Below are 72,089 nucleotides of genomic sequence, written 5' to 3'. Positions count from 1 at the left end.
CATCAGATCATTCAGTTATATCTGATCGACTCTCCTGCGTATCCCGTGGTGCTGGGGCTTCCTTGGTTAACCGCCCATGACCCCACCATTTCGTGGCAACAGAGGGCTCTTAAGGAGTGGTCTGCCCAGTGTGTTGGGCGATGTCTAGGTGTTTCCGTAGGGGCGACCACGGTGGAGAGTCCGAACCAATTGCCCGCACTGCACATTCCTCCTGAGTATGATGATTTGGCACTAGTGCTCAGCAAGACTAGGGCGACGCGATTGCCACCTCATAGACAGGGGGATTGTGCGATAGACCTCCAGGCAGGTGCTGCACTTCCACGTAGTCATGTGTATCCTCTGTCTCAAGAGGAGAAGGTGGCTATGGAGACATACATAGCCGAGTCTCTGAGACAGGGATACATACGGCCCTCCACTTCCCCTGCGTCCTCGAGTTTCTTTTTTGTGAAGAAGAAGGATGGAGGGTTGCGCCCGTGTATTGATTACCGTAGTCTCAATCAGATCACTGTGAAATACAGTTATCCACTCCCTCTGATTGCGAGTATGACGGAATCATTAAATGGAGCGTGTTTCTTCACAAAACTGGATGTCAGGAGCGCCTACAACTTGGTGCGTATTAGGGAGGGAGATGAATGGAAGACAGCATTTAGTACCACCTCGGGTCACTATGAGTATCTCGTCATGCCATACGGGTTAATGAATGCTCCTTCAGTCTTCCAATCCTTTGTGGACGAGATCTTCCGGGATTTGCATGGGCAGGGTCTAGTAGTGTATATTGACGACATACTAGTTTACTCTTCTACACGAGCCGAGCATGTAGCCCTGGTGCGTCGAGTGTTGGGTAGGCTGTTGGAGCATGACTTGTATGTCAAGGCAGAGAAATGTCTGTTTTTCCAGGAGTCCATCTCCTTCCTGGGCCATCGATTGTCCACGTCAGGGGTGAAGATGGAGATTGCCAATTACGCACGGCTGAAACGCGGTCAGACTCCAACCACGGTTAAGGAAGTGCAGTGGTTTTTGGGTTTTGCCAATTACTACCGGAGGTTTATCCGGGGTTTTGGACAGGTGGCAGCTTCCATCACCTCCCTGCTGAAGGGGGGCCCGGTGCGTTTGCAGTGGTCAGCTGAGGCGGACAGGGCGTTTAGTAAATTGAAGGACCTGTTCACCTCTGCTCCTGTGCTGGCGCATCCGGATCCCGCTTTAGCGTTCCAGGTGGAGGTGGACGCGTCAGAGGCCGGTATTGGGGCTGTACTGTCTCAACGCTCAGGCACCCCCCCTAAACTCCGGCCCTGCGCTTTTTACTCTAAGAAGCTCAGCCCGGCGGAACGTAATTATGACGTGGGGGACAGGGAGCTGCTCGCCGTGGTTCAAGCCCTAAAGGTGTGGAGGCATTGGCTTGAGGGGGCTCAACACCCTTTTCTCCTTCTGACTGACCATCGTAACCTGGAGTACATCCGGGCAGCTAGGAGACTGAACCCTCGTCAGGCTAGGTGGAACATGTTCCTGGCCCGGTTTGTGTTTAAGCTCACGTACATCCCAGGGTCCCAGAACGGTGAGGCAGACGCCCTGTCCCGGCGATATGATGCGGAGGAGAGGTCCATTGAGCCCACGCCCATACTGCCGGAGTCTTGTCTGGTGGCACCGGTGGTGTGGGAGGTCGATGCGGAGATCGAGCGGGCGTTACGCACCGACCCTACTCCTCCAGAGTGTCCGTTGGGGCGGACGTACGTTCCGCTCGAGATTCGTGATCATCTCATATATTGGGCTCATACGTCACCCTCCTCTGGACATCCTGGTATCGGCCGGACAGTGCGCTGCCTTAGTGACAAGTACTGGTGGCCAACATTGGCTAGGGACGTGAGGGTTTATGTCTCCTCCTGCTCGGTGTGCGCTCAGTATAAGGCACCTAGACACCTGCCCAGGGGGAAGTTACAACCCCTACCCGTTCCACCATGGCCGTGGTCTCACCTCTCGGTAGACTTTGTCACGGACCTTCCCCCCTCCCAGGGGAATACCACCATTCTGGTCGTTGTGGATCGGTTCTCTAAAGCCTGTCCCAATGCCGGGTCTCCCTACTGCCCTACAGACTGTTGAGGCTTTGTTTACCCACGTCTTCCGGCACTACGGGGTACCAGAGGATATAGTGTCTGATCGGGGTCCCCAATTCACCTCTAGAGTCTGGAGGGCGTTCATGGAACGCTTGGGGGTCTCGGTTAGCCTTACCTCGGGTTTCCAACCTGAGAGTAATGGGCAGGTGGAGAGAGTGAACCAGGATGTGGGTAGGTTTCTGAGATCATATTGCCAGGACCGGCAGGGGGAGTGGTCGGGATATATTCCCTGGGCAGAGATAGCCCAGAACTCCCTCCGTCATTCATCTACTAACCTGACACCTTTCCAGTGTGTGTTAGGTTACCAGACGGTTCTGGCACCTTGACATCAGAGCCAGATCGAGGCCCCTGCGGTGGACGAGTGTTTTCGGCGCTCGGAGGAGACGTGGAATGCTGCGCACGTTCATTTGCAGTGTGTCATCAGGCGGCAAAAGGCGAGCGCCGATCGCCACCGCAGTGAGGCTCCGGTGTATGCACCAGGAGACCGGGTCTGGCTCTCGACTCGAAACCTGCCCCTTCGCCTGCCCTGCCGGAAGCTGGGTCGGCAGTTTGTGGGGCCATTTAAAGTCCTGAGGAGATTGAACGAGGTTTGTTACAGGTTACAATTGCCTAATGATTATCGCATTAACCCCTCGTTCCATGTGTCTCTCCTCAGGCCGGTGGTAGCTGGTCCACTCCAGGACAGTGAGATACGGGAGACTCCTCCGCCCCCACTTGACATCGAGGGGGCTCCGGCGTACTCAGTCCAGTCCATCGTAGATTCGAGGACGTCGGATGGGGGTCTGCAGTATCTCGTGGAGTGGGAGGGGTACGGACCGGAGGAACGGTGCTGGGTGCCTAGGAGGGACATTTTAGATCCCTCCCTCCTGACGGAGTTCCACCGGAGTCATCCTACGCTCCCTGCTCCGCGTCCTGGAGCCGCGCGTCAAGGGGGGGGTACTGTCACGGAGACCGCCGAGGCTGCTCCTCCTCCTTGCTCGGGCAGGCTTCGGCGTTCGTCGTCCCCGGAGTACTAGCTACTACCGCTTGATGTTTTCGATGTTTGTTTGGTTATGTCTAGTTGGTGCACCTGTCTCGTATTCTGTCTTGATTATGTCTCCTATAAGTTCCCCTTTTTTAGGTTTGCATTTTGTGTGTTATTGTCCGCCTGTCTAGCATGTTTAGGTTCTGTGTCCTTGGCCTTAGTGGGTATTTTACGCACTCGCGTATTTGTTACACCTCTTGTGTTTTTGGGAGGCTGTTATTTTTGTGTGTACCTTACGAAGTATTGAGTAAAAGTCGTCTTGACTATTCTTCTGTGTCCTGCGCTTGACTCCACCACCGCATCCACATCAGAATCCTGACAATATAATCAAACTAAAAAAACTACCCTTGATTTATCCTAACGAAAAAGCCTATAGAAAACCCATAATTATGTCCAAAAAGTAAATATTTTAAGTCGGCTATATGAGATTTGCACAATATAGTTGAAACAAATGGATTATTTTCATATTTATTTATTTATGTATCGATACTTTATTACTTGTAGGCCTAAATGTTTAAAACCCAACCGGGATACATTTTCTATTGGAGTTCTGTTCTTTGAGGTGGATATACTGTATAGTGTTTTGCCACAAAACATGATTATTTGTCTCTCTAAAATAAAATTACCTTGCAATATATTTCAAACAAAATCATGTTTGTCTTTTCACTAGCCCATGTCATGGTGAGATGAAAAATAATAGCGCCATCTCTCACAAGATGTGTTTTCAATTCATGTAAATTTAACAACATTTCTGAAAATAATGCCTTCAGAAAGTATTCACACCTCTGGACTTTTTCCACATTTTGTTGTGTCACAGCCTGAATTTAAAATGGATTCAACGTAGATTTAATGTCACTGATCTACACGCAATACCCCATAATGTCAAAGTGGAATTGTGTTTTTAGATTCTTTTTGACATTTAAAAAAAATGAAAAGCTGAAATGTCTTGAGTCATGAAGTATTCAACCCCTTTGTTATGGCAAGCCTAAATAACTTCAGGAGTAAAAATGTTCTTAACAAGTCAGATAATGAGTTGAACTGACTAACTCATAATGGTGTTTAACATGATTTTTGAATGATTACCCCATCTCTGTACCCCAACTATAAAATTATCTGTAAGGTCCCTCAGTCGAGCAGTACATTTTAAGCACAGATTCAACGACAAAGACCAGGGAGGTTTTCCAATGCCTCGCAAAGAAGGGCAACTATTGGTAGATGGGTAAAATTTTCAAAAAGTAGACATTGAATATCCATTTGAGCATGGTGAAGTTATTAGTTACACTTTGGATGGTGTATCAATACACCCAATCACTATAAGGATACATGCATCCTTCCTAACTCGGTTGACGGAGAGGAAGGAAACCGCTCAGGGATTTCACCATGAGGTCAATGGTGATTTTAAACCAGTTACAGAGTTAAATGGCTGTGATAGGAAAAAACTAAGGATGGATCAACAACATTGTTGTTACTCCACAATAATAACCTAAATGACAGAGTGAAAAGAAGTAAGCTTGTACAGAATAAAAAATATTCCAAAACATGCATCCTGTTTGCAACAAGGCACTAAAATAATAAATGTGGTAAAGAAATTACGTTTTTGTCCTGAATACAAAGCATTGTTTGGGGCACATCCATTACAATACATTACTGAGTACCACTCTCCATATTTTCAAGCATAGTGGTGGCTGCATCAAGTTATGGGTATGCTTGTAATTGTTAAGGACTGGTGAGTTTTTCAGGATAAAAAAATATACGGAATGGAGCTAAGCACAGTAAACATCCTAGAGGAAAACCTGGTTCCCACCAGACACTGGAAGATGAATTCACCTTTCAGCAGGACAATAACCTAAAACACAAGGCTAAATCTACACTGGCATTGCTTACCAAGAAGACAGTGAATGTTCCTGAATGGCCGAGTTACAGTTAAGTGATAATGCCAGAGAAGCCGGTGTTTGGGGGATATATTGGCACGGCTGTTGTTAGGTTCAAGACGGCCGTGCCAATATATCCTCCAAACCCGGCTTCTAGGGCACTATCACTTTTATACAACGGGTTACCAACATATTCATGATTGACATATTTCCATTAAAAACTTTATTTTCATGAATTTATTCATACTATTTCATCCTTCCACAAGGTATAGTCCCGACACAAATCTAGGGTTGCTACTCAAACTGGCTGGTCATTTGTTCTATCAGTTGGTTAAGTATTTTTGTTCTGTATATAAGGACGTTCGTTCAATATGTTCTATTGCCATACCGGCTGGCAACGTTCTTATCCCTTGCTTGCTACCTAGCCAACTACGGCTAACTTACGGTCACATCACGCAGCCAGAATATCAGCAAGGTAGCTGCATTTACATTTGTTTAAGCAGTTTTTTCTAGTGACATTTATTTGGAGACATCCATAACAATGAGCTAATGATGCTGGATTTCACCTGGCATAGAACATGTGCTCTCATGTCAGGACACTGTTGTTCAGAGGAGCTAGCCAACAACACAGCTAACACAATCACTTCAAACTGAAGCTGGAAAGATCTCAAACTAGCTCCATTTCATTTCGTTTGACCTGTTTTCTATTGACATTTCTTTGTATATATCCATTGAAATTATGCTGATTCATGATTTCGACTGGCAGAGAAAAGCTGCCTGTCTGTCTCGTCCCGACTCCTACACGTTCATTACTATGGAACAGCTGGAGATCAAATTTCAATTTTGCCAATGTCAGAGAGACGGACAGCAAGGCTTATACAAATCTCCGCTATTGAAAACCAATTGCTTTTCTATATGCTTTTTACAATGGAGATCAAGTTTATAAATTGTCTGGCTGGGCTGATGAGACAACTGGAATGTGGTTTTAACCAATCAGCGTCCAGGATTAGACCCACCCTTTGAATACAAGTATTTAGGCTTTCATAAGGTATTATGAGCTATGGTCATCTATTAGGCATTTATTCTGTCATCTTTATTCTTTATCTAATAAATGTGTTTATTCATTCACAACTAGGATGTTGCTGGGCCCAGCACAGGCAGTGTAGTCCCCTGGTCTTCTGGTACCAGTGCTATGGGAAAGGATGCTAGGCTTAGCAGAGACAGCTCAGACGTGAGTGCAGTGGAGGTAGGAAGAAAACAGAGAGACACAGATTTACTGCCAGTTCCTTAATATGTTGGCTCTATATGTAATAGCAATTAACACTTAGGAGTGACAGACAGAGTGACAGACAGTGACAGCAGAGAATATGCAGATACAGACTGCACAACAGGGAGGCAACAGAGGCAAAGTTATAGTGGTGAGTTGTATCTCCAGTGGTGCGTTTACATGTGTAAGTAGGTGAGCGTGCGGTGATGTGGTCTGGTGTGGCTGAAATGCCAGGGCTAAATTTTTTTCCCAATCTGGTGTGTGACAAAACATTTTTGGTCATTTTTTTCTATTAAGTGGCTGAGTACTGGTGTTCAGGTGTTGAGGAAGTATGAGTAGTGAGAAGAAAAACAAACAGGATGTTCTCTTTCGGCGAATGGCTCTGCATTACGGCCGGTAACTTGATTGTGTGTTTAAGTCAGTGATTTCCTGAGTGGCTGTTGTGTAATTAACTGTAATTAATGATAAGGACCGAGTCAAATGGACTCCTGTACGGAACGCTCCAGTTCATTTGGCCGTACAAAAACACTGAAACTGATCGAGACATAGCGTCTTAAGCAGCGCCATGGTATATACTGCACTGAGCACTGTGAATGCTACCAATTGCCAATTCATCAAGCCTGTGTATGGCATCGTCTAATTGAATATACGCATGCGAGGAAGACGTGATCACGATTCCGCATGTGTTTCTACCGGTTCTCATTAAGAAATGCAGTGGCCATTACTGAATCCCAAACAAGAGTTTTCTTTGGGATGTGGTTTAATGCAGGTTTTTCGTGGGTGTGTCTTTGCCATTCAATCACAACAAACAAACAAGGGCAGCCTGTGTAGACATTGTGTATAGCCAACCTGACAGCAGCTAGCTAGCTAGCATAGCTTGGGGATAGCTACAGCTGGCTAGCCTATCTAGCTAGCTGATACTTCTCTGTCAAATCACAGTTATGCCAAGATAGAAAGAAGTACCAGTGTCTGGAATGTGTTTCATGAGACACTCGTTCTACAACACTGTCACTGGTGTAGAGAAGAGTAGACAGGAAGCAGTCGCACCGGACACTACGAATGCAGGGTAATGCCCTACGGCCTGACAAATGCACCCTCAGTGTTTCAATCATTAATTAAGTCTTCGAAAAGTATTCGAAAAGGCCTTCGAAAAGGCCACCTGTAGGTCCCCTCCCTCCGGGATAGGGACGTGGGTGGCTTGGTCCAGACTTTCCACGGAGGTGGCACAGATTGACACAGAGAGACACCTCCCCTGACACGCCTGCGATCAACCCAACAACCTCCTCTCTGTCCACGATATACTGGTGTTATGCAACTGTAGCCAGGGGAAATCTAAAACTATGGGATGTGCAGGAGAGTCTAAGATGAGGAAAGCGATGAGTTCATGGTGGTTGTGATTATCCGTGAGGGAAATGGGAATCGTGGTCTGGCACCAGTCCTGTTCCTAGGGCACGGTTGTCTAGGGCATGGACTGGGATAGGGGGTTGTAAAGGGACTAGAATGCGTAATGATAAGGCCACTGACTGGTCTAGGAAATTGCCTGCAGCACCTGAGTCCACTAGGGCAGGACTCAGTGGGGGACCAGTATAGTCAGGGAAGGTGACAGGGAGGAGGACGGGCTGGGTGGACAGAGAGGAGCAAGGCATGTCCACGCCTAACTGGGAAGGTGCAGGAGCGCTCCTCGGCCTGTCGCTTCCTCGCCTGGTTCTCCTTCTGGGACAGGTGTTCCAGGGGTGGTCCGACTCCCCGCAGTAGGAGCAGAGACCTTGTTGACGGCAGCGTTGACATTCCGCAGGGGTAAGGTGCGTCGTGCCCAACTCCATGGGCTCAGTCCCGCTGGAGGTTCCTGGGAGAGACCCGAGCCCCCGGGATGGGCGACGGGCACGCAGGAGATTATCCAGGTGGATGGCCATGGCGATGAGCTGGTCCAGCGTGAGGTCCTCATCGTGACAGGCCAGCTCGGACTGGATGTCCGCCTGCAGCCACCGTCCGGAAATCCAGAGCGTACACCGACGCTGTCCTTGGCCCCTGGCGTAGACGGGTGGTCGAAGACGGCACGGAAGATTTGGGGGAAGCGCTCATAGGGCTGCACTTTTAGACCGTCCCTCTCCCAGACGGCGTGTGCCCACTCCAGAGCCCGGCCTGTCAGCACCGAGATCACCAAGGCCACCTTGTCCCTCTCGGATGCCATCTTGGCATGACGGGCAAGGTGGAGGTCAGTGAGCTGGGGTGCCGTCAAACCACTCCGGGAGGGGTAGGTGGACGTTGCTGATCGGACCGGGTGATGTAGATGATGGTGGGGTGGCTGGAATGACCGCGGGGAGCTGGGAAGGTGGTGGTGTAGCCTGCAGTGGGCGTACGGCCCGGAGCACCTCGTCCATGGCAGTCCCTAGCCGCTCCAGGCACGAGTCGTGGTGGCGGAGCTTCGCTTCTACAGCGGAGAGGTCGGGATGTCCTGCTGCGTCCTGTTTTCTCGGGTCAGTCATTATGTCACTGGTGTAGAGAGGAGGAGGCAGTCGCAGGTTTAGAACTACTGAATTTATTTAAGCACCATAGATCAAAGCGGGACGAAACCCAAACGCTGTTGCGCTCAAAATATGTCTTCATAAACAAAAAGGCAAAATATAAAGTACTCAGGAAATAGTAGGAGAGATTCATCTCCGGAAAACAAGTAACATTTACAATGACCGACAAAGACAAATGGCAGAGGGAGTACATATACAGTGATAGAGTGGGAATTGGAACCAGGTGTGTATAATGATGATGAGACAAGTCCGGGGTTGATGAGTGAAGGGCGTTTGCCAGCAGTTGGTTCGGCAGCAGCTAGAAGGCCGGTGACAAACACCTTGCTACGAAAGTAGCTTGAAGTTTTATCACGTCATGTACATGTTTCCATGGAAATGATATCAACAACTGCAAGTTGAATGCCTGGTCTTCAGTCAGCTCAGCTGTCAACACAATATTCTGTAACCGGCTAGTTTTGTCTCGTCTCGATTCTCCTTATGTCTGCTTTTAGATCTTTCCTGGGGGGAAAATCCCAGAACTAATATCACTACAGGTGTAGGCTACATGTGGACATTGCACAAACATGGCCAGCTTGAGTGTAGATATATTTATCAACAAAACAATCGATGTGTGTGTTTGTGTTAGAAAGACCAAAAATGTTCTCCTGTAAATAGGCTATCATATTGATTTGCTTATGAAGGCAGTATGCCTACACTTTACCTAGCGAATGAAAATAAATTGTAGAGTACAACCACAGATAGAACAAGAAGCATAAAAATCTTTGGTACAACTTCAGCTGTCCCAGAAGTAGCATGGCATTCTATTCTATTTCTATGGTCTCTTCTAATTAGCCTGTGAATGGAATAATGTATAAATCACTCAATAAATATATAGCGAGAAAAAATAAAATCTCTCGTTTGGAAGTAATTATACTAATAGGGTGACTGTAAGTACAGAATAGATTCAGGCCAGTGACGCTGACGCCATTACTATTGCCGCATTCAAAACAACTGGGAACTCGAAACTCAGTAATCTCAGACTTCCGACTTCATTGCGTTCAAGACATCTTGGAACTCATTTTGAACGGTCACCCAACTCGGAATTACAAGTCGGAGATTTTATTTTATTTAACCTTTATTTAACCAGGCAAGTCAGTTAAGAACAAATTCTTATTTACAATGACGGCCTACCTACCTTTCTTGAGCTCCGACTATGACCTGAAGATCACTGATTGACCTCATTTTTTCAGTTCCCAGTTGTCTTACAAGCACCATATACAACCAGCTTTGTAAAGTTACATTGCGGAATACTTGCTGACATGTATTTGTAACAAATTTAGCTAAAAAGACTGGACAAGTACCTTCCTTCATTTATTTTTGCATTAGAAAATACACAAACTTTTATAAGAACAGGCATGTTGTTTTAGCCCTAGTGGCAGACGAAGACTCCGAATGCTAGCTAGCTAGTGCTAACTAACTTAGCCCTTGATCATGACTCACAGTTCCATTACAGTAAATGCAGAATGCCGCCAGGGCCTGAGTTATCGAGAACAAGTGTTAACCCAAACAACATGCCTGTTCTCATAAAAGTAGCTAGCTACCTAGCTGGTCAATCCGGGTTAGTTATCAATATCTTTGTCCGAGTTGAAATGAATTGGCTAACTAGCTAACGTTAGCTAGCTAGCCAGTTCGAGTTTAAACATTATCGATAGCAAGCTGGCTAACGTTACATCCTATCAAACATTATCGTCAGGTGCAATGTTAGCTATGCAAATATTCCGCTCTATGACATTACATCACGTTACACATTAGGGAGAGACTATTTATTTAGCTAGTTACATCACAGTACCACAGTATAATAGCTAGCTAGCTACTCACCACACACCAGTCACAGCCACCATGTAATACGTTTGTTATATGTAATACATTCCTCGACAAATTGCGCAATATTGTTGAATGCATTAGAAGTTTGTGCCAACTTTATGGAAGCCAATTTTCACTTTTATGCTGAGCAAGTGTGCGTGCGTTGCAGACTTGACAACATGTCCACAACACATGGCAGCTGGGGGCAGATCACACCTTGTCTCTGGGCAATTGGACATCATTGGCAAAAGTGGGCATGTACATTTCCACACCCAACCCATCCATACCCGTCGTGACGCACTCATTTCCAAATCAAATTTTGGACTAAACTGACTTTATGACCAAAATTATCCTATTTACACTTTATAGTAAATTTTGACACTAGAATTAATGTTTCTGACTCATATTGATGCCACATAAACAGTTTATAACCAGAGAAGTTGGTTCTATGAGGCAGTTCCCCTTTAATAAGACTCAGTAAACCAATTCGGAGTGGCACATGGAATATGCACATTTCCTTTTCTAATCAGGTTAACTACAGGTAATGTTAGAGTAGCTCTTAAGCAAAACATCTAGAGACGACTGTCCACACGACTGTCAACATATGTTGTGTTAGAAAGGCGAGCGTACACAGGAAAAGCTGAAACTGCTGCAACTGGCAGTGGTGCTTAAGCGATTCCTCTTCAGTGCCGAATCCCTATGGTCATTTTTCATTTGGAGTACCTTCGATGAAACACTATGGCAGGTTTTCTGCATCAGAGAGTGAGGGAGGACTCCCAAACGAGTGCACAATGATGAAGTGTGATTATACAACCTCAGTGTAAAGAAAAAACTTCTGAAATGTCAAGGTAGATTAGATAAATGAAGTGCGGAAGAGAGAGGAAGAGAGACGAGGAGGAGGAAGAGGAGGAGGAGTGAAGAATGGTTGGATGCGTAAGACTGGGGCACGCGGGGGTGCAGAAGGGTTATTCACAGAGACCGACAAACAATTTTCCCTCCTATCAGAGAAATCAATCGAAGACTTACAGCGACTACTGTGAGAGCCTTATCCGTTCTCTTCAATTTCCACTCAAGCTAGCACACAGCTGCACACTGTTACCTTTGTAATGACACACAGAGAAAGGCGCTTGAAAGACTACATCAAAACAAAGCAACATGAACATAAAAACGCAGGTTGTGCGTGGGCTCAAGGCTTCATTTAAGGAACGCACAACTAAGCCAACCAATGCGAAAAAACAGATTGAGTTAAGAAATTGTTGCTTGGGGTAATATTATGTTGACATTTTTCCCTTTTTAGTTTGTCTTATAATGTCAATCATTCATTCTAGGGAGAACAGTTGTCTGTCCTTGGTTGCATTATCTCCAATGCTTGGAGGTACGAATAAAGTGGTAAAAAAAACGAACATATAGCTCTTTTTGCACCTTCAGTGCCTTGGATTCCAGTAAATATAACTAGTAAACTACACAATGTCTGCAAATGTCATTAAAAACGACTCAGGTCTAGACAATGCAGGTTGTGTCTGAAAGGGAGTCAAATTAAAATCGACTGCATTGAAAGTGTGCTACTGTCTCAAATAGAAAAAAAATCACAAATCAATGCTAAAACCAATATCTAATGGGAAATCTGAATAAGAAACTCCACTATAATAACACACTTCCAAAGATGGGTGCTATTCAAGCTTGGTTGAACACGCACACACATTAAATGGCGCTGCTGCATTATAAACATGCACATAAGAGTCAAATGAAGAAATTGTGGGAATTAGTAATTGCTCTGACTAATCCCTAAGTGGCTTGAAACAGGATGATGTTGAGTGAAAACAAATGAGTGACTGTTGGAGACCCGGCGCCTTGCATAGGGATAAACCCCATTATGTTCTGATTGACTGCTCACCGCTTGCAGGTGACATAAATCTATGCCTAACAAATATAAATCTGTTCTCCAGCTTCCCCAGAGGAAATCCATGCAGTGGCGCATTCAACACAGCCCAGGCTATCCTTCATGTCCACATTGTAAATAAATGTAATCCATATTGTCAATCAATTACAGCGGTGGGTTTATTAGGGGGAGAAGTAGATATGAAAGTGAGAGAATCTGTGGACCATTATCCATGCGGTCTATCCCCAACTATTGGGTAGAGATGGATTTCCGTGTCCTTTTCCATTTAGTGCTGCAGAGGGAGTCATTTCGCTAGTTGGCTAACGGCTTCTGTAGTAAATGCAAATGAAGTCATTATCCTGCAAAGTTAGCCGACACATTTATGGCATCGGACAGCGGCAGCTGGCGTTGGTGATACAGTACGTCCTACGTTTAATGATGTAAAAGTATACAGGAAAAGGGCAGATTAAAGAGGAATGTATGAAATGTGAGAAATTATTTTATTTGTAGGAATGCATGAAGGCATTGGTCTTGTATGTCTTCCATTTCCTAATAATTGCTCCCACAGTTGATTTCTTCAAACCAAGCTGCTTACCTATTGCAGATTCAGTCTTCCCAGCCTGGTGCAGGTCTACAATTTTGTTTCTGGTGTCCTTTGACAGCTCTTTGGTCTTGGCCATAGTGGAGTTTGGAGTGTGACTGTTTGAGGTTGTGGACAGGTGTATTTTATACTGATAACAAGTTCAAACAGGTGTCATTAATACAGGTAACGAGTGGAGGACAGAGGAGCCTCTTAAAGAAGAAGTTACAGGTCTGTGAGAGCCAGAAATCTTGCTTGTTTGTAGGTGACCAAATACTTATTTTCCACCATCATTTGCAAATAAATTCATTAAAAATCCTACAATGTGATTTTCTGGAAAACATTTTCTCAATTTGTCTGTCATAGTTGACGTGTACCTATGATGAAAATTACAGGCCTCTCTCATCTTTTTAAGTGGGAGAACTTGCACAATTGGTGGCTGAATAAATACTTTTTTCCCCCACTGTTGTGCACTTTATAGGAAATAGGGTGTCATTTGTCTGGGGTTACATTTTGGTTGGCTCCCACCATCTATCAGCTCTTTGGCCTCCACAGTGAAATGCCCCAAACTAATTTGAATGAATGTTCACGGGTTAATCAGAGATAATGTATGTACATTCCCCAAATGGGTTTCATTAGTGTGCCTGAAATTCTGTATTTGGCAGTGCTTGCCGAGTAATGACGATAATGCCCCGCAATTGATGGGCTCTTAGAAGGCAATGGGTGGTTATTTTAGGATGAGTGGGTGCGGGGTTGACATGGAGGGAGAGAGAGGGTTGCTCTGTCTCTTGACAATACCTTTGGAGCTCCATTCAGTCAATGATTTTCATGGGAAATTCCCTCTGTTCTCTGTCGAGGGGGATCCCATTGAATGTGTATTTTGAATGGTGTTTTACTGTACTGTGCTGTTTTCAATTAAGTGTACTGTACTATCTTTAATCAGATCTTCTTAATCAAGTGGACCTGTCCCACATCCATTCTCCTTTTACCTGATTGCTGTTCTATTTGCACTGACTCTGCACACATCCAACCCTTAGAACACAAGCACACACACACACACACACACACACACACACACACACACACACACACACACACACACACACACACACACACACACACACACACACACACACACACACAGTCAACGTTGGTGTTTTATTATATTATATTCAACTGTGCAACCCAAGACACTACTTACTTCATACTTAGCACATTCATTATCCTATTGTGTACATATCAGGCTATTACTATGCATTCTACATCTTCTTTTACAAGCTATTTTTGATTTTACTCTTTATTATTGATTATTGTACTGCAATGTTGAGGGAGCTAGCACACATGCATTTCACTGTACCTTTTATACCTGCGTAAACTGTGTACGTGACAATAACATTTTATTTTATTTGAATCGCAAAACTGTCCAATCTCCTTGACTTTGTCTATAACTTTAACATGAATGACTATTTTAGGTCAATGGCATTGTATACCATTGCTCAGAATAATTCTATAACCCTGCCACATCATGACCATCAATGAAACGTGTGTTCATTGACTTGGGTTACAATCTCCCCATTTCCCACTAACAGGATGAAACTCTCTCACTAAGTGATGCGCCTGAATACACCATTTGGCAACTAAAAAGGGAAGCATACAAGCTGTTATTCAGGATAAACACTGCATAAATTCACACTGTGTGCTTTCTTACTCCTAAACCCATTTTAACATCACGCTTTGAAGATGCTGATAAATATTGAAAAACGCAGATGAACATTCCTTGCCCATGAGTTGTGCTTCAAATGAGCTGTTCAGAGGCATGAGTCATATTTGAAATGAACAAGATCAATTGAAATTAGAGATCTCTCTCTGGAAGCCATTACTCTTCATTTAGTTTGTTTGCCGCCACTGTCGATTGGTTGTTTAATGAGATGGGAGGAACATAATGCCAAAAGCAACATGTAGGGAGTGGTCAAAATACCACTGGTTTTCCTTTTTTCAATTTCCTTGTTAAAGGAGATTGGAATCCCAGTCGTATTTTCAGATTTTATTGTTATAGATAGACCGTTGTTAATGGGAGGAGAGATGTAGGTTGAATGAGACATACAGGTTAGAGCAGTGGAATTTGTATGCACGCTAATCTGTACACACGATCCAAGATGGCGTAGCAGTGCGGTCGTGTACTCTGTAGTGTGTCCATGTAAATAGCCTGTTTTTTTATTTATTTATTTATTTTGTTATATATATTTCCCTATCACACTTTTCATCCTTCTACTAAATATACTTTCCTGCAACCCGCCTCACTCAATGTGGAACGGATTCTATTATTTACTTACCTTTTACCTAGAGTCTCCAGTTGAAACTAGCTAGCCAGCTAACTAGCTACTTGCTATTAGCCACCGTTAGCGGTTTTCACCCTGAACATCGGATTTTCTGCCGGATCACTGGACCTTAACACCGGATCGCAACCAGCTAGCCGCAACCGAATGGATGTTGCTGTTAGCTAATCACCCCTGCCCCCGAAGCAAGCACCAGTTAGCCTTGAGCTAGCCTCGAGCCAGGCCCATATCCCGGCTATCTACCTCTCTGTTTACCGGACGGGAGTAGCCAACTAACTAGCTACTTGCTATTAGCCACCGTTAGCGTTTTTTCACCATTGTCCGTGGCCTGCACTACCTACCAGCCAGCTCTAGCTTGGACAATTATCGGCCAGTCTGCACAGCGCGTTATCGACCCAGAACATATCGGATTTTCTGCCGGAATCACTGAGTCACTGGACCTTTTAACACCTGATCATCGCAACTAGCTAGCTGCAACCGAATGGATGTTGCTGTTAGCTAATCACCCCTGCCCCCGAAGCAAGCACCAGTTAGCCTTGAGCTAGCCTCGAGTCAGGCCCATCTCCCGGCTATCTACCTCTCTGTCAACCGGACGGGACCTCCTAGTGTCGACACGGAGCCCCGCCGATCCATCACGACTGGTCTGCCAACGTAATCGTCTGTGGTTTCAACAGGCTTCCCATTGCGATGACCACAGAGATCCATCTGCTAGCCCCGGCCCGCTAGCACATGCAATTCAACAGCTGTGCTTCCTGCTCGCCTGTGCTGTAGCACCAATTCGAACTGCTCTCGGACTCACATTGCTGTTCACTGGACCTTATGATAACTCAGCTGCACAGTTGATGCCTGCTGGACTGTTCCTTTACACGGTACCCTGTCCTGTTTTATCTGTTTAGCCTCAGCCCAAACTTTCATCGCCATTACCAGTTGTTGTCTTAGTTCTCTCGAATAACACCTGTGATTGCTTTATGCCTCTCTCCCATGTCAATATGCCTTGCCTATTGCTGTTCCAGTTAGTTCTTATTATACAATTTCACTGTAGAGCCCCAAGTCCCTCTCAAACTGCCTCAAATAGCTCCTTTGTTCCACGCCCCCATACACGTGGAGACCAGAACAATCGGTGCCTCCAGTGATGCTATCTCTTTCAATGTTACCCAACGCTTAGGTTTACCTCCACTGTACTCATATCCTTCCATATCCTTGTCTGCACATAATGCCCTGAATCTATTCTACAACGCCTGGAAATCTGCCCCTTTTATTCTCTGTACCCAACGCACTAGAAGACTAGTTCTTAAAGCCTTTAGCCGTATCCTTATTCTAGTCCTCCTCTGTTCCTCTGGTGATGTAGATGTTAACCCAGGCCCTGTTGCCCCCAGTATCACTCCTACTCCCCAGGCGCTATCATTTGTTGACTTCTGTAACCGTAAAAGCCTTGGCATTTTGCATGTTAACATCAGAAGCCTCCTTCCTAAGTTTGAGTTATTCACTGCGTTAGCACACTCTGCCAACCCTGATGTTCTAGCAGTGTCTGAATCCTGGCTTAGGAAGGCCACCAAAAATTCAGAAATGTCCATCCCCAACTACAACATTTTCCGTCTAGATAGAACTGCCAAAAGGGGTGGAGTTGCAATCTACTGTAGAGCTCTATCATACTATCCAGGTCTGTGCCCAAACAGTTTGAGCTCCTACTTCTAAAAATCCACCTTTCCAGAAATAAGTCTCTCACTGTTGCCACTTGCTACAGACCCCCCTCAGTCCCCAGCTGTGCCCTGGACACCATACGTGAATTGATTGCCACCCATCTATCCTCAGAGTTCGGCTGCTTGGTGACCTAAACTGGGATACGCTTAACACCCCGGCCATCCTACAATCCAAACTAGATGCCCTCAATCTCACACAAATTATCAAGGAACCTACCAGGTACAAACCTGAATCCGTAAACATGGGCACCCTCATAGATATCATCCTGACTAACTTACCCTCTAAATACACCTCCGCTGTCTTCAACAAGGATCTCAGCGATCACTGCCTTATTGCCTGCGTCCGTAATGGGTCCGTGGTCAAACGACCACCCCTCATCACTGTCAAACGCTCCCTAAAACACTTTAGCAAGCAGGCCTTCCTAATTGACCTGGCCCAGGTATCCTGGAATGGATATCGATCTCATTCCGTCAGTAGAGGATGCCTGGTTGTTCTTTAAAAGTGCTTTCCTCTCCATCTAAAATAAGCATGCCCCATTCAAAAAATTCAGAACTAAGAACAGATATAGCTCCTGGTTCTCCTCAGACTTGACTGCCCTTGACCAGCACAAAAACATCCTGTGGCGTACTGCATTAGCATCAAATAGCCCCCGCGATATGCAACTTTTCAGGGAAGTTAGGAACCAATATACAGTGGGGAAAAAAGTATTTAGTCAGCCACCAATTGTGCAAGTTCTCCCACTGAAAAAGATGAGAGAGGCCTGTATTTTTCATCATAGGTACACGTCAACTATGACAGACAAATTGAGAGAAAAAAAATCCAGAAAATCACATTGTAGGATTTTTTATGAATTTATTTGCAAATGATGGTGGAAAATAAGTATTTGGTCACCTACAAACAAGCAAGATTTCTGGCTCTCACAGACCTGTAACTTCTTATTTAAGAGGCTCCTCTGTCCTCCACTCGTTACCTGTATTAATGGCACCTGTTTGAACTTGTTATCAGTATAAAATACACCTGTCCACAACTTCAAACAGTCACACTCCAAACTCCACTATGGCCAAGACCAAAGAGCTGTCAAAGGACACCAGAAATAAAATTGTAGACCTGCACCAGGCTGGGAAGACTGAATCTGCAATAGGTAAACAGCTTGGTTTGAAGAAATCAACTGTGGGAGCAATTATTAGGAAATGGAAGACATACAAGTCCACTGATAATCTCCCTCAATCTGGGGCAAGATCTCACCCCGTGGGGTCAAAATGATCACAAGAACGGTGAGCAAAAATCCCAGAACCACACGGGGGGACCTAGTGAATGACCTGCAGAGAGCTGGGACCAAAGTAACAAAGCCTACCATCAGTAACACACTACGCCGCCAGGGACTCAAATCCTGCAGTGCCAGATGTGTCCCCCTGCTTAAGCCAGTACATGTCCAGGCCCGTCTGAAGTTTGCTAGAGTGCATTTCGATGATCCAGAAGAGGATTGGGAGAATGTCATATGGTCAGATGAAACCAAAATAGAACTTTTTGGTAAAAACTCAACTCGTCGTGTTTGGAGGACAAAGAATGCTGAGTTGCATCCAAAGAACACCATATCTACTGTGAAGCATGGGGGTGGAAACATCATGCTTTGGGGCTGTTTTTCTGCAAAGGGACCAGGGACGACTGATCCGTGTAAAGGAAAGAATGAATGGGGCCATGTATCGTGAGATTTTGAGTGAAAACCTCCTTCCATCAGCAAGGGCATTGAAGATGAAACGTGGCTGGGTCTTTCAGCATGACAATGATCCCAAACACACCGCCCGGGCAACGAAGGAGTGGCTTCGTAAGAAGCATTTCAAGGTCCTGGAGTGGCCTAGCCAGTCTCCAGATCTCAACCCCATAGAAAATCTTTGGAGGGAGTTGAAAGTCCGTGTTGCCCAGCGACAGCCCCAAAACATCACTGCTCTAGAGGAGATCTGCATGGAGGAATGGGCTAAAATACCAGCAACAGTGTGTGAAAACCTTGTGAAGACTTACAGAAAACGTTTGACCTGTGTCATTGCCAACAAAGGGTATATAACAAAGTATTGAGAAACTTTTGTTATTGACCAAATACTTATTTTCCACCATAATTTGCAAATCAATTCATTAAAAATCCTACAATGTGATTTTCTGGATTTTTTTTCTCATTTTGTCTGTCATAGCTGACTTGTACCTATGATGAAAATTACAGGCCTCTCTCATATTTTTAAGTGGGAGAACTTGCACAATTGGTGGCTGACTAAATACTTTTTTCCCCCACTGTATATAGGCAATAGAGTGCTATTTGGGACGCAAGCAGAGGGACCCCCTTCAACTAGATGGGTAGGGCATGGTTGTTGTTTGGTTAGTAAAAGGACTGGTTTTGTGCCTCGTACAAAAAAAGCGGATTAATACATGCACACATGCACAAACACACACACAACTAATACAAAAATAAAATGGCTGATACACCCACCCACACACATAAAGCATCGTAAGTAAAACAAATCCGTCCTCCAAACACAAAATCCGCTGTATTCGAAAAGTGTTATAACCTGGTCGATATTTTATTGAGCCGAGCCAGTCGTTACACAATGAGTCATCTCCATATCTTTAGAGCCCAGTGTCTCTCCATGTTGTGCAACAGCCACAAGGCCCCGTCTAAAGCTGTAAATAGTACCGTGGCCAGACCAGTGTGTGTCCTGGTGCTCTTAGGGCTCAATCTCACACTTCCCTGATGAGAGCCCTTCATGACAGTCTAGGTAGGGAGAGATATCACTGCATGCCCACTCACAAAACAAGGCTGGAATTGATTTCGAGCTCCGCTTGTTTGGGTAATTTCAAGCCGTGTTAGAGATGCACTAGATAAGTGTACAGGTACAGTGGCTTGCGAAAGTGTTCACCCCCCTTGGCATCTTTCCTATTTTGTTGCCTTACAACCTGGAATTAAAATTGATATTTTGGGGGTTTGTATCATTTGATTTATACAACATGCCTACCACTTTGAAGATGAAAAATCTTTTTTTTCGTGAAATGAACAAGAAATAATACAAAAAAACTGAAAACTTGAGTGTGCATAACTATTCACCCCCCCAAGTCAATACTTTGTACAGCCACCTTTTACAGCAATTACAGCTGCAAGTCTCTTGGGGTATGTCACTATAAGCTTGGCACATCTAGTTACTGGGATCTTTGCCCATTCTTCAAGGCAAAACTGCTCCAGCTCCTTCAAGTTGGATGGGTTCCGCTGGTGTACAGCAATCTTTAAGTCATACCACAGATTCTCAATTGGATTGAGATCTGGGCTTTGACTAGGCCATTCCAAGACATTTAAATGTTCCCCAAGTGTCGCTTTAGCAGTATGCTTAGGGTCATTGTCCTGCTGGAAGGTGAACCTCCGTCCCAGTCTCAAATCTCTGGAAGACTGAAACAGATTTCCCTCAAGAATTTCCCTGTATTTAGCGCCATCCATCATTCCTTCAATTCTGACCAGTTTCCCAGTCCCTGCCGATGAAAAACATCCCCAAAGCATGATGATGCCACCACCATGCTTCACTGTGGGGATGGTGTTCTCGGGGTGATGAGAAGTGTTGGGTTTGCGCCAGACATAGTGTTTTACTTGATGGCCAAAAAGCTCAATTTTAGTCTCATTTAATTGTTTTATTTTATTTCACCTTTATTTAACCAGGTAAGCCAGTTGAGAACAAGTTCTCATTCACAACTGCGACCTGGCCGAGATAAAGCAAAGCAGTGCGATTAAAAACAACAACACAGGTAACGAGCTGAAATTAGGAGCACACTCTTAAAGGGAGTGCTCCTAATCTCAGCTTGTTAACTGTATAAAAGACACCTGTCCACAGAAGCAATCAATCAATCAGATTCCAAACTCTCCACCATGGCCAAGACCAAAGAGCTCTCCAAGGATGTCAGGGACAAGATTGTAGACCTACACAAGGCTGGAATGGGCTACAAGACCATCGCCAAGCGGCTTGGTGAGAAGGTGACAACAGTTGATGCGATCATTCGCAAATGGATGAAACACAAAATAACTGTCACTCTCCCCCGGCCTGGGGCTCCATGCAAGATCTCACCTTGTGGAGTTGCAATGATCATGAGAACGGTGAGGAATCAGCCCAGAACTACACGGGAGGATCTTGTCAATGATCTCAAGGCAGCTGGGACCATACTTACCAAGAAAACAATTGGTAACACACTACGCCGTGAAGGACTGAAATCCTGCAGCGCCCGCAAGGTCCCCCTGCTCAAGAAAGCACATATACAGGGCCGTCTGAAGTTTGCCAATGAACATCTGAATGATTCAGAGGAGAACTGGGTGAAAGTGTTGTGGTCAGATGAGACCAAAATCGAGCTCTTTGGCATCAACTCAACTCGCCGTGTTTGGAGGAGGAGGAATGCTGCCAATGACCCCAAGAACACCCTCCCCACCGTCAAACATGGAGGTGGAAACATTATGCTTTGGGGGTGTTTTTCTGCTAAGGGGACAGGACAACTTCACCACATCAAAGGGACGATGGACGGGGCCATGTACCATCAAATCTTGGGTGAGAACCTCCTTCCCTCAGCCAGGGCATTGAAAATGGGTCGTAAATGGATATTCCAGCATGACAATGACCCAAAACTCACGGCCAAGGCAACAAAGGAGTGGCTCAAGAAGAAGCACATTAACGTCCTGGAGTGGCCTAGCCTGTCTCCAGACCTTAATCCCATAGAAAATCTGTGGAGGGAGCTGAAGGTTCAAGTTGCCAAACATCAGCCTCGAAACCTTAATGACTTGGAGAAGATCTGCAAAGAGGAGTGGAACAAAATCCCTCCTGAGATGTGTGCAAACCTGGTGGCCAACTACAAGAAACGTCTGACCTCTGTCTGACCTCTGCCAACAAGGGTTTTGCCACCAAGTACTAAGTCATGTTTTGCAGAGGGGTGAAACACTTATTTCCCTCATTAAAATGCAAATCAATTTATAACATTTTTGACATGCGTTTTTCTGGATTTTTTTATGTTATTCTGTCTCTCACTGTTCAAATAAACCTACCATTAAAATTATAGACTGATCATGTCTTCGTCAGTGGGCAAACGTACAAAATCAGCAGGGGATCAAATTCTTTTTTCCCTCACTGTACGTCTGGTGTCTGAGCCGTTGAATTGAGCCAGATCAGGGTTGGGTTATAAAATAATATCAGAAACTTCGAACATCACACGGAGCACCATTAAATCCATGATTACAAAATTTAAAGAATATGGCACCACAACAACCCTGCCAAGAGGGCCGCCCACCAAAACTCACTGACCAGGCAAGGAGGGCATTAATCAGAAAGGCAACAAAGAGACCAAAGATAACCATGAAGGAGCTGCAAAGCTCCACAGCGGAAACTGAAGTATCTGTCCATTAGACCACTTTATACCGTACTCTCCACAGAGCTGGGCTTTACAGAAGAGTGGCCAGAAAAAAGCCATTGCTTAAAGAAAAAAATAAGCAAACACATTTGGTATTTGCCAAAAGGCATGTGGGAGACTCCACAAACATATGGAAGAAGGTCCTCTGGTCAGATGAGACTACAATTGAGCTTTTTGGCCATCAAGGAAAACGATTTGGCTGGCGCAAACCCAACACCTCTCATCACCCCGAGAACACCATCCTCACAGTGAAGCATGGGGGTGGCAGTATCATGCTGTGGGGATGTTTTTCATCAGCTGGGACTGGGAAACTGGTCAGAATTGAAGGAATGATGGATGGCACTAAATACAGGGAAATTCTTGAGGGAAATCTGTTTCAGTCTTCCAGAGATTTGAGACTGGGACGGAGGTTCACCTTCCATTAGGACAATGACCATAAGCATACTGCTAAAGCGACATTTGAGTTGGGGAACATTTAAATGTCTTGGAATGGCCTAGTCAAAGCCCAGACCTCAATCCAATTGAGAATCTGTGGTATGACTTAAAGATTGCTGTACACCAGCGGTACACTTAAAAATCCAGAAAATCACATTGTATGATTTTTAAGTAATTAATTTGCATTTTATTGCATGACATAAGTATTTGATCACCTACCAACCAGTAAGAATTCCGGCTCTCACAGACCTGTTAGTTTTTCTTTAAGAAGCCCTCCTGTTCTCCACTCATTACCTGTATTAACTGCACCTGTTTGAACTCGTTACCTGTATAAAAGACACCTGTCCACACACTCAATCAAACAGACTCCAACCTCTCCACAATGGCCAAGACCAGAGAGCTGTGTAAGGACATCAGGGATAAAATTGTAGACCTGCACAAGGCTGGGATGGGCTACAGGACAATAGGCAAGCAGCTTGGTGAGAAGGCAACAACTGTTGGCGCAATTATTAGAAAATGGAAGAAGTTCAAAATGACAGTCAATCACCCTCGGTCTGGGGCTCCATGCAAGATCTCACCTCGTGGGGCATCAATGATCATGAGGAAGGTGAGGGATCAGCCCAGAACTACACAGCAGGACCTGGTCAATGACCTGAAGAGAGCTGGGACCACAGTCTCAAAGAAAACCATTAGTAACACACTACGCTGTCATGGATTAAAATCCTGAAGCTCACGCAAGGTCCCCCTGCTCAAGCCAGCGCATGTCCAGGCCCGTCTGAAGTTTACCAATGACCATCTGGATGATCCAGAGGAGGAATGGGAGAAGGTCATGAGGTCTGATGAGACAAAAATAGAGCTTTTTGGTCTAAACTCCACTCGCCGTGTTTGGAGGAAGAAGAAGGATGAGTACATCCCCCAAGAACACCATCCCAACCGTGAAGCATGGAGGTGGAAACATCATTCTTTGGGGATGCTTTTCTGCAAAGGGGACAGGACGACTGCACCGTATTGAGGGGAGGATGGATGGGGCCATGTATCACGAGATCTTGGCCAACAACCTCCTTCCCTCAGTAAGAGCATTGAAGATGGGTTGTGGCTGGGTCTTCCAGCATGACAACGACCCGAAACACACAGCCAGGGCAACTAAGGAGTGGCTCCGTAAGAAGCATCTCAAGGTCCTGGGTGGCCTAGCCAGTCTCCAGACCTGAACCCAATAGAAAATCTTTGGAGGGAGCTGAAAGTCCGTATTGCCCAGCGACAGCCCCGAAACCTGAAGGATCTGGAGAAGGTCTGTATGGAGGAGTGGGCCAAAATCCCTGCTGCAGTGTGTGCAAACCTGGTCAAGACCTACAGGAAACGTATGATCTCTGTAATTGCAAACAAAGGTTTCTGTACCAAATATAAAGTTCTGCTTTTCTGAGTATCAAATACTTATGTCATGCAATAAAATGCAAATTAATTACTTAAAGATCATACATTGTGATTTTCTGGATTTTTGTTTTAGATTCCGTCTCTCACAGTTGAAGTGTACCTATGATAAAAATTACAGACCTCTACATGCTTTGTAAGTAGGAAAACCTGCAAAATCGGCAGTGTATCAAATAATTGTTCTCCCCACTGTATGTACTTCTCTCAATCTCCAACACACAAATTATAATACAATTACATATGTAAATAGCTCTAAAGAAAATATATTTAGATACAGCTCAATGAATTAACTTAAACATTAACTCTGTAACCCATTAAAGTTACAACATCCTCCCCCCGATGAACAACTGTGTTCATCTAAATCTCTAGGCAGTGTATCAACTGAATATGTCTCCTCAACAAAGTCCCTGAAGCAGTACGAACTGAACATGACCTAACTAGGCCATCTCGGCCTGGAAACAGTTCCTCAATCTTTCCTAGTTTCCAGGTTTGTCTGGGTGTGTTATCTTCTCCAATGAGTACAACGTCACCCGCTTTCAGCGGGGTGGGCTGTGGCGTGTCACAGCGGTGTGCTGACTTTAGATCCAGCAAGTAGTCTCTTCGCCAACTGTTCCAGAAACTGGTCACAATTCTCTGCCTGTACTTCCATCTGCATGTAATTTCCTCCTTGTTTAGCGTTGAGTGCTGAGTGTCAGCTAGAAATGGCTTTGGAGGCAAAGAGGTTGGTATTTTACCCACCAGGAAGTGTGCTGGGGTCAGGGGTTGTGGTTCATCCACTTCATTGTGCACGAAGGTCAGAGGCCTAGAATTTAGGATAGCATCAACCTCTGTCAGGACTGTGCACATCTCTTCAAAGTTGAATGAAGCTCTCCCAAGAACCTTTCGCAGGCATGTTTTCACTGACCTGACGAGTCTTTCCCAGAATCCGCCCCACCAGGCTGCCCGCTTGGCGATGAACCTCCAGGTGATGCCCCCTTCTGAGAAGAACGCCAAGATTTGGGACTCTTCGATTGCCTTCCACAGCTCTTTCAAGTCCTGATCAGCTCTCTTGAACGTTTTTGCATTGTCTGAGTAGATTACCTTGCATAATCCTCTCCTTGAGATGAATCTTTCTAGAGCTAACAGGAAAGTCTCTGTTGACTGATCTGAGACCAGTTCCAAATGCACTGCTCTGGTTACAGCACAAGTGAACAGTGCAATGTATGACTTCTTCACAGCACCATTTTCTTTCACATAGAGCGGTCATGCAAAATCCACACCTGTGACTTCGAATGGTGGGGATTCAGTTATTCTGTCTTTTGGTAAAGGCGCAGAGACCTGCTGTCCGGCCCTTGCCTTGAATCTCTTGCACACTATACATCTTGCCACTGTGCTCTTGACTAGCTGCCTAGCACGCAATATCCAGTATCGCTCTCTGATTTGTACTAGAGTGTCTCTTGTTCCAGAATGCATCACCTTCTCATGGTGGTACTGTATCAGCATTTCTGAGTATCTGTACTTGTTGGGCAGAACCCATGGGTGCTGCTCTCTGAATGTGAAGTTGGACTGTTGCAGTCTTCCTCCTACACTGAGAAGTTCGTGTTCGTCCAAGAACGGTTTCAGTTCTCTGATTTTACAGTCATTGTTTAGGCTTTTTCCTGCCTTCAGTAGTTTGATCTCCAGTCCGAAACTGTTGTGTTACCTTAATCCAGTACTTTTCTGCATCGAACAGTTCGTCAGCAGTCAGTTCACCTTGCATCTTTATGTTTGTACGAGCGTTGGCTATGAATCTCTTTATCCAGGCGGTGACTCTGAACACTCTTTTCAGTTTGCTGTACCTTTTCAAGCTCCAACACAGGTTCAGTGATGTCTGTGCTGTTTGCTGCAAGTTGTACAGTAACCTGGCAACTGGACTTGAGTTCTGTGTTGACCTCTTCTGGAACCTTGTTATCATCAGTCTCCTCGGACTGATTGGGTGATGTCAGAATTCTGGGTCCATTCCACCATAGCTCGCTCTGTGTCATGTTTCGAATAGTTTGTCCTCTTGTAGGGAGGTCGGCTGGATTAGTTTTCCCTTCAATATGTGACCATGACTCTGGATTGGTCAAGGACTGGATCTCTGTCACTCTGTTCACAACAAACTGTTTCCATTTCTGAGCTGAGCTGCAAATCCAATGCAGCACGATCATCGAGTCTGTCCACATTTTGATCTGTTTTTCTTCCATTTTCAGTGTGTTCATCAGGTTGTTTGCTAGTCTCGCTCCAATCACAGCTCCCATGAGCTCCAGGCGTGGCAGCGTCATTTTCTTGAGTGGGGCTACCCTGGACTTGGATGCGACTAGACTTGTTGTTTCCCTGTCTTGTGATTCACTTTGCAAGTAAGCTACTGCACTGTAAGCCCTTTCACTTGCATCACAGAACACGTGTAGTTTCAGGGTGTGATTATTCTGTGGCCGCATGTCTGTTCTGTACCACCTTTGTATGGTGAGCTGGTTTAACTGGGGTAGTTCCGAACACCACTGTTACCATTCTCGTGTCAGATCAGGTGGTAATTGTTTGTCCCAGCTGAGTCCCCTCTCCCACATTTCCTGGAACATGCACTTGATCCTGATGGTGAAGGGGGTCAGGAAACCAAGAGGGTTGAAAATACGTGCAGACGACTGCAGAACCCTTCTCTTTGTGTTTTCTTTTTGCTTTAGAATGCTCAGTAGCGGCCTGAGGTCAAACACAAAGTCATCTGTTTCCGGTCTCCACACTAAACCTTCAGCACTACTCCTTGTGTTTCTAGCGTCAACGGGTGGTCAGTTGTCGTACTCTCCTCCCATTTTTGTTTTCAATTCAGGAGAGTTGGTCATCCACTTGCAGAGGTCCATGCCTGCAATCGACAGCATTCGCCTTGCAGCTGTGGTCACAAGGTAAACCTCTTCAACATTGCGTGAACTTGCAATGAAGTCATCAACATAGAGTGACTCTCTCAGTATCTCTACAACTTCTGGTTGTTCTGTTTCATATTGTTTCAGGTGCTTCCTGATTGTAGCTGCCAGCAAGAATGGACTTGGGGAAGCTCCAAATACCACTCTTTTCATCCTCAGCACACGCAGCTCCTCTTTATTTTTTCCCCTTGGTGGGCCTGTGAGCCATAGAAATCTCACGGCGTCTCTGTCTCTCTCTGCTAGGGATATCTGCAGGAAAGCCTTCTTGATGTCTGCCATGAATGCGATCTCATGTAGTCTGAACTTTATCAGAACGCTGAGCAGATCCGGATTCAGGTTTGGTCCTGTGAGTAGACAGTCATTGAAGGATGGACAGCCATCTTCATGGGACGAGGCATCAAACACCACTCTCAGTTTTGTCGTCACCTTATCTTCTCGGAGTACTGCATGGTGAGGTAAGTAGTATTTTACGTTGTCTGCGCTTGATGTGTTGTCCTTGGGCACGTCCTCTGCCATATCCTGTTGTAAGTAGTCCTCTACGACTTCATTGTATCTGCTGTACAACGTCACATCCTTCTTCAGTCTTTTCTTCAGATCTTCAAACCGTTTCTTGATGATTCTATAGTTGTCTTGGAGTTCTGGCATTTCTTGTTTCCATGGCAACTCCACGTGGTATCGCCCATCTTTGAAGGTGGTAGTTTCCTCAAACCTCTGTAGAGCCTCGTTTTCCTCTGGGTTCTGTACTTTCTCGCTTATAATACCCAGAGACTCAAGCTCCCAGAATGCATGCAGTTGTTTGGAGACTAGTGTGTCTTCATCAAGTGGGATGAACATGCAGGTTGCCTCGGCGACACTTGACATGGACACGGGTCCCTGCACCGACCATCCAAAGGTGCTCTCTAAAGCAACCAGCGTCTCCGTCAGTCGCTCCACTCTGCCTGATACTATCTGCCAGTAGTAGTCCGCTCCTATCAGGACAGAGAGTTCAGGATCATTGTCATCTCCTGGAAAGTCTGCGAGCTGCAGTCCATTTCTATTGAGCTCATGTTGAATCTGTTCACCAGGAACCTTCATCACAGCTGTGCACACTTGTTGGGTTTCAATTGCCTCTCTCTCTATTCTCTGCTGTTTATCCCATACATTCTCCAAGATGACTTTCACTGTGTTGCGTTGCGACGTTGCTGGAGCAGAGGAGCCAAACCTGTGAAGAGTGAGTGCCTCTTGTCTGATTACTGGTAGCTTCAAGCCCTTCACAAGGTTTTCATGTATGAAGCTTCTCTGACTGCCTCCATATAGTAAGCAACGAGCTATCTTCCTGCCCGATGGGCCTTCTACCCATGCCTTTGCCGTTTGTAGCAACACAGTGTTCTGTCCATCTGGTTTCATCTTCACTGAATGGAGAATAACTGAGGAAACAACAGCATCTGCAGAAACAGTAGGGGGTTGCACCTCACTCCTCTTACCGGTACACACAACAATGTGATGTCTGCTTCCACAGGTTGCACATGACACATCTTTAACTTTACAGAATGTTGCTATGTGTTTCTGTCCTAAACATACAAAGCATCTTCCCATTTTCTTTAGTTTCTCTTTGCGTGTAGCAATATTGTGGTCAGGGCAGTTTTCTGATTTGTGGTCTGCACTGTCACAGAATAGACCGTTTTGTTCCTTCTAGCTGGCTGTATGCAGTGCCGCAGCAGATGGCATGATGGGTCTTTTTGTTTTCAGTTCATTGGAGGAGCATGACTTGTTCCATGGTTTGCTCTCTTTCTGTTTTTTGCATGATCTTGTCATTTGTAGCGCTCTCTCCCTGCTCTGAACCTCCTTCTGTAGGAAACTGATGATCTCAGCCACCTTCCATTCATCATCTGCTCCCCTCTGATGACTATAGTCAAAAGCTATGTCCTCTGGAATCATCTGCAGAAAGATTGGGCATAGTAGGCTTCCATATGTTTCTGACACTACACCCAGTGATTCCAAGCTCCTAATCTGAATTTCACATTCATCATATGGTTGCCTCAATGCATTTAGGTCAGAGGATTTCTTCACAGGAGTGAGATTCAGCAGCTTTGACATGTGAGCACTAATCACAAGATCTTTCCTTCCAAATCTGCTCTTGAGCAAAGCGATTGCATCATCATAGTTACTGTCTGTTAACATCAGTCCTGCTACTGCCTTTGCAGCTGGTCCAGTGAGATATGTTTTCAGATAGGTAAACTTCTCTTTATTATACAGTGAATCATTGTTGGGAATAGCGGTCTCATACTGGTTCCAAAACTCCTGCCACATACTGACATCTCCATAGAATTTCTCAATAATCAACTTTGGTAGCCTTACTGATTGTCTCTGTGATCTGTTTGAGTTAGCGTCACTCACCCGTGCTGGTAGTGGATTGCGCTCCTGTTTTTTCTTTATCACTCGTTGTGCACCGCTCTTCAGCATGATAACACGCTCTTTGTAATCCTCCGTGCTTGCAATCTCCACCTCCAATCCGTCCAATGGCGTTAACTGTTCAATTCCACGATCAAGTTCAAACAAGCTGTCCTCCTTAGCTGATAGCAATTCCAACAATGTACTCAAGTGATCTGTATCCGAATTTGACTGTTATTTCCACGTCAATCTGATTCAAAATCCGTGTTGTAGCACCTCGAATGGTACCCCGCTTTCGTCTCATTCTTTCTGCTTCATGCCAATGTTCCTCCTCAGCCATTTCAGCCGCTACAATCTTCGTCGCAGCTCATACTTTTCCCGGGTTTCGGCACCAAAATATAGAATAACCATCTTCAAAGTAATGACTCGGGACGTCGGGTTAGAAATGAAAGCTTATTTTAGTAATAATACTTGTTCACGTTACATGTAACAACTTAAGATTCTATAAAACAATAAAAGTAAGTTGCTAGCGAAAAGTCAGGATAATCACTTGACACTTGACATAACTGGAGCCTTTTTCTCTCTTCCCCCGGTCGCCAGGCATTCTGGAACTTGCAGTCAAAAGAGTAATTCAATACTAACCAATACAACAAAGTATGTATGTATGTATGTATGTATGTATGTATGTATGTATGTATGTATGTATGTATGTATGTATGCATGTATGCATGTATGCATGTATGTATGTACTTCTCTCAATCTCCAACACACAAATTCTAATACAATTACATATGTAAATAACTTTAAAGAAAACATCTTTAGATACAGCTCAATTAATTAACTTAAACATTAACTCTGTAACCCATTAAAGTTACAACAGTGGTAGGCATGTTGTGTAAATCAAATGATACAAACCCCCAAAAAATAATTTTTAATTCCAGGTTGTAAGGCAACAAAATAGGAAAAATGCCAAGGGGGGTGAATACTTTCGCAAGCCTCTGTATATACTGTATTCTATAATATTCTACTGTATCTTAGTCTATGCCGCTCTGACATTGCTCGTCCATATATTTATTTATACATTCTTAATTCCATTGCTTTACTTAGATTTGTGTATATTGGGTATATGTTGTGAAATTGTTAGATATTACTTGTTAGATATACTGCACTGTCAGAGCTAGAAACGCAAGCATTTCGCTACACCAGCAATAAAATCTGCTAAACACGTGTATGTGACCAACAACATTTGATTTGATTTGATTTTATGTGTAATGTAATGGAACTGAGAGTCATGATCAAGGGCTAGCTGTAGCTTATGCTTTCACTATTAGATTCATTCTTTGATCCTTTGATTGGATGGACAACATGTCAGTTCATGCTGCAAGAGCTCTGATAGGTTGGAGGATGTCCTCCAGAAGTCGTCATAATTACTGTGTAAGTTTATGGAAGGGGGTGAGAACCATGCGCCTCCAAGGTTTTGTATTGACGTCAATGTACCCAGAGGAGGACGGGAAATAGCTGTCCTCCGGCTACACCATGGTGCTACCCTACAGAGTGCTGTTGAGGCTACTGTTGACCTTTATAGCACAACAGTGTGGTTTAATCAGTTATTTGGTGACGAGAATATATTTAGTATAGTTTTATCTAAAAAAGATAACTTTCTAATGTTTCAGCAATTTTTTTTTGGGTGCTGGTACTGTTTATATTTAGGTGCAGGAGCTCCACAATACTTTTGATCTAATATTGTATAAGAGGCACAGGAGCTCAAGCAGTAGAACATTTGAGGTGCCGGTACTCAGCTCTGGTGAGCTCCTGCCCAAGTCAAGCACTGGTCCTCCCCTTCCTCCTCTGAGGAACCTCCACTGAATGCCATGTAATGAGGGTGTGCGTGAAAGTGTGTGTGTGGGGGGGGTTGATTGTCTTCTGCAGATGAAAAGCAAGAGGTGGTGATTTGAGAACTTATTTAATCTGTCATTTGAAATAACAGTAGACAGTATGTAAATATAGTCTAAAATACTGGGTATATGATTTATACTCTAATGATTATATTTGCATGTGTGACTCCACAGATGGCTGTATAAAATGGTATGTTTCAGTGCAAGTCCATCCCTTTAATGACCATGACAGTAGAGCTGGTAACATAAACCTATTGGTGTCCAGGGAGTCTTTATGGAAATCCCCTTAAACATCCCACGGCCCACACACTAATAGGTAGATGTGTAGTGAACTATACATTAAGGAGAGACACACACACACAGTTGATGTGTATCGAACTACACAGCATATACACAAACGCACACACGCACACACACGAGGTACAGTCATTATGTACTGTGCTATGCAGCAGACACACGCACAACACATGTACAACACACACACACACCTCTGCACTGAACTACTTAATTGAATCATGAATAAAATAGGGTTTTATCCGCGTCACACCCAATTTATGCTCGCTTTATTTGCAAGGGTTAGGCAAATTGCAACCAGCTGCTCAGTATTTCAGGTAGTATTTGATATCAATTATATCTTTAGTAAGTGACCAATAACGCAGTGGGTTCACGACAACCATTGTTGGCCACATTTTCTTGCTCTGTCAAGATGCTGTCATAAATATGATGCAGTTTTAGAAGTGGACTGAGGGGCTTCACTTCTCACTGTCATTTTGGGGCCAGTGAACATACATGTATGCAACGGTTTGAAAACATGGATTCAATGTCAGAAAGCAGGCACCAGACATATACTGTATAAATGCCACATAAAAACACATGGTGTCCTTCAAGCTTATAGAATGTTTAAATCTAAAATTGCACTAACTGCTTACCTAAAACAGGGTAAGCTCAGCCTCCTACGTCTCAGACATATGCATTTCGCTCCGGATTCAATAAATACAAGGCTCCAGTTACAGCATTGTGATAGAAAATAAACAGGGGAGACGCTAACATATCTATTGAGGCAAATGCAACGACAAATGCTTTTAGAATGGCTCAGGAGCATGGTCAGATACAAATCACATCTGTGGCCTTGCAATAAAGGCTGTTTGTTCATTTCCCAGGTGAGTCATTGCAAATATGTGACATAACGGTGCTCCGAGGCCCCCAGCTAGACATTCAGCATCACAGAGATAAGGAGTGTGGCCCTGAAAACCACCATAGAGAACATAGATGGGGCCTTAGAAAGTGAGTCTTACATTCTAAGGCAATGATACTTTCAGTGAACATGACAACGGTTGACCTTGTGGGTTATAAAGCTGTGAGAGTAAGTATCCACTGTCACTGTCAACTTTTTATCAAACTTGTAAGGTGCATCCAAAGCACGACTTCAAATAATATATAGGATTTGTGATAGCTCCACAGAGACAATAGACTGATGATGATGCATCTCACTGTTATCATTGTCATGTTATCAGATTTGACAATTTTACTGAAGAGGAATGGCAACAAAGACTAACTGGGAGGGACAAGGTAAAATTTAGAATATGGATTCACCTTCTGTTGTATAGGGAGGAGATATTGGACTTGAAGCCGCCCACACACGTTAGAACAAACATTTCTAAACCTTGCATCTCTTAAAAGAGCTTCCGTCTTCCATGGGAATTGTCCAATTAAGATAAGAGGCCAACATAACAGGAGAGAGGCCAACATAACAGGAGACTTTGAAAACATGCGTCAGCTTTTGTTCAGGTTCCCATCACAAAGTTTCTTTGGATGCATTTGGAGAGATTTGTTTGTTTTTCCGAATAAAACAACAAAAGGAGGAGTTCAAAAAAGTAACAATGAAAATATAAAGGAAAAAAATGAAAAATAATTATTTGAATTAACCGCTGACGTCATCACACGGGGAATACAAATAAAAGATGGGAGTTATGAGATTAAAACAACCCAAATGCCCAAATTGAAAACATACAGTTGAAGTCGGAAGTTTACATACACTTAGGTTGGAGTCATTAAAACTTGTTTTTCAACCACTCCACAAATTTCTTGTTAACAAACTATAGTTTTGGCAAGTCGGTTAGGACATCTACTTTGTGCATGACACAAGTAATTTTTCCAACAATTGTTTACAGACAGATTATTTCACTTATAATTCACTGTATCACAATTCCAGTGGGTCAGAAGTTTACATACACTAAGTTGACTGTGCCTTTAAACAGCTTGGAAAATTCCAGAAAATGATGTCATGGCTTTAGAAGCTTTTGATAGGCTAATTGAAATCATTTGTGTCAATTGGAGGTGTACCTGTGGATGTATTTCAAGGCCTACCTTCAAACTCAGTGCCTCTTTGCTTGACATCATGGGAAAATCAAAAGAAAATCAGCCAAGACCTCAGAAAAAACATTGCAGACCTCCACAATCTGGTTCATCCTTGGGAGCAATTTCCAAATGCCTGAAGGTACCACGTTAATCTGTACAAACAATAATACGCAAGTATAAACACCATGGGACCACGCAGCCGTCATACCACTCAGGAAGGAGACACGTTCTGTCTCCTAGAGATGAACGTACTTTGGTGCGAAAAGTGCAAATCAATCCCAGAACAACAGCAAAGGACCTTGTGAAGATGCTGGAGGAAACAGGTACAAAAGTATCTATATCCACAGTAAAACGAGTCCTATATCGACATAACCTGAAAGGCCGCTCAGCAAGGAAGAAGCCACTGCTCCAAAACCGCAATAAAAAAGCCAGACTACGGTTTGCAACTGCACATGGGGACAAAGATCGTACTTTTTGGAGAAATGTCCTTTGGTCTGATGAAACAAAAATAGAACTGTTTGGCCATAATGACAATCGTTATGTTTGGAGGGAAAAGGGGGGTGCTCGCAAGCCGAAGAACACCATCCCAACCGTGAAGCACGGGGGTGGCAGAATCATGCTGTGGGGGTGCTTTGCTGCAGGAGGGACTGGTGCACTTCACAAAATAGATGGCATCATGAGGAAGGAAAATGATGTGGATATATTGAAGCAACATCTCAAGACATCAGTCAGGAAGTTAAAGCTTGGTCGCAAAAGGATCTTCCGAATGGACAATGACCCCAAGCATACTTCCAAAGTTGTGGCAAAATGGCTTAAGGACAACCAAGTCAAGGTATTGGAGTGGCCATCACAAAGCCCTGACCTCAATCCTATAGAACAGGGTTCTTCAATCCTGGTCCTGGAGGGCCGAAACACCTCTGTTTTTCATCCTCTCCTTCTAATCAGGGGCTAATTCAGACCTGGGAAAACCAGGTGAGTGCAATTAACTACCAGGTAGAAATAAAAAACAGAAGTGTTTCGGCCCTCCAGGACCAGGATTGAAGAACCCTGCTATAGAACATTTGTGGGCAGAACTGAAAAAGCGTGTGCGAGCAAGGAGGCCTACAAACCTGACTCAGTTACACCAGCTCTGTCAGGAGGAATGGGCCAAAATTCACCCAACTTATTGTGGGAAGGTTGTGGAAGGCTACCCAAAAATGTTTGACCCAAGTTAAATAATTTAAAGGCAATGCTACCAAATACTAATTGAGCGCATGTAAACTTCTGACCCACTGAGAATGTGATGAAATAAATATAAGCTGAAATAAATAATTCTCTCTACTATTATTCTGACATTTCACATTCTTAAAATAAAGTGGTTATCCTAACTGACCTAAAACAGGATATTTTTACTGGGATTAAATATCAGGAAAAACTGAGTTTAAATGTATTTGGCTGAGGTGTATGTAAACTTCCGACTTCAACTGTATGTGCGTTTTTATAATGGATAAGGTTAAATAGTACTTCTTCCCTTTGAATAAGTTTTCTCCAATTTCCTGGATACTGAACATGGCCCTAGTTTACAAAGAGCGAGGCGCATTCTCACATCAGACAAACGTTGAAAATGTGCAATTTGCATATATTAGACATAACAAATGACAGCGGTACAGAAGTCAATAATTTTATAAGCATGCAGCTCTTGCTTTTCCACGAATACCCAAGAGGAATTAACTCTAATTTCAAAGTCTAATAACAATGTCTAAGCTCCCAGAGGCCACAAAAGTATTGTCTGGAGATGCACTGACAAACAGTCTCCCCACTGGGCACAGATGTCAGTTCAACGTCTAGTTCTGATGTACGTTTGGTTGAGTTGTCAACTAACGTGAAATCAATAAAAGATTTCACCCTTTCATTGGATTTAGGTAAAAAGTTGTGAAAAAAATACGAAATTCCCTTGGGTTGATGATTTTTTGCACATTCAATCAGTTTTCCACCTTAATTCAACTTCATCATATTGAATTATTTTCTGTTGAAGTGACGTGGAAACAACGTTGATTCAACCAGTTTTTGCCCAGTGGGTCCTGACATTAACATGCTAACAGACTGGTGGCGGGCACTGTGCTCACCACCTTTCAGTGCTGTGGGCACCGCCACCCTGCCACTAATGGACAGCAGGCACTAAAATGTCAGGGCCGATAGGAGCTGCTCCAGAGTTTGCAAATGCCACCTCCCAGCCATACCTTGGCCGCACTCGTAGCCGGCAACAACCACAGAACCAGCCCTTTTTTCAAATGGCCGGAGACACTTTCCTTATCTCCACCGGCCAACTGCATTATCACATTTTATCAGGAAGGCTACATTTTCATATTTGTATCAGCAAGCACGCTCCCCAAAACCCCTGAACATCAGAAACAGGAGCTTGGCATTCCAAAAATGATGTTTTCCTTCCGGCTTCCACAGTTTTTTGTGTGTGTGTCTGTCACATACACTGAGTATACAAAACATGACATTGACTGACCAGGTGAATCCAGGTGAAAGCTATGATCCCTTATTGATGTCACTTGTTAAATCCACTTCAATCAGTGTAGATGAAGGGGAGGAGACAGGTTAAAGAATGATTTTTAAGCCTTGAGACAATTGAGACATGGATTGTGTATGTGTGCCATTCAGAGGGTGAATGGGCAAGACAATAGCTTTAAGTGCCTTTGAATGGGGAATGGTAGTACAGTAGGTGCTGGGTTTTTCAAGCTCAACACATTCCTGTGTGTATCGAGAATTGTCCACCACCCAAAGGACATCCAGCCAACTTGACAGAACTTTGGGAAGCATTAGAGTCAACATGGACCAGGATCCCTGTGGAATGCTTTCGACACCTTGTAGAGTCCATGCCCCGACGAATTGAGGCTGTTCTGAGGGAAAAAGGGGGGTGCAACACAATATTAGGAAGGTGTTCTTAATGTTTGTTATACTCAGTGTATTTCTCTCTATTAAACTTGAGGAATCCACTTTGCACTCGTTTAGTGAGCCAGGAAAGTACAACAGAAAGAGTAGGATTGACTCGCTGGCATTTTCACAGGGCAGTAATGATAGTATAGTGCCTGGTTACAGCCTGTATCTATGGAATTACTGCCCAAGAGCAGGGCTATAGGGGCCCAGCAGGAACACTCTGGAACGACTGAGGGTGCACTGTTCTGAATAGCTCTAATGTACAGCTCAAGTAAACAGTACTGCATTGAAAAACAAATGCCTTCTTTTCTTATAACCTATAGTCATTTATAAAAATACATACCTCACTTAAAAGCTTCTTCAATGTTTAATGTGGTAAATAACCACTTTAGGGCCAATTGGCATGTGTAATTGAAAATATCGATTTCTGCCAGTTGGAAAGCAAACAACTCAGCTGACACACCAGTTTCACTGTAGATCACAGCAACTGATATCAGATTGACAAAGCTGAGAAAATATCAATTGCCTCTTAATCCCTCCTCGACTGTCAATGACTTCCCTTGGGACTGTCAATGACATCTCTTGGGACTGACAGGTGAAATTAAATGAGAAAAACAAATAGACTGAACCATACACAATGGACTGATGCATAGGTTACATGAAGAGTAGCAGGGATGTCAAGAGCCAATAGAAAGTCACTGTATGAAAGCTACTGTATATACACACAAAAGCAGTCCAACAGAATGAACATGCCAGAAAACAAAACCAATTTAAACATGTCACATTTAAATTCACAAATCCTCCAGGTGCATAATTTTCCCATCTTTGCGACAGACAAGACAGAGATTCATTGCATTGACCTCTTTACATACAATTATTTGTCATGGGCGGGGGAGGAAGCATGACAAAAATGTAAAAGCTGCCTGGCGCCATTTCCCTCATTATTTAATCACAATAGTTTCAACTTTTATTCACCCCTTGCACAGGATACAACAGGTGTAAAACAGTACAGTGAAATTATTACCTTAAGTGCTCTTTCCCAACAATGCAGTGATAATAACAATAATATAGATAATAATAGAAAATAGAATTTAAAAAAACACAAGAACTATGATGTGAGTTAAAGAAACATGAGAACACAAGTGCATGCAGGCATTTTAGTAATCATTATGGTGAAGGAAGAGCATGTCAACGCTGTTATTGATATGCCTAAAAAGGGACAAGATGCTTTCGGAGGTAGGGCCGATGTCACGTTCGTTGAGTAAAGGATCGGACCAAGGTGCAGTGTGGTATGCGTACATAGTCGTTTATTATTATAAACACCGATAAAATAACAAAATCCAACAGCACGTGAAGTTCAAGAGGCTAAACATCCAACAAGTCAAACAGAAACAAGATCCCACAACTAAGGTAGGCAACATGGCTGCCTAAGTATGATCCCCAATCAGAGACCACGATCGACAGCTGCCTCTGATTGGGAACCACACCCGGCCAACATAGAAATATACAATCTAGAATTCACACCCTGACCACACCAACTAGAGAAAACTGGGCTCTCAAGGTCAGGGCTTGACAGTACCCCCCCAAAGGAGCGTACTCCGGCCGCACCAACCTGACTCATTAGGGGAGGGTCCGGGTGGGCATCTAGCCTCGGTGGCGGCTCCGGCTCCGGCTGCGACGTCGGTATAAACCTCTTCTCCCTTCCTGCCTCCCCGTTGCACACCCGTTCCAGTCTGGACCCCGCCGTAACGCTTCCCCTCTCAGTCCTCCCACGATGCACCAAGCCCTGTCCGGACCCTGGTGTGGGAGACCCCGACCCTGGAGAGGGGTTGACGTCTGGCTCCGGCTCGGACCCTGGTGGAGCGGATGACTCCGGCATGGGGGAAGAGCAGATAACCGGAGCTGGACTAGACACCGGTGGAGCGGACTGCTCCAGCACAGGAGTGGAGCCACTGACCGGAGCTGGACTTGGCACCGGTGGTGCGGACTGCTCTGGCACTGGAGTGGAACAGATAACCGGAGCTAGACTAGGCACCGGTGGAGCGGACTGCTCTGGCACTGGAGTGGAGCAGCTGACCGTAGCTGAACTAGGCACCGGTGGAGTGGACTGCTCTGGCACTGGAGTGGAGCAGAGGACCCTCGCTGGAGGTCGGGTGCGTGGCGCTGGAATGGGCCGAACTGGACTGGGGACACGCACCACTGGTTTGGTGCGAGGAGCAGGAATGGGCCATACCGGACTGGATACACGCACCACTGGTTTGGTGCGAGGAGCAGGAACGGGCCGCACCAGACTGGAGACACGCACCACTGGTTTGGTGCGAGGAGCAGGAACGGGCCGTACCGAACTGGATACACACACCACTGGTTTGGTGCGAGGAGCAGGAATGGGCCGTACCGGACTGGAGACACGCACCCCTGGTTTGGTGCGAGGAGCAGGTACGGGGCGCACCGGGCTGGAGACACGCACCACTGGTTTGGTGCGAGGAGCAAGCACGGGCCGTACCAGGCTGGGGACACGCAACACTGGTTTGGTGCGAGGAGCAGGCACGGAGCGCACCGGGCTGGAGACACGCACCACTGGTTTGGTGCGAGGAGCAGGCACGGGCCGTACCGGTCTGTGAAGGCGCACTGGCGGCACAGTGCGTAAAGCCGGCGCATAGCCTGGTGCCTGCACGGTCACACGCTCCTCAAAGCGAGTGCGTGGAGTTGGCTCAGCTAAACCTGGCTTCGCCAGCCTCTGCTCTAAGGCCCGAGCTCTCTGCTGCTGGAGGGTTAACTCCTCTCTCAGCTCCTCCTGTTGCCTGGCCAGCTCCTCTCTCTGTGCATCCACTGACTCCTTCTCCCTGTGGGCCTCCTGCAGTGCCTCCCTCTGAAGGGAGAGCGCCTGCTCCCTCTTTTCTATCAGCCCCCGTAAGGTGGTGGTCTCCTCTCTCAGAGTGCTGAGCTACAGGTCTTTCAGGGCCTCCTGCTGCTTCGCCCACCACCCAGTGTGCCCCCCAAATGTTATTGGGGCTGCCTCTCGTGCTTCCTTCGTGGTTGGCACCGTTGGCGCCTCTGAGCCTCTCCTGCCTGGGCTTCTTCCTTTGCCCAGGGTCCTTTACCGGCTAATATCTCCTCCCATGTCCAGAATGTTTTCCCCACCTGTGTCCAGCATGTCTGCTCCTCCTGTTCACACTGCTTTGTCCGTTGGTGGTGGGATCTTCTGTCACGTCTGGTGTATAAAGGATCGGACCAAAGTGCAGCGTGGCATGCGTACATAGTCGTTTATTATTATAAACACCGATAAAAAAACAAAATCCAACAGAACGTGAAGTTCAAGAGGCTAAACATCCAACAAGCCAAACAGAAACAAGATCCCACAACTAAGGTAGGCAACATGGCTGCCTAAGTATGAACCCCAATCAGAGACAACGATCGACAGCTTCCTCTGATTGGGAACCACACCCGGCCAACATAGAAATATACAATCTAGAATTCACACCCTGACCACACCAACTAGAGAAAACAGGGCTCTCAAGGTCAGGGCGTGACAGCCGAACACAGTGGTCTACTGGGGAATCACAACTGTCACTTCAAGAACAACATGAAAGGGGAAACGGTGGTGAGGCAACTTTCTCCACGTCAGGTCCGATAACATGGGCCTTCATTATCTCTGCTGCCATGTTGAGGAGGCTTTAATCTAGTTTAACAAGCACAGGATATGTCCACCCTGCATTTCTGGCTAAAATGGCTGTCCCCAAAAACACCTTATGTGTTTTAATAAAATCAACTATATGTAGGCTACTGAGCTTGACTGATGCTTTAAGCACACTGTGATTAAATAATTACGACACACAAATGACTCGATGGAGCCAAAGCTCAAGATCGCCTAATCAGAAGAAAAAAACCTGTTCCCAAACTTCTTCCTCCCGCTGCTGCTGGCCTTTGCAGATTCTGCTGTTATGCTCCTGCTGTTACGCTCCTGCTGTTACGCTCCTGCTGTTACGCTCCTAATAGGCTACACCAGGGGTCAGCAAACTTTTCCATTTGGAGTGCCAATTTATCTGACTATTTCTACCGATTTGAGTGCAAGTTATGATTTTTATATGCACATTTTCATGGAACAGTTTCATTTCATTTATGTAAAAATAGCCTACATAAAGCCAACAAATAAAAACAATGCAGCCTGACGTAGACAATTTCCTGATAAATATAAACATCCTAGAAATCACATTGGGTATGCATGGCCTGTCTGCAAGGAACTTGAAACATTGTATCAACTATTAACTTGGGTCTGGCCTGAAGCTGGTGCTAGCAAACTTGCAACATTGTATAAAATATTCTGGGCCCTCAGAGTTTCCCGCTCCAGTGAGCTCCGGACAGACATAGCTGTAGGCTATTTGCGCAAGGGTTAAGAAGTAATCAGGTAGGCCTATTTTATGACGTTTCCACCGGATCAGAGCATGACATTTTTTCCCCCCTTTCACAAAATAGAACTATTGTCCTTCTCAATGGATGTAAAAACAGACTTTGTTTACTTGCTGTTTGAGGTTTAGAAAAAATTACTTTGAGAAGTTCCACAATGGTGGTGAGTTAAGACAATCAGAAATACTATCAGATCCCCAAATGGACACATTCAAAGGCCTACATTTGCGCACAGGCCAAGTAGCCTAGTTCTAATTCTATCTATAATCTGGTGCACATCCTTACTCAACATTGCCAGGAGTGCTACAAACAAACGACAATGAATAAATGAACAACTCCTGAATCCAATTAAATAAACCAAAACTTGTTCCTCACAAGTGTAGCCTAGTTTGTGCGGCCTGTAAACAACGTGTTCACTCTGACAATGAGAACGGTAAAATATTGTAATAATTACATATTGAATGCATTAACAGAAATTACCATTAACCAAACAAACATTGTAGATTAGAAATTACGGGAATTAACGGTAAATGTACTACTGGTGATACTGGTGTGCCACCCCATGGCCTCTGCAATGGGTTAGTCCACTGAGACAGGTGTGAATCAGACAGGTGTCTCATGTGCCATAAAAATATATATACTGTACGAGTCAAAAGTTTGGACACACCTACTCATTCAAGGGTTTTTCTTTATTTTTACTATTTTCTACATCAAAACTATGAAATAACACATATGGAATCATGTAGTAACCAAAAAAGTGTAAAAACATTTTGAGATTCGTCAAAGTAGCCACCCATTGCATTGATGACAGCTTTGCACACTCTTGGCATTCTCTCAACCAGCTTCATGAGGTAGTCACCTGGAATCCATTTCAATTAACAGGTGTGCTTTGTTAAAAGTTAATTTGTGGAATTTATTTCCTTCTTAATGTGTTTGAGCAAATCAGTTGTGTTGTGATATTTTAGGGGTGGTATACAGAAGATAGCCCTATTTGGTAAAAGACCAAGTCCATATTATGGCAAGAACAGCTCAACTAAGCAAAGAGAAACGACAGTACATCATTACTTTAAGACATGAAGGTCTGTCAATCAGGAACATTTCAAGATATTTGACAGTTTCTTCAAGTGCAGTCGCAAAAACCATCAAGCACTATGATGAAACTGGCTCTCATGAGGACCGCCACAGGAAAGGAAGACCCAGAGTTACCTCTGCTGCAGAGGATAAGTTCATTAGAGTTAACTGCACCTCAGATTGTAGCCCAAATAAATGCTTATCAGAGTTCAAGTAACAGACACATCTCAACATCAACTGTTCAGAGGAGACTGCGTGAATCAGGCCTTCATGGTCGAATTTCTGCAAAGAAACCACTATTAAAGGACACCAATAATAAGAAGAGACTTGCTTGGGCCAAGAAACACGAGCAATTGACATTAGACCGGTGGAAATCTGTCCTTTGGTCTGAGGAGTCCAAATTTGAGATTTTTGGTTCCAACCGCTGTGTCTCTGTGAGACGCAGAGTAGGTGAACGGATGATCTCCGCATGTGTGGTTCCCTCCGTGAAGCATGGAGGAGGAGGTGTGATGGTGTGGGGGTGCTTTGCTGGTGAAACTGTCAGTGATTTATGTAGAATTCAAGGCACACTTAACCAGCATGGCTACCACAGCATTCTGGAGCGATATGCCATCCCATCTGGTTTGCACTTAGTGGGATCATTTGTTTTTCAACAGGACAATGACCAAGAAGGAGAGTAATGGAGTGCTGCATCAGATGACCTGGCCTCCACAATCAACTGACCTCAACCCAATTGAGATGGTTTGGGATGAGTTGGACCGCAAAGTGAAGGAAAAGCAGCCAACAAGTGCTCAGCATATGTAGGAACTCCTTCAAGACTGTTGGAAAAGCATTTCTCATGAAGCTGGTTGAGAGAATGCCAAGAGTGTACAAAGCTGTCTTCAAGGCAAAGGGTGGCTACTTTGAAGAATCTAAAATCTAAAATATATTTTGATTTGTTTAACAATTTAGTGGTTACTATATGATTCCATATATGTTATTTCAAAGTTTTGATGTCTTCACTATTATTCTACAATGTAGGTGTGTCCAAACTTTTGACTGGTAATGTATATATTTTAGACTGCTCGACTTAAGAAATCTTGGTCAACCAACAGCCTATTGAGCAAACAATTGACCAGTCAACTATAATGGGGTCAGTCCTACTGGCTAAACATGTAGTCGCCGTGCTGTTAGCGTCCATGCTCTTCCAAGGACCAAGTGTTGATGTCTGTGATGGGAGTCTGATACAACCCCTATTGGATTGAACACAGCTTCCTCTTGTTCTTGAAATGACTGTTTAGAGACTGTTTGATGGGTTCCTCTGGGTGTGCATGCAGCGACACATCTACTTTATTAAAGAACATAGCCTACACAGCAGAAATCACCCGTTGAGAACACAAACAAATGTAGAAGACATTGAGAATTAATGTCATTTTGTTTTGGGTGCCGTTTCGACAGGAGGTTGATCACAAGAAAGCATGATGCAAGGAAGATGGTAATTGCAATCGATACAGGGAATTGCCAAATGAGTATTTGGCTATAATAGGGTTACAAGCAGTAGTCTGAAAAACAGTTTTATTAAAATGTATAATCTAGCATCCTCCAACAAAAATATGCAAATCCTCTGTTATAAAGTCGAGGATTACAGAGTGAAAGCAATTAGAGTCCAGAAATCAAACTTACTTTGCTTGACAAACAATCATATTGCAATGTCATCAGCTCATTATTTTCAAGTCAAGATAAACATATTGGATGAGAGACTCGTGTCAGTGAGTTTGCCCGTTGTTTGCATCATCAATTCAACATGTAACATGTCAATCAACTACACGGATGACTTCTCCTTGAAGTTTGAAGAATTGTTGTCTTTCACCATGCAGGAAAAAAAAGTTTATGCTTACGGAATGGCCACCTCTATGTGTTACAAGACAAGTTGCATCATCAATTGCAGGCAGGTCTGCCAAAACCAGACAAATTATCCATACATAAGAGGCACATGAAATTATTTTACTCTTTCAATAAAGCATCCACCTGTTCTAAAATAAGTAACAACACTTTCATGAAACCCTTCAGACTACAACAGTTGCCAGTGAGCACCAATGAACAAATCGAGATTAGCTTATAAGGAGAATTATCATCAGGTAAACAAACATCCATGCAGGTAACTCCAAACAATTACCAATAAAATGCACTTCTTCTGCAATGGTGCCACGCCTAGCCAAGCATTAATTTCCCTTTCACTATTCGACAGTTTCGAGACGTGCCAATTAAAATGGAAATCGCAGCGAACAATTTCCTTTTGGGTGTTTTAATTAGTGGCTATGATAACATCGCTAATTTGCATGGGGAGAGGCAGTGTTTTGCAAAATTAGTTCTGTGGGTGCGATGCGTGGCCGGTCCGACCGGTGACTGGATCGGGAGTTAAAGTCTGTGTGCTTTGGAGCACCGAGCCAGAACTCTATTAGTGCCACCGGGATCCACCGTGTCACAGCGACAAAGGGTCAGCCCCGGGACAGATTGATGGGCTACGATGGGCGCTCACCATTAACCGCTAATCCTCCGGCGGTAATGGGAGGAGATTGACGGGCCGGAACAGGGAACACAGCCACTGGGCCGGGGCCCAGGCTAAGGAGGAACTCTCAGGATATCGCCTTGCGGAGAGATGAAATCACAAGCCTATCCACTTCGATTCCCTAAATACGTTTTTAAGCCATTCCCCTAGTGGGGTGCATCGACCTCAGGAGCAAACCTTACTTATTGTTGGTAACAGGTGTCACACATGCTAGAGTGAATCATTGACATTAATTTGAGTCTACATTTATTCAGATTTACTCCAGTTTAATGGAAGCACTTTTACTTTCACAGGAGAAGCTCTAGCTGATTTTTTTTTAAACACCCAAGAAAGAGGGTGATGACCAATGTTAAGAATACTATTTTGATGATAATTTATATTGTAATGGGGCTTCCAAGTACCTTCTTAGTGATTGATATCTGGGCCCCTAAGCCATAAAATCAGCCATTGGTGCTTTCAGGCACTTAAGATGGTTCAAATGCGTAGTCTATTCAACCCCCAGGGCAACTTTGATTTTATGTTTTGGACTAGGCACGGAAGGATTAAACAATGAACAAATAAGGAAGAGTATACTGTATATGCCCGCCTTCTCATTGGAGGGGGCAGATTATTACGATCCTTGCAGAAGTGTCGTTTTGGTCTCCCTGTGCACATTTGTTGTTTAATAAAACTCTTAATATAGAAGCTGTTCGCCTTATCTTTCATATCCAGCATTTCTCCACACCTTGACCATCGGGTTCTTGGTCACCTCCATGTCCAAGGCCCTTGTCCCCCGATTGCTCAGTTTGGCTGGGCAGCCAGCTCTAAGAAGAGTCTTGGTGGTTCAAACCTTCTTCCATTTAAGAATGATGGAGGCCACTGTGTTTTTGGGGACCTTCAATGCTTCAGAAATGTTTTGGTACCCTTCACGGATCTGGGCCTCGACACAATCCTGTCTTGGAGCTCTACAGACAATTCCTTCTACCTCATGACTTGGTTTTTGCTCTGACATGCACTGTCAACTGTGGGACCTTACATAGACAGGTGTGTGCCTTTCCAAATCATGTCCAATCAATTGAATTTACCACAGGTGGACTCCAATCAAGTTGTAGAAACATCAAGGATGATCAATGGAAACAGGATGCACCCAAGATTAATTTAGAGTCTCATAGCAAAGGGTCTGAATACTTATTTAAATAAGGGATTTCTGTTTTATTTATTTTATAAATGTGTAAACATTTCAAAAAAACCTGTTTTTGTTTTGTCATTATGGGGTATTGTGTGTAGATTGATGAGGAAAATGTTTTATTTAAATCAATTTTAGAATAAGGCTGTAACGTAACCAAATGTGGAAAAAGTGAAGGGGTCTGAATACTTTCTGAATGCACTGTATACTGTGGGTAGGCGTAGATGCAATTCCGTAACAATCTGATTCCATCAAAACAATTTTTTACTCTTAAACTTAAATTACATTTTTAAACTTCATTAAGAGGAGCACAACAAGCCAAGGACACTAAAAAGATAAGAATTCATTAATTTTTTTTTTTTTTTAAACAAACTTAATCTCCCCAAAAAGTAGTTTGGCATGGCGCCACACAATCCCAGTGTGCTCTGACTTCTTCCCTCACCAGGTGTGAGTCTGCTGTCTTTGGAGGCAAAGTGATAGGATGTGAGGATGGAGGCAGGCAGGTGCTAGGCGTAGGGTGTCCCAGGAAGGGGAGATGAATATGTGGCGGAAGGATCAGTGCTGAAAAGGCGTGATAAAAAACAGGATGTCCTGGGAGAGAGGGCATGGGTTGATCAGATAGGAGGCACTTTGTTAGCCCAGCCCGGCACGGGGGTTCACATGTCCAAATGGAGGGATGCACACAGAAGCAGAGATCCCCGGGTTGTATATGGAGGCTTCACAGGCCTAAGATAAGAAGAGAGCTCAGACAGCAGCCAGTCAGCGAATGACCAGCTTCACTAACTGTCCTACAGGCACACTTTTCAGAAAGCTTCAGTCATCGTATCTGCCTAGAATTTCCATATTGGCACATTCGTATACAAAACCACATGAATCATATGAGGCAACTAAAAAGCAGTTACATTTGAGAGGGAAAAAATCATTTATTCGTCCACATAAAAAATAAATAACATGAGAAATATTGTGTCATTTTTGCATTAATTAGCCAATATTTGACAACCCATTAGGTCTACTTCTCCAATAATCAAGCCACCAAAGCTCTGTATGTCCTTGAATTTAGACTCAAACAAACCTTCCACTACAAGAACACCATCTTGCATTAGAATGTAAAAAATTATGTTAATGAATGTACTTGGAGTGAATGAGAACTAACCCTCAGAGTAAGACCAGACACCACTGCTCGCTAGCCTCTGGCCCTGCTAGCACAGGATGTTGTGATAGCATCAGTCTAATTAGTCATATCTGGCCAGCGTTGGCGTAGTCTCCATTCTTCTCCTTTAATGAAAACATCACATGGGAGAAGCTGACAGTGAGACGGAATGAGGCGCAGAGACGGTCAAAGCCGCCGGGCGGTGTCACAGTGGTCATTATACTGGTGTGCTAGCATCAGATAGCTTCAGATGCTAGCAATGAGGTGCTGTCCAGCTGCATATCTTAATGTCATTCTCAGAGAGTGATAATGCTGGTATTAAGCCAGGTAACCATGTAACACTGCTTACCGTGCCACTCAAACGTCTAGGGGGCATTGTTATGCACTCTGTGTGTTACTTTTAGCTGCTTGTAGTGATAAAACGACATTATAATTTATCCCCAAATGATTAACTACTGTAAAACTTCAATTAAACGCAGTCTCAAATAGCATTCTGTCCCTTTTAATAGCCAGGCAATGGCACACATTTCAGCAAATAAACGCCTGTTTAAAAAAAAAACGCCAGGTCTTAATGAATTGTTTGAGGTTACCATGAACTACCATGAATTGTTAACGAGGTTCAATGTTAGAAGTGAATGCTGGAATTAAACAATTCACTATGCAAATGATCAAAAGCTGTGTGCATTAAGGAAATAGACAACCGGGCTATTAATTTAAGTTTTACGGTATCTATGAAAGACCATGGCAACTGAAAGGGAGCGACCCGGCTCTACATATTTTACTGGTTTGTGACTCACTGACACCGCCCCCAGTTAGAGGGGAATAAAACAGCCCAAGAGTTAACACACAATAACTTTATTCAAACACACTGAGTAAGATGTTTATGGGGATGCACATGGGAATGTACATGGGGATGAAAAGTGGGAATGGTAGTAGTTCAATAGAAGGAAATGAAAGGCAATGAATACACTGTACATAGGATATCACAAGAGCAGTAATAACAGTAATAAAAGTCTGTATAATGTTTTATTTAACCTTTTACTTAAATAGGCAAGTCACTTAAGAACAAATTCTTATTTACAATGACGGCTTACCAAAAGGCAAAAGGCCTCCTGCGGGGACGGGGGCTGGGATAAAAAAAAATATATATATATATATGACATGACAAAACACCCATCACAACAAGAGAGACACCACAACACTACATAAAGAGAGACCTAAGACAACAACACAGCATGGCAGCAACACATGACAACACAGCATGGTAGCAACACATGACAACAACACGGTAGCAATACAACATGGTAGCAGCTCAATATGGTAGCAGCACAAAAGGCAAGAAGGTAGAGACAACAATACCTCACTCGAAGCAGCCACAAGTGTCAGTAAGAGTGTCCATGATTCAGTCTTTGAATGAAGAGATAAAGATAAGACTGTCCAGTTTGAGTGTTTTTTGCAGCTCGTTCCAGTCGCTAGCTGCAGCGAACTGAAAAGAGGAGCGACCCAGGGATGTATGTGCTTTGGGGACCTTTAACAGAATGTGACTGGCAGAACGGGTGTTGTATGTGGAGGATGAGGGCTGCAGTAGGTATCTCAGATAGGCCTCTGTAGTGTATTAGGATTATGTCTTTGTTAATGGTTTTTAAGTGGAACTGAAAGAATGTTGATTTTAGTATCAAGAGGAAATGTTTTAGTGTAACGCCACATACAACAGACAGGAAGTGTGTTGTAGACAGGGATTGGACAGTGAGGAGCCACCCACATCTTGGGAGATTATATATACTGGGGGAAAAACTAAGGAGAGGGCAGAGCGACCATTGCAATCTGAGGCGTCGCTCTCCGGGTGGGCATGTCACCTGTAACTCATGCTGAAAGCTTGTGATATGAATAAACTTATGATCAAGGTTCAGTATGAGCGGACTCCTTTGTTTATCAGCAATGACTAGCAACATTTACTCGATACGACAAATGGCGCCCAACGTGGGGCTGGTCTGCAAATCTTCTTTGTTGCATTCGTTGCCGCCAAGCTAACTCGTTCTGAAGTCATGGCCAGACAAGGGTGAGTTTTCCTCACAGCTTTGGAAGTTGTTAGTTTGGATGCTATGTGATTGTACACTGGAGGGATGTACCATTAGGACCGAAATGTGCCTCGTGTGGCGTTATTGCTGAGAACGGGGGGTCTGGCTAATCATTATGAAATTTTTTAAAACAGCGCAAAACGGGAGAGAGCCTATGGATTGTTTATAGAGATGTGTTGCTTGAATAGTAAGTCAGGAACAATCGGGGGCCAGGATATGTATACAAGTTAGGACATTGCAGGATTTGATAAGCCCTCGGAACAAACGAGGCGACCATAGGGTGGGCCATGAAATCCTGGTAACGCGTTAGGGGTTTCAGGTGTGTTCTGGGGACACGAGGTTTGGAATATAAATTATATTGATGTTACATCTCAGCTGGTGGTTGACGAAGCATTTGTCTGGAGTAACCTCTCATAAAATATCCAGAACTCACGGCAGCCTAAAGTTATAAGGAAAAAGGAAAAAGTAATTAAAGACGCAATGTCGGGTGCATTGTTTTTATGCTACATGGTGCATACAGGCTAATGCTAATATGCTGCATACTAACATGTGACCGTAGAGGTCCACTGCGATGGGAGAAAGCCTCTTAAATTATGTTTGTCTGTAGAATTTCGGTTCTAGGTTTTGTGAGCGCTGTTAAATGTTGTTGACTATGAGGGGAAAACGGAGGTACAGCAGGACTGTTAAACTGTCTATTTGGGTTGGGGAGAGAGCTAACAATCTCCCTTCCACGGTGAAAAAGTATTTTTGAATGTATCGCGCATGCGTGGGATTTTACTAGACTGGGCTGCAGGGGGAGACAGAGAAACACAGACGAGGGAACAAAGAGGAAAGATTTGAAAATGAATTAGATCTTCTAGTTTAAACGGCTGTTGTTTGAAAATGAAACTATTTGTTGAGATGTAGTGAATTTATAAATTAGATATATGTTGACGGATTATAATGAATTAAATGACGGATTAAAATAAAATAAAAATGTTTTTGAGCGATCTATTTAGTCCTGAGTTAAGTCTTAGCGCGAATGTGAGTGGGGGAATATTGAATATGGTTGAAATAACTCAGTATTGCATTAACTACTAAAATATTTTTCTGTGTCTATGTTCTTTTGTCATATGAGAGGAGCAATAGGACGATACGACAGGAGAGAGAGAGAGAAAGAGAGGGGGTGCTGACGTACACGTCACGTGACGCGACAGAGGATCAAGTCAAAAAGGTTTTGGTACTGGTATGGTTACAAAATCTTCCCCTACAGGATATTTGATGTTATGACAATTTCACAGGGGCTTGGCAACAGACTGATCATTTCAATAAAATTTGCATTTTAGAGTCTCTGGCATCACTTGGGTTTGATTGCAGTTGTGTTGGAAATCGAGTACTGACATTATTCTGTAAAATTAAGATAATTAGGTGCTTATAGAGCAAGGGGGTTTATGGGAATTGTAGTGTTGTAAGGTTAGAGGGCTTTGTTTTTAGGATTGGTAAGGTAGCCACTAATTGATAAATTGGTAAGATAGGATATAGAAATAAAAAATTGGTTTTAATTATTCATAATTTTTAATTGATTTTTATTTTAACTAAAAATGTTTTTTGAATAAAAAAATTAATTGAATTTTTTCATATTCATATTTTTATTGATTGATTTTAAAAAAAAAAAAATTTTGGGGTTGTTTGGTTTATATTAATAATTAGAGGGGGGAAGCCATAGGCTATATAGTCTAAAATAAAATAAGTCACAATAAAGGAATATAAAAGAGTAGTTACAATGGGGAGAAAGGACAGCAAGGCTATGAAAGTCATACACCGGTTGATATAGTACAAAATAGTAATCCTTTAAAAGAAAAAACCGAGATGTCTGTAAACTAAGAGAAGAATGAGGTTCGGGAAGATGAAGACTTAGAGATTAAAGGTGCTTTATGTTCAAGAGGATTTTATTCAACAATGATTGGCACAGAAGAAATAGAAGGAGATATAGACCGATGCTTATCATGCCTGGATAAAGCGAATAGTTTAGAAGAAGTAACACAACTGGATGAACAACTCAAGAAGAGAAGATACAGAAGGAGAAACTGCTGAGGAAAGGAATCCCAAGAATTGGAGGAGAAGAATACATTGAGGTCAAGGAAAGGCCAATAGTAAGAAGATGATGGAAGATGATATTTCGAGGACAGAACTTAGAATATAAGCTTTTGAAGAATACTGATAGGTCAACAACAAGAAGGAACAGGACCAAGAAACTCTCAGAAAACTCAATCATACAACTGGTGGAGAAGAGAAGCTTTGGTTAGGAAGAATCAGAGTGCACCAAATCAACAATCACTGCCACAGCTTCAACAGGACCAGTTCCAACCGCAATTGTACCAGCCACCAAGGGGGGTACCAGTTATCCATATCCACAGCCAGTTTCTGGACAGACACAGAATTGGAGAGGACGAGGACGAGAAGGCTTAGAAGAAGGAGGAAGATTTCAGCTACACTTCCAGCAACTTTCAGAAGAGTGTTATAATTATGGACAGGTTGGTTACTTTACCTGTGACTGCAATGCGCCAGGAGGAAACAACAGAGAACATTTCTAAGGAAGATAAAGGAGCAAGTGAAGATCACCTGTTCTCCAGGTGAACCCTAAGGATTCTAGAGTGCCTAGAAGATACGAAGGGGGGTGTCAGCTCATAGCACCGATTAGAGAAGAAGAGAAAATATCTAACAATTGAAGTAAAAACAAAGGACTATGAGAAGTGATAGTGAATAGTGGAAAAGCTTTTATCTGTGTTCAGCCTAAAGAGGTTAAACATCTCACTATGTAAAATTAACTAATTAAGATAGGGATTTGAGGTAGTAAAACAGCTAATTACTCTTAAGGAACCAATTGAGCTCTGCTATAAAAATCAAAGAGAAATTAAAATAGACATACTAATATTAGAACATATACCTATTGCATTGTTGGGAAGAGATGCATTGTGTAAATTGAACTGTACAATAAGATGTACACTAGACGGCTGTCTGGTAGAAGATTTTAAAAAGTAGGGTTTTGGGGAATCATATTTGCTTAAAAAGATAATATCATAGGAAGGATGATAATCTATTAGACTGCCTATTAGACAATCTGTCTGAAAAATAAAGTTAAAAGGGGTGACTGTTATTCTGGGTTACATTCCTACACCAAGAGATTTCAGGCTAGGCTAAAAGAGGTTTAGTCGTTTGCCAAGTCTGTGGGTAAAGAAGTCATCACATATTCTAAAATTGGTGGTAAAGGATTTTGTGAATAAATCAGTGGAAAAGGTTTTTAAAGGTTAGGAGAAAAGATTAGATTAAAAAAGTTAGGAGAACTAGGGTTGAAGGAACTCTAAGACAGTAAGCTAAGTTTCAATGTTAGGAGTTTAGATCTGTTAGGAGCAAATGCGTTGCTGAATGATAAGAGAAGATTGAGGGTGATTGAGGATCTATATTAATGATTCCCAGCAGGAAGATCAAGGTAATTGTGGGTGTATTTTTTATAATCAGAAGTTTGAAAGTCAGGGATTAGAGGTAGGACTGAGAGTTGAAAAAGGGACACTAGTGGTGATAAATGGGAGTACAAGCAAAGAGTTCAAAGCTTTGGGGAAAATGGATGAAGTAACAACAATGACATCAACACTTCAGTCTATTATAACAACAGTGAGAAGCAATTTAACTCTTTCAACATTGATAGTTATTAAAGCCATAAATATATCGCATTTGATTATAAGGGAACCAATAGCTCCAGCACCAATTTTAGGGGAAAAAGACTTATTAGGGGTTAGGATGGGGACGTTCCTCCCACATGGAGAGATAATTATGGAGAAGAAGTATTGTTATCAGGACCAGAAGTAGAAGCTGTTGCACCTAGTCAAAGGAGGTATAGTTTGTAAAACAATATGAAGTGGAAGAGGGTTATGAGTGATTGTTCATTTATTTTGCGTAATGTTACAGAGAAAGATCAGGGAGAATATATGTGTACTTATCTAGTGCAAGCATTAAAATTTGTTCCGGTTAAGAATTATTGGTTAAAAGGCTATGTAATTCGTAAAGTCACGCTTATAATGGAAGATTTGAAGTCTGTTGAAGCTTCCACAGTCACCGAGGGAGTTCAGGAGGAGTAGATTACAGTAGTCACTCCAACAGTAGATTATACACCGAGGATATCGGGAACTTTCCCACTAGAAGTAGTTAAGGGTGTTAATACATCAACTAAATCAACTACTTTAATGGTAACTTTGGAAGGGATTAATGATACGATGGCAATAGCAAATGTAGGAAGTATGACACCGACACCGACAACAACTTTTCTGAAATTAAAGGGGGTAGCAAGAAGGACTCAGGGGTTTATGTTACGGATGGAGAGTGCTGTCAATGATAGTACGAATAGGGTTAAAATAGGAGAGCAGATAGTGGTAGAGAACAATATAGATTCATCTGAAATAGTGAAGGATACTATCATGGAGGTACAGGATGAGGTCTTTGATTTTAATGACAGACAAGGAGAGGTATCTGATCAGTACCGCTCGTTAGGGAAGAGAAAAACTAAATGCATGTAGTTTGATTCTTCTGTTGTGAAAATTAAAGATAGATGGGCAGGTAGGAATCTTTGGTTCCAGCGGTTAACTCATTCTGCAAGATCAGTGAGGAATCTTGAGGGTCCATGTCTGTTGAGAATTCCAGCACCAGAGACGTGGGGTTCCATTTTAGAGACGGTCGCTCAACCGCTATCAAGTGTGTGTCAGTCTTATGCTTTGTCATGGCTGTTGTATCAGCAACGAGCATTGACAGATAAAGTAGTGTCGTTGTCAAAACATTTGTTTAAGCCTAGGTTTAGGTGTTCTGGGTTAAGTAAATTAACTTATGTGAATTTGTTAGATGGAAAGTAAAATCAGGTAACAGCGAACCCTGAAGCATTGGAGGTGAAACCAGAGAGGGCTAAAAGTTGTTTTTGTTCTAATAAAACATATGATGTAAGGGGTATGTTTATGGGAATATCAGATTGTGATGATTATGATGACTTTGGGTATGCATGACCTTAAGGGTAGTAATGAGAAATATAATGTTACTTTTTATGTTCCAGTTAGTAAGAAAAGCAGGACTTTGATGGTTAAAAGATTAGCTTTTGCCTGACAATGTGACTATTGGGAATGTTAGAGATATTTAGAGGGTTTGTGGTGATAAAGCATATATATTCTTACCCTATGGATGGACAGGATGTTGTTACATGTCAACGTTGAAGCTTCCATATGAGGCTTTTACCATTATAAGAGGGGTAGCACCGGACACAGATAAATCTAGGGTTGAAAATAGGGTGAAAAGAGACATGGCGACATGTCATAGTCTTCAAGCCTATCATTGAAGGATAAATCTAAGGGAGAAGGGGGGACTTTTTCCATGGTATGGTGTAACATTTGGGAAGATCATATTGATAATATTAGTTATACGTTGAGTCCAGATAGTTCAGATAGTATCACTATGCGTTGAAATATATAAGGGATGCGTTTGGTAGATCTGAAGGAGCTGGATGGTCAGCGAAGACTTGGTTGCAAGATCAGTTAGGCCAGTAGGAGCAGTGATGGATTACATTTTAATAGCAAGTTTGATAGCACTGTGTGTGATGTTTGTAATTTGTTACTGACCTTTGAGAAAGTTATGATATTGAGATAGGTTGGAGTAGTGATGCCTGGAGACAACACTCAGATGCCGTTGTTGACTGTTCCTGATCTGGATGAAGATGGACAAGTGGAACTGAATGGATAAATATCCTTTTTGATGTTTTCATAATTTTTTCAAATTTTTTTCAATATTGGTGTGATTTTAGTATGATGTTATGAATCAAAGGGGGGAAGTGTATGAATGAATCGCATTATCCTAGTTCATTATTCTATCATTTATAGTGATTCATACATCATTTATATATCATTTATATATTCTTAGTTGATATTGATGTTTAATTTGAAAGTGTTGTTTTGCAAAAGATACTGTTTGGTCTTTTCTTTTCTTCCAGAAGCATTTGGGGGAATATGTGGAGATTGAAATACTCAAACAAGGACAATATGAAGGGACAATATGAAAGGACAATGACTGGAGGAGATGGAACAAAGAAGGTGTGGAAAGATTCCGATTCCATCATCAACAATGCATTGGAAGAGGAGACTACGGAGGAGATGAAGTGTAGTGGACTACATTCCAGTGTCTGCAATGAAATATAGACATATTTGCATGTGTAATACATAATTTGTGTCATATTCTTAGGTATTAATTTTTGTAGAATGATATTTGATGTTATTGAATACATGTGGGAACTTAGATGTTTTTGTTTATTTCGTGAATGCTTAGGGACAGGGAGTCTAGGCAGGGAGAGGTTCACTATAGGGTCCGATGGGTTGACCAGCCTTGGTGTGGACATTTTTTGGATAGTATTTTGTTTGCTGGGGCTTTCATGTGTATTTAATTGCATCATAGTTTCAAATACATTTATAAAGATTTATGGATTCATCGGGAGTACCTAGGTGGTTGCCTGGGGCAGAGGGACCGTGAGAGAATTTTACTGTCTTGATTGATGGATGGATTTGGAACGAAGGTTGCCAGACAGTTTTTCGCTCTCACACTCCATAAAGATTTGTTCATATTTCATAGTAATGTATTCACACTTCATAAACATTTATTCATATTTCATAGAAAGGTATTTACACTCCAGAGGGAAATGTTTTTGGTTTAATGTTAAAGATACTCAATAAGATAAATTGTTACTTGTCATAATCCTATTCTGTTTGTTTTCGAGACTTTTAGTTCGTCTTGAAGGGGGGAAATGTAGTGTATTAGGATTATGTCTTTGTTAATGGTTTTTAAGTGGAACTGAAAGAATGTTGATTTTAGTATCAAGAGGAAATGTTTTAGTGTAACGCCACATACAACAGACAGGAAGTGTGTTGTAGACAGGGGATTGGACAGTAGAGGGAGCCACCCACATCTTGGGGAGATTATATATACTGGGGGAAAAACGAAGGAGAGGGCAGAGCGACCATTGCAATCTGAGGCGTCGCTCTCCGGGTGGGCATGTCACCTGTAACTCATGCTGAAAGCTTGTGATATGAATAAACTTATGATCAAGGTTCAGTATGAGCGGACTCCTTTGTTTATCAGCAATGACTAGCAACATTTACTCGATACGACACCTCACTCCCCACTAAGAGGGTTTTTATAAATAAGCATCAACCAGTGGGTCTTGCGACGGGTATACAGAGATGACCAGTTTACAGAGTATAGAGTGCAGTGATGTGTCCTATAAGGAGCATTGCTGGAAAATCTGATTGTAAATGGTAAATAACATCTAGCCGCTCAAGAGCATCCTTACCTGCCGATCTATAAATTACGTCTCCGTAATCTAGCATGGGTAGGATGGTCATCTGAATTAGGGTTTGTTTCACCGCTGGGGTGAAAGTAGAGCGATTACGATAGAGGAAACCAAGTCTAGATTTAACCTTAGCCTGCAGCTTGGATATATGCTGAGACAAGGACAGTGTACCATCTAGCCATACTCCCAAGCACTTGTATGAGGTGACTACTTCAAGCTCTAAACCCTCAGATGTAGTAATCACACCGGTGGGAAGAGGGGCATTCTTCTTACTGAACCACATTACCTTTGTTTTGGAGGTATTCAGAACAAGGTTAAGGGCAAAATAAAACAGAGCAAAATAGAAATGGGCCTATAACAGTTAGGATCAGCTTGATCTCCCCCTTTAAATAAAGGATGCACCGTGGCTGCCTTCCAAGCAATGGGAACATTTTACATTTACATTTTAGTCATTTAGCAGACGCTCTTATCCAGAGCGACTTACAGTTAGTGAGTGCATCCATTTTTCATACTGCCCCCCCGTGGGAAATGAACCCACAACCCTGGCGTTGCAAGCGCCATGCTCTACCAACTGAGCTCCTCCAAAGAGGAGAGACAGGTTAAAAAGGTCAGAGATAGGCTCGGCGATGATAGGGGCTGCAACCTTATAGAAGAAAGGATCTAAACCATCTGAGGGGTCAAGTTTAAGGAGCTCCTTTTGCACCTCAGACTCAGTGACTGCCTGCAGGGAGAAACGTTGTAGCGGGGCAGGGGAAAAAGAGGCAGGAGCATTGGGGCTTGTCGCATTAGAAAGGCTGGGAGATGAGGAAATGATGGACGGGCAAGGAGGCATGGCTGAGTCAAATAGGAGTCCTGACTTAATGAAGTGGTGATTAAAGAGCTCAGCCATTCGCTCCTTGTCAGTAACAACCACATCATCAACATTAAGGGACATGGGCAACTGTGAGGAGGAGGGTTTATTCTCCAGGTCTTTCACCGTTTTCCAGAACTTCTTGGGGTTAGACCCACAGAGAGAGAACTGCTCCTTAAAGTAACTAACTTTAGCCTTCCGGATAGCCTGAGTGCACTTATTTCTCATTTGTCTGAACGAGAGCCAGTCAGCCTGAGTATGTGTGTGCCGAGACAAAACACGCCAAATGGAATTCTTGAGGTGGAGTAACTCTGTCGAACCAGGGGCTGAACCTGTTTTTAATTCTCATTTTCTTTATGGGGGCGTGTTTGTTAACAATACCACTGAAAATATCAAAAAAGAAGTTCCAAGCGTCTTCGACAGAGGGGATCAAGCTGATTCTATACCAATTTACAGAGGCCAGGTCATGAAGGAAGGCTTGCTCATTCAAGTTTTTTAGCAAGCGTCTATGACAAATCAGGACAGATCATTTAACCTTTTCACACGTACCAACGGGTCTGATCATTCTACAGCGGTCCCTGCAGCGTACGCTCAAACTGGTGTGATTAGAACGCTTATTTAGAACGTCCAGTTTCGATTGACGCAACAGTCAGCGTTTGAGCTGGCCACACTGCTTTTTCACAGAAACATTTTGCACAAACACAGTCCTTACAAAGTTATGTCCTGAATGTGACCAGTTTATTTTTGGATGCAATATTCAGACATTCACAGAAGTAAAGACAGCATACAAAATCATCCAAACCGGAAAATGTAGGCTAAATTACTCCTAGCGCTAACTGAGGAAAGATTGACATAACACGGTCATATTTAGCTAACTCTCGGCTGACAGAAACCACAATATGAATTAGCTAATAGCAATTACAATTTATCACATCATGGGTGAGCTCACCATTGATCGAAATAATTTGGTAAAAGACTTTCTAAAAATCGAAAGTAATCCGAAGATGGGTAGTTTGTGTGCGCCACCATGTTGGTTTTTTCGAGTCAACCAAAGATAAGAAGAGAAGACAAACAGAGTTTGGTCTGTTTTGCAGTATGCATGTTGAAGGGGGTGTGTCGTCTACGATCATCCACTTCCGGAAGTTTACTTGAAAAATGAGTGATCCCTTCCTTCACCTCATTATAACATCTTTGGTCTGACAGATGTTTACATGACACCCAGAATGCATTGTATAATGTCAACAAACATGGCACCACACGTAGCTGGCCTATAGCCTAGCATTAGCTCATCATAAGCAATACAAGCTTCAAAAAAGTATTTTACACACATCATAGGTGTCCATTATAATCTATGCAATAATCGGAATGCATTATTTGTTACCATACTTGAAAACATGTGAATAAACTGTAAATACATTATGCTCCATACATACATACTCTATGCTACAGTAGAAACGACAACATGACATACAGAAAGGAACACACACATACTTTGAAAGGAACACACACATGTCCAAAGTTATTATTTGTAAGGAAAACAACAAGGAAGGCAATGCGAGAACCAGCCAGACAATGTGCCAGATCATGCAAGACTGCGCAAATGTCTGCATACTTGATCTGCGGAAACACTGGGGAGGTGCTTGAGCTCTCCTCCGTTCGAAGAGAGAAGAAGTTTGTCCGGCTCAGTAAAGCTTCAAACATAAATTGTCTGCAACAGTGAAACGGGCTACTTCTATCTGAATTAATGAGGAGGCGGACAAACACCTCAATTCAAACTATTGTTAGAAAATAACATTTATTAGAAAATTATTTGAAATTGACAAATTGAAACATAGCCTATAGATAATTAGCAGGCAGCGAGTGTTAACTGTCCTGTTGCGTAACGATCACATTTCGGAATAGTGAGTGCATTCTGACATCACGTGCATAAAACAACTTACGCTGGGGCGACCGTTAGAGATATTTGGAACACACATATCAAAAAGGTTAACTGAGCAGCCATTACGAACACAGGCTGTAAAACAGTGATCACTGAGGTCATTACAGAAAACACCAGACTGATACCTACCAGGATTATTTGTGAAGACAACACCAAGGAGAGTAGCCTTTTCTGGGTGTTTGGAGTCATACCTTGTGGGATTGGTAATAATCTGACAAAGATTTAGGGAGTCCCATTGCTTTAGGACTTGGTCAGGTGATTTAAGCATGTCCCAGTTTAGGTCACCTAGCAGGACAAATTCAGACTAAGGGGCCAGGAGAGAGCTTAGGGCAGGTAGGGTACAGGCTGGTGCTGATGGTAGACGACAACACCCAGCAACAGTCAACAAAGAGCTATTTGAAAGCTTAATGCTTAAAACCAGCAAATCAAATTGTTTGGGGGCGGACTTGGTAGAGACAACAGAGCACTGAAGTTGTTCCTTGGTAAAGATTGCCACTCCACCACCTTCGGAAGATCTGTCTTGCCGAAAAAGGTTATAACCAGAAACGTTAACATCTGTGTTCAAAACACTCTTTCTTAACCACGTCTCAGTAATGACCAACCCATCTGGATTGGAGCTGTAACCCACACTTTCAATTGATCAATTTTAGGTAATAAGCTTCAAGTGTTAACATGCAGAAAACCCAGGATTTTACTAGAGCAGAAATCAGTGAGGCAGAAATCAGAGCAAAGTCAGAATTGGGGCTAGCAACAGTAGATGGGCCAGGGTGTACATACACATTTCCAGATATCATCAGCAGTAATATAAGCAGGGCACGGCAGAGGACAGGGAGAGCTCTGCAGTGTTGATTTTTTTATGACATTTGAATGTGCATCAGATGGTAACAAGATCATATTATACAGCAATTTCATCAGGTAACATGAATACAAAGCCGGCGAGAGGTGGTTAGAATAGGATGGGAGGCCAAGAGTCTGTGTAACCAATAGAGAGTCAGAGTCGCGAGTGTGGGAACAAACATTGTCTGTCCCACGGTCAGGTAAACAAGCAAGTTCACAGTCAACAAAGCACGCAGGAGTCACAGGGAAAATAGCATAAAGCACAAGAAAAAATAAAATGCCATTGTAAAACCAAAGAGTCACTCGCCCCAACAAGATGGCTATAAAAGTATGTGGAGTCAGATTCATAAGAGAGCGAAATCTTCACCTTTCTTGACAAGCTCTGCTTCGTTATGGAACAACCCTAAATTGAAAATATGAGGACACATGGTTTTCTGGAAAGATTGGTATAGAAAGGGGATAAAGAACATTGGGTGTCTATATCAAGAAAACACATGTACCTCTTTTGAAAAACGAAGGTCCAAGTATAATTTACAGAATATTTTTTGGAGATATCTCCAGTTTAGAGATTGTATGTTTAAGGTGGGACAGAAAAAACATTTCCCTGTACATTCTGAAGTGTTAAAATAGAAATCCTCTGCAAATTACCACATTCCGCAGGGCTTATACTGTATATAGCCGCCTTATAGGTGGATTTAATGGAATTTATAAGGGCCTAAAGGCCGTATGGGAAAAAGACCTGGAGGTAACATTTGGAGAGGAGGAATGGAACAAAATAGTACAACAGATGTCCTCCCTATGAGAGATGCCCGGTCCAAGCTGATTCAAAGTAAAGTGTTCAGTAGGATTTATTGGACTCCACTGAGGCTGAACAGAATAGGTCTGATAGAATCTAACCTATGCTGGAGATGTCAGTTAAGTACAGGTGATATGATCCATATGCTCTGTAACTGTCCAAGCTTGGGTACCTTTGGCAGAGGCTAATGGAAAAGATTGGGGATATTCTGGGTACCACAAATCCTGCTTTGCTATTACTGAATATCACTAAGGAATTTGATAGTCTGAGAAGCTCATGTTTAAACTGGCTAAAAGTTGCTCTAACCACCAAGACATCAAAACTATGAAATAACACATATGGAATCATGTAGTAACCAAAATAATGTTAAACAAATCTATCAGATCCCCAAATGGACACATTTAAAAGCCTACATTTGCGAACAGGCCAAGTAGCCTAGGCCAACTTCTATCTATATTCTGGTGCGCGTCCTTACTCAACATTGACAGGAGTGCTACAAACAAACGACAATAAATAAATGTACAACTCCTAAATCCAATTAAATAAACTAAAACTTGTTCCTCACAAGTGTAGCCTAGGTTGTGCGGTCCACAAACAACGTGTTCACTCTGACAATGACAACGGTAAAATACTGTAATAATTACATATTGAATGCATTAACAGAAAATACCATAACCAAACAAACATTGCAGATTAGAAATTATGGGAATTAACGATAAATGTACGACTGGTGATACTGGTGTGCCACCCCATGGCCTCTGCAATGGGTTAGTCCACTGAGACAGGTCTCATGTGCCATTAAAATATATATACAGTACCAGTCAAATGTTTGGACACACCTACTCATTCAAGGGTTTTCTTTATTTTTACTATTTTCTACATTGTAGAATAATAGTGAAGACATCAAAACTATGAAATAACACATATGGAATCATGTAGTAACCAAAAAAGTGTTAAACAAATTAAAATATATTTTATATTTGAGATTCTTCAAAGTAGCCACCCTTTGCCTTGATGACATCTTTGCACACTCTTGGCATTCTCTCAACCAGCTTCATGAGGTAGTCACCTGGAATGCATTTCAATTAACAGGTGTGCCTAATTTGTGGAATTTCTTTCCTTCTTAATGCGTTTGTGCCAATCAGTTGTGTTGTGACAAGGTAGGGGTGGTATACAGAAGATAGCCCTATTTGGTAAAATACCAAGTCCATATTATGGCAAGAACAGCTCAAATAAGCAAAGAGAAACGACAGTCCATCATTACTTTAAGACATGAAGGTCAGTCTATCCAGAACATTTCAAGAACTTTGAACATTTCTTCAAGTGCAGTCGCAAAAACCATCAAGCGCTACGATGAAAAAAAGATATGTCATGAGGACCGCCACAGGAAAGGAAGACCCAGAGTTACCTCTGCTGCAGAGGATAAGTTCAGAGTTACCAGCCTCAGAAATTGCAGCCCAAATAAATGCTTCACAGAGTTCAAGTAACAGACACATCTCAACATCAACTGTTCAGAGGAGAATGTGTGAATCAGGCATTCATGGTTGAATTGTTGCAAAGAAACCACTACTAAAGGACACCAATAATAAGAAGAGACTTGGCTTGGGCCAAGTAACACGAGCAATGGACATTAGACTGGTGGAAATATGTCCAATGGTCTGATGAGTCCAAATTTGAGATTTTTGGTTCTAACTGCTGTGTCTTTGTGAGACGCAGAGTAGGTGAACGGATGATCTCCACATGTGTGGTTCCCACCGTGAAGCATGGAGAAGGAGATGTGATGGTGTAGGGGTGCTTTGCTGGTGACACTGTCTGTGATTTATTTACAATTCAAGGCACACTTAACCAGTATGGCTACCACAGCGATACGACCATTCCTTCTGGTTTGCGCTTAGTGGGCCTGTCATTGGTTTTTCAACAGGACAATGACCCAAAACACACCTCCAGGCTGTGTGAGGGCTATTTGACCAAGAAGGAGAGTGATGGAGTGCTGCATCAGATGACCTGGCCTCCACAATCACCCGGCCTCAACCCAATTGAGATGTTTTGGGATGAGTTGGACCGCAGAGTGAAGGAAAAGCAGCCAACAAGTGCTCAGCATATGTGGGAACTCCTTCAAGACTGTTGGAAAAGCATTCCAGGTGACTACCTCATGAAGCTGGTTGAGAGAATGCAAAGCTGCCAGCAAGGCAAAGGGTGGCTACTTTGAAGATTCTAAAATCTAAAATAAATGTTGATTTGTTTAACACGTTTTTGGTTTCTACATGAGTCCATATGTGTTATTTCATAGTTTTGATGTCTTCACTATTATTCTACAATGTAGGAAATAGTAAAAATAAAGAGAAAAGCCTTGAATGATGTGTCCAAACGTTTGACTGGTACAGTGTATATATATATCCTAATCTTGCACCCCTGATTCTAATAAATAGCTTTAAAAAAAAAATATATATATATATATATATATATATATATATATATATATATATATATATATATATATATATATATATATAAAAATATATATATTTTGAATATATATAAAACATATTTTAGCTATTTTTAGCTATTTTTAGCTATTTATCAGGTGTGCAAGATTAGGATTGGATTGAAAACCTACAGTTTGGTAGCTCTCCAGGAACAGGGATGGAGAGCCCTGGCCTAGATGTTATGGACAAGGTATTTTCTGCAAAGTCATGTTCAATCGTAACCCCAAAGCCACCAAAAGCTTTGGTCCCTTACCACGAGGCCTCGCTAACATGACACCATCCTTTATACAGGCACACAGCTTAACACATTCCAAACAAATGTTTCCTCCATTCTCCCAGCTCAACATTCCTCCACCTTGACTCCAGAGGGTGAGACAAGTTTTTAATGTACATTTTTACATAACATTCAGACTTCTGATGTGATACATAGGTAGCCTGAAACAAACTGGATAAAGACAATTTCCTGTAACAAACTGTATAATGAATGGAATCATAAATTATCTCATCAATAAGCATGTTATCAACGAGAAGCAGCAAGGCAAAGATCATTTTAAGGATCATTTTCCAGAAAGAACACGCATACAGTGGTGAGTTCTATCGAATGAGCATGAAATGAGCCTAAAAACCAATAAGCTTCTGACCTGTCCCTTAGAGATAAGCACTGCTCACAGCTATCACAGAGTATCTCAACACTGTGACATAAACTAAGCATATGAGAGAGAGGAAGAGAGACAGTAAGAGTGAGAAGAGTTGAGAAAATAGAACTGGGGGAAACTAAACTCAGAGGCATGTCAGCCCGAGCCCAAAGCCGACTGAAGACAGACATTTTGAGTAAGCACCTCCATCATCTGAGGAAGGCCGATAAGGTGCCCTGTCAAACGCTGCCTTTCAGACAGTGACTCTATCTGCTGGAGCAGATTCACAGCGGAGGGGAATGAAAAATGAAGACTGCCTTTCGACGCACATGTGTGGTTCAAAAACATTTGCACATTTTTACATAAACGTCTTTATGGTACAGTGCCCTCTCTCAATCCTCAATCCTGCACAACCATGGAATTATTCATGAGCTCATGTGATTTCTCTGCTAAAACTCACCATGTCCTCCTTTTCCCTCCACCTCCCCTATTACAGTCAAGACTGCCTAGTGATCCTTACATCAGAAGGAAATGAAACTTGAACAATGGTGGCCTACCTGAAACCAAGAAGTTATGTGCTGTACGGTAATAATACACGTGGGTCGTCAATTCAGAGGCTCCATCTAAGCAGCTTTTTGTGGGAACTACTGGGATATGGCTTTCCATGAGGGGAAAGTTACAAATTACTTGAATAATCTGGATATAGGCCTACATAATATGTAGGTAATAATATTATGGTAATAATGGTAATATCTGTGTCACGGAGGCTCTCCGCACTGCTAAAGCTAACTCTCTCTCCTCTGCTCTCATCCTTCTAGACCTATCTGCTGCCTTTGATACTGTGAACCATCAGATCCTCCTCTCCACCCTCTCCGAGTTGGGCATCTCCGGCGCGGCTCACTCTTGGATTGCGTCCTACCTGACAGGTCGCTCCTACCAGATGGCGTGGCGAGAATCTGTATCCGCACCACGTGCTCTCACCACTGGTGTCCCCCAGGGCTCAGTTCTAGGCCCTCTCCTTTTCTCTCTATACACCAAGTCACTTGGCTCTGTCATATCCTCACATGGTCTCTCCTATCATTGCTATGCAGACGACACACAATTAATCTTCTCCTTTCCCCCTTCTGATAACCAGGTAGCGAATCGCATCTCTGCATGTCTGGCAGACATATCAGTGTGGATGTCGGATCACCACCTCAAGCTGAACCGCGGCAAGACGGAGCTGCTCTTCCTCCCGGGGAAGGACTGCCCGCTCCATGATCTCGCCATCACGGTTGACATCTCCGTTGTGTCCTCCTCCCAGAGTGCAAAGAACCTTGGCGTGACCCTGGACAACACCCTGTCGTTCTCCGCTAACATCAAAGCGGTGACCCGATCCTGTAGGTTCATGCTCTACAATATTCGCAGAGTACGACCCTACCTTACACAGGAAGCGGCACAGGTCCTAATCCAGGCACTTGTCATCTCCCGTCTGGATTACTGCAACTCGCTGTTGGCTGGGCTCCCTGCCTGTGCCATTAAACCCCTACAACTCATCCAGAACACTGCAGCCCGTCTGGTGTTCAACCTTCCCATGTTCTCTCACGTCACACCGCTCCTGCGCACACTCCACTGGCTTCCGGTTTAAGCTTGCATCTGCTACAAGGCAATGGTGCTTGCCTACGGAGCTGTGAGGGGAACGGCACCTCCTTACCTTCAGGCTCTGATCAGTCCCTACACCCAAACGAGGGCATTGCATTCTTCCACATCTGGCCTGCTGGTCCTCCTACCTCTGCGGAAGCACAGTTCCCGCTCAGCCCAGTCAAAACTGTTCGCTGCTCTGGCACCCCAATGGTGGAACAAGCTCCCTCACGACGCCAGGACAGCGGAGTCACTGACCACCTTCCGGAGACACTTGAAACCCTACCTCTTTAAGGACTACCTGGGATAGTATAAAAGTAATCCTTCTACCACCCCCCCAAAAAAAATGTATATATATATATATATATATATATATATATAAAACAAATGAAAAATATACTCTAAAAAAATTAAAATAAGGTGAATGCACCAATTTGTAAGTCGCTCTGGATAAGAGCATCTGCTAAATGACGTAAATGTAAATTATGTGCTTCAGGTGTTACTTAGATAAATTCCCCACACATGAAACATGGAAGGTTTAAACAGAACAACCAATAAACTCCTCCTTGAGAGTGGCCAATGAAAATAATATAATATGCCATTTAGCAGACGCTTTTATCCAAAGCAACTTACAGTCATGCGTGCATACATTTTTGTGTATGGGTGGTCCCGGGAATTGAACCCACTACCCTGGCGTTACAAGCGCCGTGCTCTACAACCTGAGCTACAGAGGACCACAGAAAATAATCCTATAGTATAGTGAATTAATATTGTCCATTGACTGCTGTTACTGTACTTCACAAAAAAGTATTTGGCTTTAATGATGACCAACAGTAAACCTGAAATAATGCACATCCATTTTGCCTATGGCCAGGTATCAAGATCCTGATCCATATTTGATATTTGCAGGTGGATTGAATGACAGGACTAAATGGGAGAACACATACTTTTATATACTTTAATATGTATTATATACAGTGGGGAAAAAAAGTATTTAGTCAGCCACCAATTGTGCAAGTTCTCCCACTGTAATTTTCTTCAAACTAAGCTGCTTACCTATTGCAGATTCAGTCTTCCCAGCCTGGTGCAAGTCTACAATTTTGTTTCTGGTGTCCTTTGACAGCTCTTTGGTCTTGGCCATAGTGGAGTTTGGAGTGTGACTGTTTGAGGTTGTGGACAGGTGTCTTTTATACTGATAACAAGTTCAAACAGGTGCCATTAATACAGGTAACGAGTGGAGGACAGAGGAGCCTCTTAAAGAAGAAGTTACAGGTCTGTGAGAGCCAGAAATCTTGCTTGTTTGTAGGTGACCAAATACTTATTTTCCACCATAATTTGCAAATAAATTCATTAAAAATCCTACAATGTGATTTGTCTGTCATAGTTGACGTGTACCTATGATGAAAATTACAGGCCTCTCTCATCTTTTTAAGTGGGAGAACTTGCACAATTGGTGGCTGACTAAATACTTTTTTTCCCCACTGTAAGTTAGAAAAATATTAATTATAACTACTTAGATATAAAGTTTGTTGCTGTATTTTGTAACACTAAAAAAGTTCCATATTGAAATTGAAAACAGTCAGTGCCAAATCCAACAACTCGGTACCTCATAAAATTGCAGCGTGCTTGATAATTTACTGTATATTCGGCAATAACGAAATGAATTACATAATAAATATAAAGCTTTTGAACGGACACTTGTTTCTTATTTTTTTACATTGTTCAAACAACGAAACTCTTAATAAAATCACTGATGTGCGACTCTAGAGTACAATCAATATTTATCGAGTTATCATTTTTACAAGTTGGAAATTTGCTGAGCCATCACAGCCAAGTTTTGTGAGGTTGAAAAGTTCACAGAAAAGTCACTGTGACACATCATGTATTTCCACAAGTCAAGTCATTGCGAAACTCAACACATCACCTCCACCACCTCCCACAACAAACAAAGTGGGTGAGTCATTTCAACATGCAGACTTATGCTGAATTACAAATTGGCCCCTACACACTAGGAACTCCTGTAGACAGCTTCCTTCTGCCTTCTGAATGGCTGGCTGGGTGGAGTTTCGCCATATTGCATCAATCCATCCACTCCTCTCAGATCTACAGCAGTGGCTAGGGGGTAAGGGCTAAGTGAATCGATTTGGAACTGGGCATTAATCCAATCATCAGAAACATACACTATCTATACAAAAGTATGTGGACACCCCTTGAAATACTGAAGAGCTCAGTGATTTTCAACGTGGCACCGTCATAGGATGCCACCTTTCCAACAAGTCAGTTCGTCAAATTTCTGCCCCGGTCAACTGTAAGTGCTGTTTTGTGAAGTGGAACCGTCTAGGAGAGACAACGGCTCAGCCGTGAAGTGGTAGGCCACACAAGCCCACAGAGCGGGACCGCCGAGTGCTGAAGCACGTACAAATCGTCTGTCCTTGCAATACTCACTACCGAGTTCCAAACTGCCTCTGGAAGCAATGTCAGCACTAGAACTGTTCATCTGGAGCTTAATGAAATGGGTTTCAATGGCCGAGCAGCCGCACACAAGCCTAAGATCACCATGCGCAATGCCAAGCGTCAGCTGGAGTGGTGTAAAGCTCGCCGCCATTGGACTCTGGAGCAGTGGAAACACGTTCTCTTCACTGATGAATCACGCTTTACCATCTAGCAGTCTGATGGACAAATCTGGGTTTGGCGGATGCCAGGAGAACGCTACCTGCCTGACTGCATAGTGCTAACTGTAAAGTTTGGTGGAGGAGGAATAATGGTCTGGGGCTGTTTTTCATGGTTCGGGCTAGGGCCCTTAGTTCCAGTGAATGGAAGTCTTAACGCTACAGCATGCAATGAAATTCTAGGTTATTCTGTGCTTCCAACTTTGTATTTACAGTTTGGGGAAGGCCCTTTCCTGTTTCAGCATGACAATGCCCCAGTGCACAAAGCGAGGTCCATACAGAAATGGTTTGTCGAGATCGGTGTGGAAGAGCTTGACTGGCCTGCACAGAACTCTGACCTCAACCCCATCGAACACCTTTGGGATGAATTGGAATGCCGACTGCGAGCCAGGCCTAATCGCCCAACATCAGTGCCCGACCTCACTAATGCTCTTGTCGCTGAATGGAAGCAAGTCCCCGCAGCAATGTTCCAACATGTAGTGGAAAGCCTTCCCAGAAGAGTGGAGGCTGTTATAGCAGCAAAGGGTGGACCAACTCCATATTAATGCCCATGATTTTGGAATGAGATGTTTGACGAGCAGGTGTCCACATACTTTAGGTCATGTAGTGTGTTTGCATGCCCCTAACAACAAAAGATGGAGCCCTTCACTGTGTCCATCTAGTGTAGCCGTCAGCAAAGAGAGAGCTTGATGGGATACATCAGTCTAAAAGCTATCCAATAACATTGGGCGCCATTACGTTCTAAGGCACCTTAAAGGTAGACTGAGCGAAATGATGTTGCCTTGAGCATCACAGCAGATATTGAGATGAGCGAGATGCAAGACTTCGCTCTCACACAGTCACACACAGTATCTGCGCATGTGCACGGGTTCGCGTCACGCTGTCACAGCATGGTAGCCACAGGACCAAAACAGTGAAGAAGTTGAGCCTCGCGCTTCAACGCTCTTAGTTGTTGGGGAAATTGGCCCACTATGCTGTATACTTTCAGCATCTATGTCATATTGCTGAGTCTAACGTTAAGAATCAGTTTGGAAGCAGGGTTGATTATGCCGTTCTAAAAGTCACAGGAAGGAAGCTTTAATCAAGCCTTATGCAATGGAGGAGAGAGATTGGCTGAAGTGCACATAATTGCCTTGCCTGAAGAAGCTCTGTGTTTTTAGTCAGAGAGAGAGCGAGAGAGAGAGGGGGACAGCGAGAGAGAGACAGAGGGAGAAAGAGAGAGGTGGTAAAATAATATCTGGGTCTCTTTAGATCAAACATTTTCGCTCAACTGCCATCAGCTTAAATAAACTGTGACACATCTGACTCAATAGTCTCTCGTAACAGAATGTTAATATAAACACTATATTATGCCAAAAATCTGGTTCTGGGTTCCAGGATTACTGGCTCAAAGATCCCTGACCTTAGCCATCTCATCTGTACCCTAGATATAGAGCGTAGTCTGATGGATGTGTAGACCTGTCAATTTTCACATCCAGAGCACGTCTTCTTCTGAAGACTACACAGTCACCTAGCGACCAATACATCTGTCTGCCTTCCAATTACATACTAACAAATCTGGGCTCTGTGTGTTTGGACTGGGGGCATTTATTGACAAGACCTAAAAAAGTAAACAAGTATTAGATATGCAAACATATGAATTAGATTAAATGTGACATAGAAATATGCAGCTTTCACATTTGTTTTATTGAGTAAGCAGTAGTTTACTTAAACTGTTTTTAATAGCTCATTCTGTTTGCTCATACCCAAATAATGTTGTTGACCCGTCCTTTACTTGTAGTTGTGGCCAAAGCATAAATGAGAAAACCCACTCAGTAAAAACCCATCTCAAACTTGTTTTTGAAACAAACCATTTTAAAAAATGCTTGAAATTTGCTTGGAGAATGAAATCATCCTCCTTGGCCGGGACAAGCCCGTCTGTAATTGGTCGAGCAGGTTTTTCCAAAAGAAAATTCCAAATTCTCCGGTGGGGAGAAGGAGACTAGCAGAGACACAGGCTCAGGAGGGCACACAAACTACTAGCAAGCCAAGCAATCCACAGGTAGTGTTGGCAAAAGGACAAAGCCTATACAACAACTATCTCGCCAGTCACTTATATTTTCAAATTATGTGGTTTTTAAGTTGGCCTGCTGGCTGTTCAGAAGCAGTAAACTAGCATGCTAACGTTCGCTATTGAGGCTAACTTAGCTAGCTGCTTAGCCAACAAGAAAGCAAGCCAAAGCAGATCCTCCACACAACAACCATCACATTTTGTTTTTTAAATTTTAGTCATTCATCTTAAGATAGCTAGGTGGGACAACCACATATCTCAGTCATAGTAGGTACATTATTCCTTAATAAAGTAGCTATTAGCAAAGGCAGTGCTTTTAAATCCTGTGGTTTGTAGCTACAAGCTGGATGTCAAGAGGAAACCTAGTTAGCGGTTGTTGACTGATATCAAGAGTATGTAGCAGCAATTAGCCAGCTGGGTCATTCCTACAATGTGATGCCATTTGGACCTCAAAGCGTTTGGAAAATACGTTTTTATATTTTTAGTAAAGGACATTTGACTTTCAGAAAAAAATATTGGTCAGCTCAGGCACTTAAACAAATTTTGGATGCATTTTCCAATTTGTTAGGCGCATGAGCCAAAATTAGCCATAGCGCTGTGAGTGAGCAAGATTGAGCTAGCATAATGGTGGACACTTGAACAGGATTTTAACTTCTCTTTTTACATTTTCTCTATAATATAGCCAAACAGGGTGGACATTTATGAGTGGGACATACAGACTAACAACATGAAACATGGACAAATAGATAAAACAGAGTGTTTATATTTATTTAGCTTTGCACCATCGTTTTCCCACTAAAGAAATTATGACACTTCCTGAATGTGGTGTCAGTGTAGGAAGGGGTTGTTTTCTTAAATGGGAATTACAACAAACTAACAGGGTGGAAAGTGATATCAGGGACACATAGAACATCTTAAATAAAATAATAATAAATACAAGAATCAAAACTTTATTGATGAAAGAGACTAACTAGGACTATAAAATAATGAAGAAAGATTTTATACATTGCATTATTTTATGGCTGGAATTTGATAAATAACACCTGGGGACATTCAAAAAACACCTACATCCACTGACAAAAAGTGTTTAAAATGTATAAAATTCCCTTTCAGGATGCATATTTTGGTGTTTTTAAGGTAAAGGACACCTGACCTTGTATTTAAATCCTTTTGGAATCCACATTTTACACTAAATAAGAACTGATGTTTCCTGGGGACAGAAATGGCACCGCACAATAGGAATGACCCAGCTAGCTAGCTTAGCTCCTAGCAATCACAACTTGCTAGCTAGTTGCTAGCTCAACAAAAATATCAGGAATAGTGAAAAAGCAAAGGACATAAACGGCTCACGCTTGTAAAATAATCTGCCTGCATTTATTGCTGTTACAGTAAAGTGCCTTAGTAGTTCCGTCATGTGTTTCCAAATCCTGAATCCATCCATGCTATTTGACTACAGGCAATAGCCTTCGGTATTGGTAAAACACTTTTTTTAAAGGCAAGCCTGCTAGGCAGTGTGTGCAGCCCTGCCACATGTGGAGTTAGTAGCTAATTAGCTTTTCTTGACCA

Source organism: Coregonus clupeaformis, chromosome 9 (assembly GCF_020615455.1).
Source record: "Coregonus clupeaformis isolate EN_2021a chromosome 9, ASM2061545v1, whole genome shotgun sequence".
Lineage (NCBI taxonomy): Eukaryota > Metazoa > Chordata > Actinopteri > Salmoniformes > Salmonidae > Coregonus > Coregonus clupeaformis.
The sequence above is the reverse complement of the archived record's forward strand: the minus strand, read 5'-3'. Positions refer to the sequence as shown.